Raw genomic sequence first — 70,844 nt, forward strand, 5'->3', positions numbered from 1 at the left:
TTCCGCCTCCTAGCTCGAGATGAGGGATCCTTTCCCTGTTTCGTAGGGAAAGAATTCCTGGCGTTCCCGTCGCATCTCAAGAGGAGGCGCTCTCCACAGGAAAGGCAAGAGGAACTCCAGCGTCGTGCCACCATTCCAAGAGACCCCCAGATGTGTCAGTCCATTCCAGAGGAACCTGTTTTCCCTGCACTGCCTTGAGTTCAAGCCGAGGATCGACTCCCACCACGTGTGCACGTGGGACAGCCCTGTGGGAAAAGCCTCGTGGGAAAGCCTCGTGGGAAAGACTCGAGGGAAAACCATAGATCCTTTGATCCACGCCGCGGACTGCGTGACACTGCTGCTACCGCTCTGGAGGAAAGCGCAAGTGCATGCCCGCATTCGAGACGAGGACTGACTCCCCTGGGGAGACTCCAGAAGTACCCCAAGATCCATGTCAGCACTGGAGAGGAATCCTCAGGTTCCGGCCCCGACTCCACACAAGGTCTTAGGCCCCGGCATCGACGGGAGAGGAATCCCGAGAGGCCCCCGAGGAACTCCCATGGGGACTGGCCTTTCCTGAGGCCACCAGAGCAGGTCCCTGAGGTCCCCGTCGTAAGTCGAGAGCACCTGCCGCAATTCGAGAAATTCCACGAGGTTTTGCCCTCCAGGCGAGTTGAGGCCCATTTCCGCTGAGGCTTCTCGAGGCTAATCACATCTAACCACTGGAACATCCAAAGGGTCCTTCTCACCCTTGCTGCAACTCAAGAAGTTCCCCGACATACCCGTCTCCACTCGAGAGGAAGCACGAGGGTCCCGCACACATCCTGGGGAGCCCCGTTTCCGCCTCCTAGCTCGAGATGAGGGATCCTTTCCCTGTTTCGTAGGGAAAGAATTCCCGGCGTTCCCGTCGCATCTCAAGAGGAGGCGCTCTCCACAGGAAAGGCGAGAGGAACTCCAGGGTCGTGTCACCATTCCAAGACTCCCCCGGATGTGTCAGTCCATTCCAGAGGAACCTGTTTTCCCTGCACTGCCTTGACGTTCAAGCCGAGGATCGACTCCCACCACGTGTGCACGTGGGACAGCCCTGAGGGAAAGCCTCGTGGGAAAGCCTCGTGGGAAAGACTCGAGGGAAAACCATAGATCCTTTGATCCACGCGGCGGACTGCGTGACACTGCTGTTACCGCTCTGGAGGAAAGCGCAATTGCATGCCCGCATTCGAGACGTGGACTGACTCCCCTGGGGAGACTCCAGAAGTACCCCAAGATCCATGTCAGCACTGGAGAGCAATCCTCAGGTTCTGGCCCCGACTCCACACAAGGTCTTAGGCCCCGGCATCGCCGGGAGAGGAATCCCGAGAGGCCCCCGAGGAACTCGCATGGGGACTGGCCTTTCCTGAGGCCACCAGAGCGGGTCCCTGAGGTCCCAGTCGTAAGTCGAGAGCACCTGCCGCAACTCGAGAAAATCCAGAAGGTTTTGCCCTCCAGGCGAGATGAGGCCCATTTCCGCTGAGGCTTCTCGAGGCTAATCACGTCTAACCACTGGAACTTCCAAAGGGTCCTTCACACCCTTGCTGCAACTCAAGAAGTTCCCCGACATACCCGTCTCCACTCGAGAGGAAGCACGTGGGGTCCCGCACACATCCAGGGGAGCCCCGTTTCCGCCTCCTAGCTCGAGATGAGGGATCCTTTCCCTGTTTCGTAGGGAAAGAATTCCCGGCGTTCCCGTCGCATCTCAAGAGGAGGCGCTCTCCACAGGAAAGGCGAGAGGAACTCCAGCGTCGTGCCACCATTCCAAGACTCCCCCGGATGTGTCAGTCCATTCCAGAGGAACCTGTTTTCCCTGCACTGCCTTGACGTTCAAGCCGAGGATCGACTCCCACCACGTGTGCACGTGGGACAGCCCTGTGGGAAAGCCTCGTGGGAAAGCCTCGTTGGAAAGACTCGAGGGATAACCATAGATCCTTTGATCCACGCGGCGGACTGCGTGACACTGCTGCTACCGCTGTGGAGGAAAGCGCAAGTGCATGCCCGCATTCGAGAGGAGGACTGACTCCCCTGGGGAGACTCCAGAAGTACCCCAAGATCCATGTCAGCACTGGAGAGGAATCCTCAGGTTCCGGCCCCGACTCCACACAAGGTCTTAGGCCCCGGCATCGACGGGAGAGGAATCCCGAAAGGCCCCCGAGGAACTCGCATGGGGACTTGCCTTTCCTGAGGCCACCAGAGCGGGTCCCTGAGGTCCCCGTCGTAAGTCGAGAGCACCTGCCGCAACTCGAGAAAATCCAGGAGGTTTTGCCCTCCAGGCGAGATGAGGCCCATTTCCTCTGAGGCTTCTCGAGGCTAATCACATCTAACCACTGGAACATCCAAAGGGTCCTTCTCACCCTTGCTGCAACTCAAGAAGTTCCCCGACATACCCGTCTCCACTCGAGAGGAAGCACGAGGGTCCCGCACACATCCAGGGGAGCCCCGTTTCCGCCTCCTAGCTCGAGATGAGGGATCCTTTCCCTGTTTCGTAGGGAAAGAATTCCCGGCGTTCCCGTCGCATCTCAAGAGGAGGCGCTCTCCACAGGAAAGGCGAGAGGAACTCCAGGGTCGTGCCACCATTCCAAGACTCCCCCGGATGTGTCAGTCCATTCCAGAGGAACCTGTTTTCCCTGCACTGCCTTGACGTTCAAGCCGAGGATCGACTCCCACCACGTGTGCACGTGGGACAGCCCTGTGGGAAAGCCTCGTGGGAAAGCCTCGTGGGAAAGACTCGAGGGAAAACCATAGATCCTTTGATCCATGCGGCGGACTGCGTGACACTGCTGTTACCGCTCTGGAGGAAAGCGGAAGTGAATGCCCGCATTCGAGACGAGGACTGACTCCCCTGGGGAGACTCCAGAAGTACCCCAAGATCCATGTCAGCACTGGAGAGCAATCCTCAGGTTCTGGCCCCGACTCCACACAAGGTCTTAGGCCCCGGCATCGACGGGAGAGGAATCCCGAGAGGCCCCCGAGGAACTCGCATGGGGACTGGCCTTTCCTGAGGCCACCAGAGCGGGTCCCTGAGGTCCCAGTCGTAAGTCGAGAGCACCTGCCGCAACTCGAGAAAATCCAGAAGGTTTTGCCCTCCAGGCGAGATGAGGCCCATTTCCGCTGAGGCTTCTTGAGGCTAATCACGTCTAACCACTGGAACTTCCAAAGGGTCCTTCACACCCTTGCTGCAACTCAAGAAGTTCCCCGACATACCCGTCTCCACTCGAGAGGAAGCACGTGGGGTCCCGCACACATCCAGGGGAGCCCCGTTTCCGCCTCCTAGCTCGAGATGAGGGATCCTTTCCCTGTTTCGTAGGGAAAGAATTCCCGGCGTTCCCGTCGCATCTCAAGAGGAGGCGCTCTCCACAGGAAAGGCGAGAGGAACTCCACGGTCGTGCCACCATTCCAAGACTCCCCCGGATGTGTCAGTCCATTCCAGAGGAACCTGTTTTCCCTGCACTGCCTTGACGTTCAAGCCGAGGATCGACTCCCACCACGTGTGCACGTGGGACAGCCCTGTGGGAAAGCCTCGTGGGAAAGCCTCGTGGGAAAGACTCGAGGGAAAACCATAGATCCTTTGATCCACGCGGCGGACTGCGTGACACTGCTGCTACCGCCCTGGAGGAAAGCGCAATTGCATGCCCGCATTCGAGACGAGGACTGACTCCCCTGGGGAGACTCCAGAAGTACCCCAAGATCCATGTCAGCACTGGAGAGGAATCCTCAGGTTCCGGCCCCGACTCCACACAAGGTCTGAGGCCCCGGCATCGACGGGAGAGGAATCCCGAGAGGCCCCCGAGGAACTCGCATGAGGACTGGCCTTTCCTGAGGCCACCAGAGCGGGTCCCTGTGGTCCCTGTCGTAAGTCGAGAGCACCTGCCGCAACTCGAGAAAATCCAGGAGGTTTTGCCCTCCAGGCGAGATGAGGCCCATTTCCGCTGAGGCTTCTCGAGGCTAATCACGTCTAACCACTGGAACTTCCAAAGGGTCCTTCTCACCCTTGCTGCAACTCAAGAAGTTCCCCGACATACCCCTCTCCACTCGAGAGAAAGCACGAGGGTCCCGCACACATCCAGGGGAGCCCCGTTTCCGCCTGCTAGCTCGAGATGAGGGATCCTTTCCCTGTTTCGTAGGGAAAGAATTCCCGGCGTTCCCGTCGCATCTCAAGAGGAGGCGCTCTCCACAGGAAAGGCGAGAGGAACTCCAGGGTCGTGCCACCATTCCAAGAGTCCCCCAGATGTGTCAGTCCATTCCAGACGAACCTGTTTTCCCTGCACTGCCTTGACGTTCAAGCTGAGGATCGACTCCCACCACGTGTGCACGTGGGACAGCCCTGTGGGAAAGCCTCGTGGGAAAGCCTCGTGGGAAAGACTCGAGGGAAAACAATAGATCCTTTGATCCACGCGGCGGATTGCGTGACACTGCTGCTACCACTCTGGGGGAAAGCGCAAGTGCATGCCCGCATTCGAGACGAGGACTGACTCCCCTGGGGAGACTCCAGAAGTACCCCAAGAACCATGTCAGCACTGGAGAGGAATCCTCAGGTTCCGGCCCCGACTCCACACAAGGTCTTAGGCCCCGGCATCGAAGGGAGAGGAATCCTGAGAGGCCCCCGAGGAACTCGCATGGGGACTGGCCTTTCCTGAGGCCACCAGAGCGGGTCCCCGAGGTCCCCGTCGTAAGTCGAGAGCACCTGCCGCAACTCGAGAAAATCCAGGAGGTTTTGCCCTCCAGGCGAGATGAGGCCCATTTCCGCTGAGGCTTCTCGAGGCTAATCAAATCTAACCACTGGAACTTCCAAAGTGTCCTTCACACCCTTGCTGCAACTCAAGAAGTTCCCCGACCTGCCCGTCTCCACTCGAGAGGAAGCACGAGGGTCCCGCACACATCCAGGGGAGCCCCGTTTCCGCCTCCTAGCTCGAGATGAGGGATCCTTTCCCTGTTTCGTAGGGAAAGAATTCCCGGCGTTCCCGTCGCATCTCAAGAGGAGGCGCTCTCCACAGGAAAGGCGAGAGGAACTCCAGGGTCGTGCCACCATTCCAAGAGTCCCCCAGATGTGTCAGTCCATTGCAGAGGAACCCGTTTTCCCTGCACTGCCTCGACGTTCAAGCCGAGGATCGACGCCCACCACGTGTGCACGTGGGACAGCCCTGTGGGAAAGCCTCGTGGGAAAGCCTCGTGGGAAAGACTCGAGGGAAAACCATAGATCCTTTGATCCACGCGGCGGACTGCGTGACACTGCTGCTACCGCCCTGGAGGAAAGCGCAAGTGCATGCCCGCATTCGAGACGAGGACTGACTCCCCTAGGGAGACTCCAGAAGTACCCCAAGATCCATGTCAGCACTGGAGAGGAATCCTCAGGTTCCGGCCCCGATTCCACACAAGGTCTTAGGCCCCGGCATCGACGGGAGAGGAATCCCGAGAGGCCCCCGAGGAACTCGCATGGGGACTGGCCTTTCCTGAGGCCACCAGAGCGGGTCCCTGAGGTCCCAGTCGTAAGTCGAGAGCACCTGCCGCAACTCGAAAAAATCCAGAAGGTTTTGCCCTCCAGGCGAGATGAGGCCCATTTCCGCTGAGGCTTCTCGAGGCTAATCACGTCTAACCACTGGAACTTCCAAAGGGTCCTTCACACCCTTGCTGCAACTCAAGAAGTTCCCCGACATACCCGTCTCCACTCGAGAGGAAGCACGTGGGGTCCCGCACACATCCAGGGGAGCCCCGTTTCCGCCTCCTAGCTCGAGATGAGGGATCCTTTCCCTGTTTCGTAGGGAAAGAATTCCCGGCGTTCCCGTCGCATCTCAAGAGGAGGCGCTCTCCACAGGAAAGGCGAGAGGAACTCCACGGTCGTGCCACCATTCCAAGACTCCCCCGGATGTGTCAGTCCATTCCAGAGGAACCTGTTTTCCCTGCACTGCCTTGACGTTCAAGCCGAGGATCGACTCCCACCACGTGTGCACGTGGGACAGCCCTGTGGGAAAGCCTCGTGGGAAAGCCTCGTGGGAAAGACTCGAGGGAAAACCATAGATCCTTTGATCCACGCGGCGGACTGCGTGACACTGCTGCTACCGCCCTGGAGGAAAGCGCAATTGCATGCCCGCATTCGAGACGAGGACTGACTCCCCTGGGGAGACTCCAGAAGTACCCCAAGATCCATGTCAGCACTGGAGAGGAATCCTCAGGTTCCGGCCCCGACTCCACACAAGGTCTGAGGCCCCGGCATCGACGGGAGAGGAATCCCGAGAGGCCCCCGAGGAACTCGCATGAGGACTGGCCTTTCCTGAGGCCACCAGAGCGGGTCCCTGTGGTCCCTGTCGTAAGTCGAGAGCACCTGCCGCAACTCGAGAAAATCCAGGAGGTTTTGCCCTCCAGGCGAGATGAGGCCCATTTCCGCTGAGGCTTCTCGAGGCTAATCAGGTCTAACCACTGGAACTTCCAAAGGGTCCTTCTCACCCTTGCTGCAACTCAAGAAGTTCCCCGACATACCCCTCTCCACTCGAGAGAAAGCACGACGGTCCCGCACACATCCAGGGGAGCCCCGTTTCCGCCTGCTAGCTCGAGATGAGGGATCCTTTCCCTGTTTCGTAGGGAAAGAATTCCCGGCGTTCCCGTCGCATCTCAAGAGGAGGCGCTCTCCACAGGAAAGGCGAGAGGAACTCCAGGGTCGTGCCACCATTCCAAGAGTCCCCCAGATGTGTCAGTCCATTCCAGACGAACCTGTTTTCCCTGCACTGCCTTGACGTTCAAGCTGAGGATCGACTCCCACCACGTGTGCACGTGGGACAGCCCTGTGGGAAAGCCTCGTGGGAAAGCCTCGTGGGAAAGACTCGAGGGAAAACAATAGATCCTTTGATCCACGCGGCGGATTGCGTGACACTGCTGCTACCACTCTGGGGGAAAGCGCAAGTGCATGCCCGCATTCGAGACGAGGACTGACTCCCCTGGGGAGACTCCAGAAGTACCCCAAGATCCATGTCAGCACTGGAGAGGAATCCTCATGTTCCGGCCCCGACTCCACACAAGGTCTTAGGCCCCGGCATCGAAGGGAGAGGAATCCCGAGAGGCCCCCGAGGAACTCGCATGGGGACTGGCCTTTCCTGAGGCCACCAGAGCGGGTCCCCGAGGTCCCCGTCGTAAGTCGAGAGCACCTGCCGCAACTCGAGAAAATCCAGGAGGTTTTGCCCTCCAGGCGAGATGAGGCCCATTTCCGCTGAGGCTTCTCGAGGCTAATCAAATCTAACCACTGGAACTTCCAAAGTGTCCTTCACACCCTTGCTGCAACTCAAGAAGTTCCCCGACCTGCCCGTCTCCACTCGAGAGGAAGCACGAGGGTCCCGCACACATCCAGGGGAGCCCCGTTTCCGCCTCCTAGCTCGAGATGAGGGATCCTTTCCCTGTTTCGTAGGGAAAGAATTCCCGGCGTTCCCGTCGCATCTCAAGAGGAGGCGCTCTCCACAGGAAAGGCGAGAGGAACTCCAGGGTCGTGCCACCATTCCAAGAGTCCCCCAGATGTGTCAGTCCATTCCAGAGGAACCCGTTTTCCCTGCACTGCCTCGACGTTCAAGCCGAGGATCGACTCCCACCACGTGTGCACGTGGGACAGCCCTGTGGGAAAGCCTCGTGGGAAAGCCTCGTGGGAAAGACTCGAGGGAAAACCATAGATCCTTTGATCCACGCGGCGGACTGCGTGACACTGCTGCTACCGCTCTGGAGGAAAGCGCAAGTGCATGCCCGCATTCGAGTCGAGGACTGACTCCCCTGGGGAGACTCCAGAAGTACCCCAAGATCCATGTCAGCACTGGAGAGGAATCCTCAGGTTCCGGCCCCGACTCCACACAATGTCTTAGGCCCCGGCATCGACGGGAGAGGAATCCCGAGAGGCCCCCGAGGAACTCGCATGGGGACTGGCCTTTCCTGAGGCCACCAGAGCGGGTCCCTGAGGTCCCCGTCGTAAGTCGAGAGCACCTGCCGCAAGTCGAGAAAATCCAGGAGGTTTTGCCCTGCAGGCGAGATGAGGCCCATTTCCGCTGAGGCTTCTCGAGGCTAATCACATCTAACCACTGGAACTTCCCAAGGGTCCTTCACACCCTTGCTGCAACTCAAGAAGTTCCCCGACATACCCGTCTCCACTCGAGAGGAAGCACGTGGGGTCCCGCACACATCCAGGGGAGCCCCGTTTCGGCCTCCTAGCTCGAGATGAGGGATCCTTTCCCTGTTTCGTAGGGAAAGAATTCCCGGCGTTCCCGTCGCATCTCAAGAGGAGGCGCTCTCCACAGGAAAGGGGAGAGGAACTCCAGGGTCGTGCCACCATTCCAAGAGTCCCCCAGATGTGTCAGTCCATTCCAGAGGAACCTGTTTTCCCTGCACTGCCTTGACGTTCAAGCCGAGGATCGACTCCCACCACGTGTGCACGTGGGACAGCCGTGTGGGAAAGCCTCGTGGGAAAGCCTCGTGGGAAAGACTCGAGGGAAAACCATAGATCCTTTGATCCACGCGGCGGACTGCGTGACACTGCTGCTACCGCTCTGGAGGAAAGCGCAAGTGCATGCCCGCATTCGAGTCGAGGACTGACTCCCCTGGGGAGACTCCAGAAGTACCCCAAGATCCATGTCAGCACTGGAGAGGAATCCTCAGGTTCCGGCCCCGACTCCACACAATGTCTTAGGCCCCGGCATCGACGGGAGAGGAATCCCGAGAGGCCCCCGAGGAACTCGCATGGGGACTGGCCTTTCCTGAGGCCACCAGAGCGGGTCCCTGAGGTCCCCGTCGTAAGTCGAGAGCACCTGCCGCAACTCGAGAAAATCCAGGAGGTTTTGCCCTCCAGGCGAGATGAGGCACATTTCCGCTGAGGCTTCTCGAGGCTAATCAGGTCTAACCACTGGAACTTCCAAAGGGTCCTTCACACCCTTGCTGCAACTCAAGAAGTTCCCCGACATACCCGTCTCCACTCGAGAGGAAGCACGTGGGGTCCCGCACACATCCAGGGGAGCCCCGTTTCCGCCTCCTAGCTCGAGATGAGGGATCCTTTCCATGTTTCGTAGGGAAAGAATTCCCGGCGTTCCCGTCGCATCTCAAGAGGAGGCGCTCTCCACAGGAAAGGCGAGAGGAAATCCAGGGTCGTGCCACCATTCCAAGAGTCCCCCAGATGTGTCAGTCCATTCCAGAGGAACCTGTTTTCCCTGCACTGCCTTGACGTTCAAGCCGATGATCGACTCCCACCACGTGTGCACGTGGGACAGCCCTGTGGGAAAGCCTCGTGGGAAAGCCTCGTGGGAAAGACTCGAGGGAAAACCATAGATCCTTTGATCCACGCGGCGGACTGCGTGAAACTGCTCCTACCGCCCTGGAGGAAAGCGCAAGTGCATGCCCGCATTCGAGACTAGGACTGACTCCCCTGGGGAGACTCCAGAAGTACCCCAAGATCCATGTCAGCACTGGAGAGGAATCCTCAGGTTCCGGCCCCGACTCCACACTAGGTGTTAGGCCCCGGCATCGAAGGGAGAGGAATCCCGAGAGGCCCCCGAGGAACTCGCATGGGGACTGGCCTTTCCTGAGGCCACCAGAGCGGGTCCCTGAGGTCCCCGTCGTAAGTCGAGAGCACCTGCCGCAACTCGAGAAAATCCAGGAGGTTTTGCCCTCCAGGCGAGATGAGGCCCATTTCCGCTGAGGCTTCTCCAGGCTAATCACATCTAACCACTGGAACATCCAAAGGGTCATTCTCACCCTTGCTGCAACTCAAGAAGTTCCCCGACATACCCGTCTCCACAAGAGAGGAAGCACGAGGGTACCGCACACATCCAGGGGAGCCCCGTTTCCGCCTCCTAGCTCGAGATGAGGGATCCTTTCCCTGTTTCGTAGGGAAAGAATTCCCGGCGTTCCCGTTGCATCTCAAGAGGAGGAGCTCTCCACAGGAAAGGCGAGAGGAACTCAAGGGTCGTGCCACCATTCCAAGAGTCCCCCAGATGTGTCAGTCCATTCCAGAGGAAGCTGTTTTCCCTGCACTGCCTTGACGTTCAAGCCGAGGATCGACTCCCACCACGTGTGCACGTGGGACAGCCGTGTGGGAAAGCCTCGTGAGAAAGCCTCGTGGGAAAGACTCGAGGGAAAACCATAGATCCTTTGATCCACGCGGCGGACTGCGTGACACTGCTGCTACCGCTCTGGAGGAAAGCGCAAGTGCATGCCCGCATTCGAGTCGAGGACTGACTCCCCTGGGGAAACTCCAGAAGTACCCCAAGATCCATGTCAGCACTGGAGAGGAATCCTCAGGTTCCGGCCCCGACTCCACACAATGTCTTAGGCCCCGGCATCGACGGGAGAGGAATCCCGAGAGGCCCCCGAGGAACTCGCATGGGGACTGGCCTTTCCTGAGGCCACCAGAGCGGGTCCCTGAGGTCCCCGTGGTAAGTCGAGAGCACCTGCCGCAACTCGAGAAAATCCAGGAGGTTTTGCCCTCCAGGCGAGATGAGGCCCATTTCCGCTGAGGTTTCTCGAGGCTAATCACGTCTAACCACTGGAACTTCCAAAGGGTCCTTCACACCCTTGCTGCAACTCAAGAAGTTCCCCGACATACCCGTCTCCACTCGAGAGGAAGCACGTGGGGTCCCGCACACATCCAGGGGAGCCCCGTTTCCGCCTCCTAGCTCGAGATGAGGGATCCTTTCCCTGTTTCGTAGGGAAAGAATTCCCGGCGTTCCCGTCGCATCTCAAGAGGAGGCGCTCTCCACAGGAAAGGGGAGAGGAACTCCAGGGTCGTGCCACCATTCCAAGAGTCCCCCAGATGTGTCAGTCCATTCCAGAGGAACCTGTTTTCCCTGCACTGCCTTGACGTTCAAGCCGAGGATCGACTCCCACCACGTGTGCACGTGGGACAGCCGTGTGGGAAAGCCTCGTGGGAAAGCCTCGTGGGAAAGACTCGAGGGAAAACCATAGATCCTTTGATCCACGCGGCGGACTGCGTGACACTGCTGCTACCGCCCTGGAGGAAAGCGCAAGTGCATGCCCGCATTCGAGACGAGGACTGACTCCCCTGGGGAGACTTCAGAAGTACCCCAAGATCCATGTCAGCACTGGAGAGGAATCCTCAGGTTCCGGCCCCGACTCCACACAAGGTCTTAGGCCCCGGCATCGACGGGAGAGGAATCCCGAGAGGCCCCCTAGGAACTCGCATGGGGACTGGCCTTTCCTGAGGTCACCAGAGCGGGTCCCTGAGGTCCCCGTGGTAAGTCGAGAGCACCTGCCGCAACTCGAGAAAATCCAGGAGGTTTTGCCCTCCAGGCGAGATGAGGCCCATTTCCGCTGAGGCTTCTCGAGGCTAATCACATCTAACCACTGGAACTTCCAAAGGGTCCTTCACACCCTTGCTGCAACACAAGAAGTTCCCCGATATACCCGTCTCCACTCGAGAGGAAGCACGTGGGGTTCCGCACACATCCAGGGGAGCCCCGTTTCCGCCTCCTAGCTCGAGATGAGGGATCCTTTCCCTGTTTCGTAGGGAAAGAATTCCCGGCGTTCCCGTCGCATCTCAAGAGGAGGCGCTCTCCACAGGAAAGGCGAGAGGAACTCCAGGGTCGTGCCACCATTCCAGGAGTCCCCCAGATGTGTCAGTCCATTCCAGAGGAACCTGTTTTCCCTGCACTGCCTTGACGTTCAAGCCGAGGATCGACTCCCACCACGTGTGCACGTGGGACAGCCCTGTGGGAAAGCCTCGTGGGAAAGCCTCGTGGGAAAGACTCGAGGGAAAACCATAGATCCTTTGATCCACGCGGCGGACTGCGTGACACTGCTGCTACCGCTCTGGAGGAAAGCGCAAGTGCATGCCCGCATTCGAGACTAGGACTGACTCCCCTGGGGAGACTCCAGAAGTACCCCAAGATCCATGTCAGCACTGGAGAGGAATCCTCAGGTTCCGGCCCCGACTCCACACAAGGTCTTAGGCCCCGGCATCGACGGGAGAGGAATCCCGAGAGGCCCCCGAGGAACTCGCATGGGGACTGGCCTTTCCTGAGGCCACCAGAGCGGGTCCCTGAGGTCCCCGTCGTAAGTCGAGAGCACCTGCCGCAACTCGAGAAAATCCAGGAGGTTTTGCCCTCCAGGCGAGATGAGGCCCATTTCCGCTGAGGCTTCTCGAGGCTAATCAGGTCTAACCACTGGAACTTCCAAAGGGTCCTTCACACCCTTGCTGCAACTCAAGAAGTTCCCCGACATACCCGTCTCCACTCGAGTGGAAGCACGTGGGGTCCCGCACACATCCAGGGGAGCCCCGTTTCCGCCTCCTAGCTCGAGATGAGGGATCCTTTCCCTGTTTCGTAGGGAAAGAATTCCCGGCATTCCCGTCGCATCTCAAGAGGAGGCGCTCTCCACAGGAAAGGCGAGAGGAACTCCAGGGTCGTGCCACCATTCCAAGAGTCCCCCAGATGTGTCAGTCCATTCCAGAGGAACCTGTTTTCCCTGCACTGCCTTGACGTTCAAGCTGAGGATCGACTCCCACCACGTGTGCACGTGGGACAGCCCTGTGGGAAAGCCTCGTGGGAAAGCCTCGTGGGAAAGACTCGAGGGAAAACCATAGATCCTTTGATCCACGCGGCGGATTGCGTGACACTGCTGCTACCGCTCTGTAGGAAAGCGCAAGTGCATGCCCGCATTCGAGACGAGGACTGACTCCCCTGGGGAGACTCCAGAAGTACCCCAAGATCCATGTCAGCACTGGAGAGGAATCCTCAGGTTCCGGCCCCGACTCCACACAAGGTCTTAGGCCCCGGCATCGACGGGAGAGGAATCCCGAGAGGCCCCCGAGGAACTCGCATGGGGACTGGCCTTTCCTGAGGCCACCAGAGCGGGTCCCTGAGGTCCCCGTCGTAAGTCGAGAGCACCTGCCGCAACTCGAGAAAATCCAGGAGGTTTCGCCCTCCAGGCGAGATGAGGCCCATTTCCGCTGAGGCTTCTCGAGGCTAATCAGGTCTAACCACTGGAACTTCCAAAGGGCCCTTCACACCCTTGCTGCAACTCAAGAAGTTCCCCGACATACCCGTCTCCACTCGAGAGGAAGCACGTGGGGTCCCGCACACATCCAGGGGAGCCCCGTTTCCGCCTCCTAGCTCGAGATGAGGGATCCTTTCCCTGTTTCGTAGGGAAAGAATTCCCGGCGTTCCCGTCGCATCTCAAGAGGAGGCGCTCTCCACAGGGAAGGCGAGAGGAACTCCAGGGTCGTGCCACCATTCCAAGAGTCCCCCAGATGTGTCAGTCCATTCCAGAGGAACCTGTTTTCCCTGCACTGCCTTGACGTTCAAGCTGAGGATCGACTCCCACCACGTGTGCACGTGGGACAGCCCTGTGGGAAAGACTTGTGGGAAAGCCTCGTGGGAAAGACTCGAGGGAAAACCATAGATCCTTTGATCCACGCGGCGGATTGCGTGACACTGCTGCTACCGCTCTGTAGGAAAGCGCAAGTGCATGCCCGCATTCAAGACGAGGACTGACTCCCCTGGGGAGACTCCAGAAGTACCCCAAGATCCATGTCAGCACTGGAGAGGAATCCTCAGGTTCCGGCCCCGACTCCACACAAGGTCTTAGGCCCCGGCATCGACGGGAGAGGAATCCCGAGAGGCCCCCGAGGAACTCGCATGGGGACTTGCCTTTCTTGAGGCCACGAGAGCGGGTCCCTGAGGTCCCCGTCGTATGTCGAGAGCACCTGCCGCAACTCGAGAAAATCCAGGAGGTTTTGCCCTCCAGGCGAGATGAGGCCCATTTCTGCTGAGGCTTCTCGAGGCTAATCACATCTAACCACTGGAACATCCAAAGGGTCCTTCTCACCCTTGCTGCAACTCAAGAAGTTCCCCGACATACCCGTCTCCACTCGAGAGGAAGCACGAGGGTCCCGCACACATCCAGGGGAGCCCGGTTTCCGCCTCCTAGCTCGAGATGAGGGATCCTTTCCCTGTTTCGTAGGGAAAGAATTCCCGGGGTTCCCGTCGCATCTCAAGAGGAGGCGCTCTCCACAGGAAAGGCGAGAGGAACTCCAGGGTCGTGCCACCATTCCAAGAGTCCCTCAGATGTGTCAGTCCATTCCAGAGGAACCTGTTTTCCCTGCACTGCCTTGACGTTCAAGCTGAGGATCGACTCCCACCACGTGTGCACGTGGGACAGCCCTGTGGGAAAGCCTCGTGGGAAAGCCTCGTGGGAAAGACTCGAGGGAAAACCATAGATCCTTTGATCCACGCGGCGGATTGCGTGACACTGCTGCTACCGCACTGGAGGAAAGCGCAAGTGCATGCCCGCATTCGAGACGAGGACTGACTCCCCTGGGGAGACTCCAGAAGAACCCCAAGATCCATGTCAGCACTGGAGAGGAATCCTCAGGTTCCGGCCCCGACTCCACACAAGGTCTTAGGCCCCGGCATCGACGGGAGAGGAATCCCGAGAGGCCCCCGAGGAACTCGCATGGGGACTGGCCTTTCCTTAGGCCACCAGAGCGGGTCCGTGAGGTCCCCGTCGTAAGTCGAGAGCACCTGCCGCAACTCGAGAAAATCCAGGAGGTTTTGCCCTCCAGGCGAGATGAGGCCCATTTCCGCTGAGGCTTCTCGAGGCTAATCAGGTCTAACCACTGGAACTTCCAAAGGGTCCTTCACACCCTTGCTGCAACTCAAGAAGTTCCCCGACATACCCGTCTCCACTCGAGAGGAAGCACGTGGGGTCCCGCACACATCCAGGGGAGCCCCGTTTCCGCCTGCTAGCTCGAGATGAGGGATCCTTTCCCTGTTTCGTAGGGAAAGAATTCCCGGCGTTCCCGTCGCATCTCAAGAGGAGGCGCTCTCCACAGGAAAGGCGAGAGGAACTCCAGGGTCGTGCCACCATTCCAAGAGTCCCCCAGATGTGTCAGTCCATTCCAGAGGAACCTGTTTTCCCTGCACTGCCTTGACGTTCAAGCCGAGGATCGACTCCCACCACGTGTGCATGTGGCACAGCCTGTGGGAAAGCCTCGTGGGAAAGCCTCGTGGGAAAGACTCGAGGGAAAACCATAGATCCTTTAATCCACGCGGAGGACTGCGTGACACTGCTGCTACCGCTCTGGAGGAAAGGGAAAGTGCATGCCAGCATTCGAGACGAGGACTGACTCCCCTGGGGAGACTCCAGAAGTACCCCAAGATCCATGTCAGCACTGGAGAGGAATCCTCAGGTTCCGGCCCCGACTCCACACAAGGTCTTAGGCCCCGGCATCGACGGGAGAGGAATCCCGAGAGGCCCCCGAGGAACTCGCATGGGGACTGGCCTTTCCTGAGGCCACCAGAGCGGGTCCCTGAGGTCCCCGTCGTAAGTCGAGAGCACCTGCCGCAACTCGAGAAAATCCAGGAGGTTTTGCCCTCCAGGCGAGATGAGGCCCATTTCCGCTGAGGCTTCTCGAGGCTAATCACGTCTAACCACTGGAACTTGCAAAGGGTCCTTCACACCCTTGCTGCAACTCAAGAAGTTCCCCGACATACCCGTCTCCACTCGAGAGGAAGCACGTGGGGTCCCGCACACATCCAGGGGAGCCCCGTTTCCGCCTCCTAGCTCGAGATGAGGGATCCTGTCCCTGTTTCGTAGGGAAAGAATTCCCGGCGTTCCCGTCGCATCTCAAGAGGAGGCGCTCTCCACAGGAAAGGCGAGAGGAACTCCAGGGTCGTGCCACCATTCCAAGAGTCCCCCAGATGTGCCAGTCCATTACAGAGGACCCTGTTTTCCCTGCACTGCCTTGACGTTCAAGCCGAGGATCGACTCCCACCACGTGTGCACGTGGGACAGCCCTGTGGGAAAGCCTCGTGGGAAAGCCTCGTGGGAAAGACTCGAGGGAAAACCATAGATCCTTTGATCCACGCGGCGGACTGCGTGACACTGCTGCTACCGCCCTGGAGGAAAGCGCAAGTGCATGCCCGCATTCGAGACGAGGACTGACTCCCCTGGGGAGACTCCAGAAGTACCCCAAGATCCATGTCAGCACTGGAGAGGAATCCTCAGGTTCCGGCCCCGATTCCACACAAGGTCTTAGGCCCCGGCATCGACGGGAGAGGAATCCCGAGAGGCCCCCGAGGAACTAGCATGGGGACTGGCCTTTCCTGAGGCCACCAGAGCGGGTCCCTGAGGTTTCCGTCGTAAGTCGAGAGCACCTGCCGCAACTCGAGAAAATCCAGGAGGTTTTGCCCTCCAGGCGAGATGAGGCCCATTTCCGCTGAGGCTTCTCGAGGCTAATCACATCTAACCACTGGAACTTCCAAAGTGTCCTTCACACCCTTGCCTCAACTCAAGAAGTTCCCCACATACCCGTCTCCACTCGAGAGGAAGCACGAGGGTCCCGCACACATCCAGGGGAGCCCCGTTTCCGCCTCCTAGCTCGAGATGAGGGATCCTTTCCCTGTTTCGTAGGGAAAGAATTCCCGGCGTTCCCGTCGCATCTCAAGAGGAGGCGCTCTCCACAGGCAAGGCGAGAGGAACTCCAGGGTCGTGCCACCATTCCAAGAGTCCCACAGATGTGTCAGTCCATTCCAGAGGAACCTGTTTTCCCTGCACTGCCTTGACGTTCAAGCCGAGGATCGACTCCCACCACGTGTGCACGTGGGACAGCCGTGTGGGAAAGCCTCGTGGGAAAGCCTCGTGGGAAAGACTCGAGGGAAAAACATAGATCCTTTGATCCGCGCGGCGGACTGCGTGACACTGCTGCTACCGCTCTGGAGGAAAGCGCAAGTGCATGCCCGCATTCGAGACGAGGACTGACTCCCGTGGGGAGACTCCAGAAGTACCCCAAGATCCATGTCAGCACTGGAGAGGAATCCTCAGGTTCCGGCCCCGACTCCACACAAGGTGTTAGGCCCCGGCATCGAAGGGAGAGGAATCCCGAGAGGCCCCCGAGGAACTCGCATGGGGACTGGCCTTTCCTGAGGCCACCAGAGCGGGTCCCTGAGGTCCCCGTCGTAAGTCGAGAGCACCTGCCGCAACTCGAGAAAATCCAGGAGGTTTTGCCCTCCAGGCGAGATGAGGCCCATTTCCGCTGAGGCTTCTCGAGGCTAATCACATCTAACAACTGGAACATCCAAAGGGTCATTCTCACCCTTGCTGCAACTCAAGAAGTTCCCCGACATACCCGTCTCCAAAGAGAGGAAGCACGAGGGTCCCGCACACATCCAGGGGAGCCCCGTTTCCGCCTCCTAGCTCGAGATGAGGGATCCTTTCCCTGTTTCGTAGGGAAAGAATTCCCGGCGTTCCCGTCGCAACTCAAGAGGAGGCGCTCTCCACAGGAAAGGCGAGAGGAACTCCAGGGTCGTGCCACCATTCCAAGAGTCCCCCAGATCTGTCAGTCCATTCCAGAGGAACCTGTTTTCCCTGCACTGCCTTGACGTTCAAGCCGAGGATCGACTCCCACCACGTGTGCACGTGGGACAGCCCTGTGGGAAAGCCTCGTGGGAAAGCCTCGTTGGAAAGACTCGAGGGAAAACTATAGATCCTTTATTCCAGGCGGCGGACTGCGTGACACTGCTGCTACCGCCCTGGAGGAAAGCGCAAGTGCATGCCCGCATTCGAGACGACGAGGACTGACTCCCCTGGGGAGACTCCAGAAGTACCCCAAGATCCATGTCAGCACTGGAGAGGAATCCTCAGGTTCCGGCCCCGATTCCACACAAGGTCTTAGGCCCCGGCATCGACCGGTGAGGAATCCCGAAAGGCCCCCGAGGAACTCGCATGGGGACTGGCCTTTCCTGAGGCCACCAGAGCGGGTCCCTGAGGTCCCCGTCGTAAGTCGAGAGCACCTGCCACAACTCGAGAAAATCCAGGAGGTTTTGCCCTCCAGGCGAGATGAGGCCCATTTCCGCTGAGGCTTCTATAGGCTAATCACATCTAACCACTGGAACATCCAAAGGGTCCTTCTCACCCTTGCTGCAAATCAAGAAGTTCCCCGACATACCCGTCTCCACTCGAGAGGAAGCACGAGGGTCCCGCATACATCCAGGGGAGCCCCGTTTCCGCCTCCTAGCTCGAGATGAGGGATCCTTTCCCTGTTTCGTAGAGAAAGAATTCCCGGCGTTCCCGTCGCATCTCAAGAGGAGGCGCTCTCCACAGGAAAGGCGAGAGGAACTCCAGGGTCGTGCTACCATTCCAAGAGTCCCACAGATGTGTCAGTCCATTCCAGAGGAACCTGTTTTCCCTGCACTGCCTTGACGTTCAAGCCGAGGATCGACTCCCACCACGTGTGCACGTGGGACAGCCGTGTGGGAAAGCCTCGTGGGAAAGCCTCGTGGGAAAGACTCGAGGGAAAAACATAGATCCTTTGATCCACGCGGCGGACTGCGTGACACTGCTGCTACCGCTCTGGAGGAAAGCGCAAGTGCATGCCCGCATTCGAGTCGAGGACTGACTCCCCTGGGGGGACTCCAGAAGTACCCCAAGATCCATGTCAGCACTGGAGAGGAATCCTCAGGTTCCGGCCCCGACTCCACACAATGTCTTAGGCCCCGGCATCGACGGGAGAGGAATCCCGAGAGGCCCCCGAGGAACTCGCATGGGGACTGGCCTTTCCTGAGGCCAACAGAGCGGGTTCCTGAGTTCCCCGTCGTAAGTCGAGAGCACCTGCGGCAACTCGAGAAAATCCAGGAGGTTTTGCCCTCCAGGCGAGATGAGGCCCATTTCCGCAGAGGCTTCTGGAGGCTAATCACATCAAACCACTGGAACTTCCAAAGGGTCCTTCACACCCTTGCTGCAACTCAAGAAGTTCCCCGACATACCCGTCTCCACTCGAGAGGAAGCACGTGGGGTCCCACACACATCCAGGGGAGCCCCGTTTCCGCCTCCTAGCTCGAGATGAGGGATCCTTTCCCTGTTTCGTAGGGAAAGAATTCGCGGCGTTCCCGTCGAATCTCAAGTGGAGGCGCTCTCCACAGGAAATGAGAGAGGAACTCCAGGGTCGTGCCACCATTCCAAGAGTCCCCCAGATGTGTCAGTCCATTCCAGAGGAACCTGTTTTCCCTGCACTGCCTTGACGTTCAAGCCGAGGATCGACTCCCACCACGTGTGCATGTGGCACAGCCTGTGGGAAAGCCTCGTGGGAAAGCCTCGTGGGAAAGACTCGAGGGAAAACCATAGATCCTTTAATCCACGCGGAGGACTGCGTGACACTGCTGCTACCGCTCTGGAGGAAAGGGAAAGTGCATGCCAGCATTCGAGACGAGGACTGACTCCCCTGGGGAGACTCCAGAAGTACCCCAAGATCCATGTCAGCACTGGAGAGGAATCCTCAGGTTCCGGCCCCGACTCCACACAAGGTCTTAGGCCCCGGCATCGACGGGAGAGGAATCCCGAGAGGCCCCCGAGGAACTCGCATGGGGACTGGCCTTTCCTGAGGCCACCAGAGCGGGTCCCTGAGGTCCCCGTCGTAAGTCGAGAGCACCTGCCGCAACTCGAGAAAATCCAGGAGGTTTTGCCCTCCAGGCGAGATGAGGCCCATTTCCGCTGAGGCTTCTCGAGGCTAATCACGTCTAACCACTGGAACTTCCAAAGGGTCCTTCACACCCTTGCTGCAACTCAAGAAGTTCCCCGACATACCCGTCTCCACTCGAGAGGAAGCACGTGGGGTCCCGCACACATCCAGGGGAGCCCCGTTTCCGCCTCCTAGCTCGAGATGAGGGATCCTGTCCCTGTTTCGTAGGGAAAGAATTCCCGGCGTTCCCGTCGCATCTCAAGAGGAGGCGCTCTCCACAGGAAAGGCGAGAGGAACTCCAGGGTCGTGCCACCATTCCAAGAGTCCCCCAGATGTGTCAGTCCATTACAGAGGACCCTGTTTTCCCTGCACTGCCTTGACGTTCAAGCCAAGGATCGACTCCCACCACGTGTGCACGTGGGACAGCCCTGTGGGAAAGCCTCGTGGGAAAGCCTCGTGGGAAAGACTCGAGGGAAAACCATAGATCCTTTGATCCACGCGGCGGACTGCGTGACACTGCTGCTACCGCCCTGGAGGAAAGCGCAAATGCATGCCCGCATTCGAGACGAGGACTGACTCCCCTGGGGAGACTCCAGAAGTACCCCAAGATCCATGTCAGCACTGGAGAGGAATCCTCAGGTTCCGGCCCCGATTCCACACAAGGTCTTAGGCCCCGGCATCGACGGGAGAGGAATCCCGAGAGGCCCCCGAGGAACTAGCATGGGGACTGGCCTTTCCTGAGGCCACCAGAGCGGGTCCCTGAGGTTTCCGTCGTAAGTCGAGAGCACCTGCCGCAACTCGAGAAAATCCAGGAGGTTTTGCCCTCCAGGCGAGATGAGGCCCATTTCCGCTGAGGCTTCTCGAGGCTAATCACATCTAACCACTGGAACTTCCAAAGTGTCCTTCACACCCTTGCCTCAACTCAAGAAGTTCCCCACATACCCGTCTCCACTCGAGAGGAAGCACGAGGGTCCCGCACACATCCAGGGGAGCCCCGTTTCCGCCTCCTAGCTCGAGATGAGGGATCCTTTCCCTGTTTCGTAGGGAAAGAATTCCCGGCGTTCCCGTCGCATCTCAAGAGGAGGCGCTCTCCACAGGAAAGGCGAGAGGAACTCCAGGGTCGTGCCACCATTCCAACAGTCCCACAGATGTGTCAGTCCATTCCAGAGGAACCTGTTTTCCCTGCACTGCCTTGACGTTCAAGCCGAGGATCGACTCCCACCACGTGTGCACGTGGGACAGCCGTGTGGGAAAGCCTCGTGGGAAAGCCTCGTGGGAAAGACTCGAGGGAAAAACATAGATCCTTTGATCCACGCGGCGGACTGCGTGACACTGCTGCTACCGCTCTGGAGGAAAGCGCAAGTGCATGCCCGCATTCGAGTCGAGGACTGACTCCCCTGGGGGGACTCCAGAAGTACCCCAAGATCCATGTCAGCACTGGAAAGGAATCCTCAGGTTCCGGCCCCGACTCCACACAAGGTATTAGGCCCCGGCATCGACGGGAGAGGAATCCTGAGAGGCCCCCGAGGAACTCGCATGGGGACTGGCCTTTCCTGAGGCCAACAGAGCGGGTTCCTGAGTTCCCCGTCGTAAGTCGAGAGCACCTGCGGCAACTCGAGAAAATCCAGGAGGTTTTGCCCTCCAGGCGAGATGAGGCCCATTTCGGCTGAGGCTTCTGGAGGCTAATCACATCTAACCACTGGAACTTCCAAAGGGTCCTTCACACCCTTGCTGCAACTCAAGAAGTTCCCCGACATACCCGTCTCCACTCGAGAGGAAGCACGTGGGGTCCCGCACACATCCAGGGGAGCCCCGTTTCCGCCTCCTAGCTCGAGATGAGGGATCCTTTCCCTGTTTCGTAGGGAAAGAATTCGCGGCGTTCCCGTCGAATCTCAAGTGGAGGCGCTCTCCACAGGAAAGGAGAGAGGAACTCCAGGGTCGTGCCACCATTCCAAGAGTCCCCCAGATGTGTCAGTCCATTCCAGAGGAACCTGTTTTCCCTGCACTGCCTTGACGTTCAAGCCGAGGATCGACTCCCACCACGTGTGCATGTGGCACAGCCTGTGGGAAAGCCTCGTGGGAAAGCCTCGTGGGAAAGACTCGAGGGAAAACCATAGATCCTTTAATCCACGCGGAGGACTGCGTGACACTGCTGCTACCGCTCTGGAGGAAAGGGAAAGTGCATGCCAGCATTCGAGACGAGGACTGACTCCCCTGGGGAGACTCCAGAAGTACCCCAAGATCCATGTCAGCACTGGAGAGGAATCCTCAGGTTCCGGCCCCGACTCCACACAAGGTCTTAGGCCCCGGCATCGACGGGAGAGGAATCCCGAGAGGCCCCCGAGGAACTCGCATGGGGACTGGCCTTTCCTGAGGCCACCAGAGCGGGTCCCTGAGGTCCCCGTCGTAAGTCGAGAGCACCTGCCGCAACTCGAGAAAATCCAGGAGGTTTTGCCCTCCAGGCGAGATGAGGCCCATTTCCGCTGAGGCTTCTCGAGGCTAATCACGTCTAACCACTGGAACTTCCAAAGGGTCCTTCACACCCTTGCTGCAACTCAAGAAGTTCCCCGACATACCCGTCTCCACTCGAGAGGAAGCACGTGGGGTCCCGCACACATCCAGGGGAGCCCCGTTTCCGCCTCCTAGCTCGAGATGAGGGATCCTGTCCCTGTTTCGTAGGGAAAGAATTCCCGGCGTTCCCGTCGCATCTCAAGAGGAGGCGCTCTCCACAGGAAAGGCGAGAGGAACTCCAGGGTCGTGCCACCATTCCAAGAGTCCCCCAGATATGTCAGTCCATTACAGAGGACCCTGTTTTCCCTGCACTGCCTTGACGTTCAAGCCGAGGATCGACTCCCACCACGTGTGCACGTGGGACAGCCCTGTGGGAAAGCCTCGTGGGAAAGCCACGTGGGAAAGACTCGAGGGAAAACCATAGATCCTTTGATCCACGCGGCGGACTGCGTGACACTGCTGCTACCGCCCTGGAGGAAAGCCCAAGTGCATGCCCGCATTCGAGACGAGGACTGACTCCCCTGGGGAGACTCCAGAAGTACCCCAAGATCCATGTCAGCACTGGAGAGGAATCCTCAGGTTCCGGCCCCGATTCCACACAAGGTCTTAGGCCCCGGCATCGACGGGAGAGGAATCCCGAGAGGCACCCGAGGAACTAGCATGGGGACTGGCCTTTCCTGAGGCCACCAGAGCGGGTCCCTGAGGTTTCCGTCGTAAGTCGAGAGCACCTGCCGCAACTCGAGAAAATCCAGGAGGTTTTGCCCGCCAGGCGAGATGAGGCCCATTTCCGCTGAGGCTTCTCGAGGCTAATCACATCTAACCACTGGAACTTCCAAAGTGTCCTTCACACCCTTGCCTCAACTCAAGAAGTTCCCCACATACCCGTCTCCACTCGAGAGGAAGCACGTGGGGTCCCGCACACATCCAGGGGAGCCCCGTTTCCGTCTCCTAGCTCGAGATGAGGGATCCTTTCCCTGTTTCGTAGGGAAAGAATTCCCGGCGTTCCCGACGCATCTCAAGAGGAGGTGCTCTCCACAGGAAAGGCGAGAGGAACTCAAGGGTCGTGCCACCATTCCAAGAGACCCCCAGATGTGTCAGTCCATTACAGAGGAAGCTGTTTTCCCTGCACTGCCTTGACGTTCAAGCCGAGGATCGACTCCCACCACGTGTGCACGTGGGACAGCCCTGTGGGAAAGCCTCGTGGGAAAGCCTCGTGGGAAAGACTCGAGGGAAAACCATAGATCCATTGATCCACGCGGCGGACTGCGTGAAACTGCTCCTACCGCCCTGGAGGAAAGCGCAAGTGCATGCCCGCATTCGAGACGAGGACTGACTCCCCTGGGGAGACTCCAGAAGTACCCCAAGATCCATGTCAACACTGGAGATGAATCCTCAGGTTCCGGCCCCGACTCCACACAAGGTGTTAGGCCCCGGCATCGAAGGGAGAGGAATCCCGAGAGGCCCCCGAGGAACTCGCATGGGGACTGGCCTTTCCTGCGGTCACCAGAGCGGGTCCCTGTGGTCCCCGTCGTAAGTCGAGAGCACCTGCCGCAACTCGAGAAGATCCAGGAGGTTTTGCCCTCCAGGCGAGATGAGGCCCATTTCCGCTGAGGCTTCTCCAGGCTAATCACATCTAACCACTGGAACATCCAAAGGGTCATTCTCACCCTTGCTGCAACTCAAGAAGTTCCCCGACATACCCGTCTCCACAAGAGAGGAAGCACGAGGGTCCCGCACACATCCAGGGGAGCCCCGTTTCCGAATCCTAGCTCGAGATGAGGGATCCTTTCCCTGTTTAGTAGGGAAAGAATTCCCGGCGTTCCCGTCGCATCTCAAGAGTAGGCGCTCTCCACAGGAAAGGCGAGAGGAACTCCAGGGTCGTGCCACCATTCCAAGAGTCCCCCAGATGTGTCAGTCCATTCCAGAGAAACCTGTTTTCCCTGCACTGCCTTGACGTTCAAGCCGAGGATCGACTCCCACCACGTGTGCACGTGGGACAGCCCTGTGGGAAAGCCTCGTGGGAAAGCCTCGTGGGAAAGACTCGAGGGAAAACCATACATCCTTTGATCCACGCGGCGGATTGCGTGACACTGCTGCTACCGCTCTGGAGGAAAGCGCAAGTGCATGCCCGCATTCGAGATGAGGACTGACTCCCCTGGGGAGGCTCCAGAAGTACCCCAAGATCCATGTCAGCACTGGAGAGGAATCCTCAGGTTCCGGCCCCGACTCCACACAAGGTCTTAGGCCCCGGCATCGACGGGAGAGGAATCCCGAGAGGCCCCCGAGGAACTCGCATGGGGACTGGCCTTTCCTGAGGTCACCAGAGCGGGTCCCTGAGGTCCCCGTGGTAAGTCGAGAGCACCTGCCGCAACTCGAGAAAATCCAGGAGGTTTTGCCCTCCAGGCTAGATGAGGCCCATTTCCGCGGAGGCTTCTCGAGGCTAATCACATCTAACCACTGGAACTTCCAAAGGGTCCTTCACACCCTTGCTGCAACACAAGAAGTTCCCCGACATACCCGTCTCCACTCGAGAGGAAGCACGTGGGGTCCCGCACACATCCAGGGGAGCCCCGTTTCCGCCTCCTAGCTCGAGATGAGGGATCCTTTCCCTGTTTCGCAGGGAAAGAATTCCCGGCGTTCCCGTCGCATCTCAAGAGGAGGCGCTCTCCACAGGAAAGGCGAGAGGAACTCCAGGGTCGTGCCACCCTTCCAGGAGTCCCCCAGATGTGTCAGTCCATTCCAGAGGAACCTGTTTTCCCTGCACTGCCTTGAGGTTCAAGCCGAGGATCGACTCCCACCATGTGTGCACGTGGGACAGCCCTGTGGGAAAGCCTCGTGGGAAAGCCTCGTGGGAAAGACTCGAGGGAAAACCATAGATCCTTTGATCCACGCGGCGGACTGCGTGACACTGCTGCTACCGCTCTGGAGGAAAGCGCAAATGCATGCCCGCATTCGAGACGAGGACTGACTCCCCTGGGGAGACTCCAGAAGTACCCCAAGATCCATGTCAGCACTGGAGAGGAATCCTCAGGTTCCGGCCCCGACTCCACACAAGGTCTTAGGCCCCGGCATCGACGGGAGAGGAATCCCGAGAGGCCCCCGAGGAACTCGCATGGGGACTGGCCTTTCCTGAGGCCACCAGAGCGGGTCCGTGAGGTCCCCGTCGTAAGTCGAGAGCACCTGCCGCAACTCGAGAAAATCCAGGAGGTTTTGCCCTCCAGGCGAGATGAGGCCCATTTCCGCTGAGGCTTCTCGAGGCTAATCAGGTCTAACCACTGGAACTTCCAAAGGGTCCTTCACACCCTTGCTGCAACTCAAGAAGTTCCCCGACATACCCGTCTCCACTCGAGAGGAAGTACGTGGGGTCCCGCACACATCCAGGGGAGCCCCGTTTCCGCCTCCTAGCTCGAGATGAGGGATCCTTTCCCTGTTTCGTAGGGAAAGAATTCCCGGCGATCCCGTCGCATCTCAAGAGGAGGCGCTCTCCACAGGAAAGGCGAGAGGAACTCCAGGGTCGTGCCACCATTCCAAGAGTCCCCCAGATGTGTCAGTCCATTCCAGAGGAACCTGTTTTCCCTGCACTGCCTTGACGTTCAAGCTGAGGATCGACTCCCACCACGTGTCCACGTGGGACAGCCCTGTGGGAAAGCCTCGTGGGAAAGCCTCGTGGGAAAGACTCGAGGGAAAACCATAGATCCTTTGATCCACGCGGCGGATTGCGTGACACTGCTGCTACCGCTCTGTAGGAAAGCGCAAGTGCATGCCCGCATTCGAGACGAGGACTGACTCCCCTGGGGAGACTCCAGAAGTACCCCAAGATCCATGTCAGCACTGGAGAGGAATCCTCAGGTTCCGGCCCCGACTCCACACAAGGTCTTAGGCCCCGGCATCGACGGGAGAGGAATCCCGAGAGGCTCCCGAGGAACTCGCATGGGGACTTGCCTTTCCTGAGGCCACGAGAGCGGGTCCCTGAGGTCCCCGTCGTAAGTCGAGAGCACCTGCCGCAACTCGAGAAAATCCAGGAGGTTTTGCCCTCCAGGCGAGATGAGGCCCATTTCTGATGAGGCTTCTCGAGGCTAATCACATCTAACCACTGGAACATCCAAAGGGTCCTTCTCACCCTTGCTGCAACTCAAGAAGTTCCCCGACATACCCGTCTCCACTCGAGAGGAAGCCCGATGGTCCCGGACACATCCAGGGGAGCCCGGTTTCCGCCTCCTAGCTCGAGATGAGGGATCCTTTCCCTGTTTCTTAGGGAAAGAATTCCCGGCGTTCCTGTCGCATCTCAAGAGGAGGCGCTCTCCACAGGAAAGTTGAGAGGAACTCCAGGGTCGTGCCACAAATCCAAGAGTCCCCCAGATGTGTCAGTCCATTCCAGAGGAACCTGTTTTCCCTGCACTGCCTTGACGTTCAAGCTGAGGATCGACTCCCACCACGTGTGCACGTGGGACAGCCCTGTGGGAAAGCCTCGTGGGAAAGCCTCGTGGGAAAGACTCGAGGGAAAACCATAGATCCTTTGATCCACGCGGCGGATTGCGTGACTCTGCTGCTACCGCTCTGGAGGAAAGCGCAAGTGCATGCCCGCATTCGAGACGAGGACTGACTCCCCTGCGGAGACTCCAGAAGAACCCCAAGATCCATGTCAGCACTGGAGAGGAATCCTCAGGTTCCGGCCCCGACTCCACACAAGGTCTTAGTCCCCGGCATCGACAGGAGAGGAATCCCGAGAGGCCCCCGAGGAACTCGCATGGGGACTGGCCTTTCCTGAGGCCACCAGAGCGGGTCCCTGAGGTCCCCGTCGTAAGTCGAGAGCACCTGCCGCAACTCGAGAAAATCCAGGAGGTTTTGCCCTCCAGGTGAGATGAGGCCCATTTCCGCTGAGGCTTCTCGAGGCAAATCACATCTAACCACTGGAATTTCCAAAGGGTCCTTCACACCCTTGCTGCAACTCAAGAAGTTCCCGACATACCCGTCTCCACTCGAAAGGAAGCACTTGGGGTCCCGCACACATCCAGGGGAGCCCCGTTTCCGCCTCCTAGCTCGAGATGAGGGATCCTTTCCCTGTTTCGTAGGGAAAGAATTCCCGGCGTTCCCGTCGCATCTCAAGAGGAGGCGCTCTCCACAGGAAAGAGGAGAGGAACTCCAGGGTCGTGTCACCATTCCAAGAGACCCCCAGATGTGTCAGTCCATTCCAGAGGAACCTGTTTTCCCTGCACTGCCTTGGCGTTCAAGCCGAGGATCGACTCCCACCACGTGTGCACGTGGGACAGCCCTGTGGGAAAGCCTCGTGGGAAAGCCTCGTGGGAAAGACTCGAGGGAAAACCATAGATCCTTTGATCCGCGCGGCGGACTGCGTGACACTGCTGCTACCGCTCTGGAGGAAAGCGCAAGTGCATGCCCGCATTCGAGACGAGGACTGACTCCCCTGGGGAGACTCCAGAAGTACCCCAAGATCCATGTCAGCACTGGAGAGGAATCCTCAGGTTCCGGCCCCGACTCCACACAAGGTCTTAGGCCCCGGCATCGACGGGAGAGGAATCCCCAGAGGCCCCCGAGGAACTCGCATGGGGACTGGCCTTTCCTGAGGCCACCAGAGCGGGTCCCTGAGGTCCCCGTCGTAAGTCGAGAGCACCTGCCGCAACTCGAGAAAATCCAGGAGGTTTTGCCCTCCAGGCGAGATGAGGCCCATTTCCGCTGAGGCTTCTCGAGGCCAATCACATCTAACCACTGGAACTTTCAGAGGGTCCTTCACACCCTTGCTGCAACTCAAGAAGTTCCCCGACATACCCGTCTCCACTTGAGAGGAAGCACGTGGTGTCCCGCACACATCCAGGGGAGCCCCGTTTCCGCCTCCTAGCTCGAGATGAGGGATCCTTTCCCTGTTTCGTAGGGAAAGAATTCCCGGCGTTCCCGTCGCATCTCAAGAGGAGGCGCTCTCCACAGGAAAGGCGAGAGGAACTCCAGGGGTGTGACACCATTCCAAGAGTCCCCCAGATGTGTCAGTCCATTCCAGAGGAACCTGTTTTCCCTGCACTGCCTTGACGTTCAAGCCGAGGATCGACTCCCACCACGTGTGCACGTGGGACAGCCCTGTGGGAAAGCCTCGTGGGAAAGCCTCGTGGGAAAGACTCGAGGGAAAACCATAGATCCTTTGATCCACGCGGCGGACTGCGTGACACGGCTGCTACCGCTCTGGAGGAAAGCGCAAGTGCATGCCCGCATTCGAGACGAGGACTGACTTCCTTGGGGAGACTCCAGAAGTACCCCAAGATCCATGTCAGCACTGGAGAGGAATCCTCAGGTTCCGGCCCCGACTCCACACAAGGTCTTAGGCCCCGGCATCGACGGGAGAGGAATCCCGAGAGGCCCCCGAGGATCTCGCATGGGGACTGGCCTTTCCTGAGGCCACCAGAGCGGGTCCCTGAGGTCCCCGTCGTAAGTCGAGAGCACCTGCCGCAACACGAGAAAATCCGGTAGGTTTTGCCCTCCAGGCGAGATGAGTCCCATTTCCGCTGAGGATTTTCGAGGCTAATCACATCTAACCACTGGAACTTCCAAAGGGTCCTTCACACCCTTGCTGCAACTCAAGAAGTTCCCCGACATACCCGTCTCCACTCGAGAGGAAGCACGAGGGTCCCGCACACATCCAGGGGAGCCCCGTTTCCGCCTCCTAGCTCGAGATGAGGGATCCTTTCCCTGTTTCGTAGGGAAAGAATTCCCGGCGTTCCCGTCGCATCTCAAGAGGAGGCGCTCTCCACAGGAAAGGCGAGAGGAACTCCAGGGTCGTGCCACCATTCCAAGAGTCCCCCAGATGTGTCAGTCCATTCCAGAGGAACCTGTTTTCCCTGCACTGCCTTCAAGTTCAAGCCGAGGATCGACTCCCACCGCGTGTGCACGTGGGACCGCCCTGTGGGAAAGCCTCGTGGGAAAGACTCGAGGGAAAACCATAGATCCTTTGATCCACGCGGCGGACTGCGTGACACTGCTGCTACCGCTCTGGAGGAAAGCGCAAGTGCATGCCCGCATTCGAGACGAGCACTGACTCCCCTGGGGAGACTCCAGAAGTACCCCAAGATCCATGTCAGCACTGGAGAGGAATCCTCAGGTTCCGGCCCAGACTCCCCACAAGGTCTTAGGCCCCGGCATCGACGGGAGAGGAATCCCGAGAGGCCCACGAGGAACTCGCATGTGGACTGGCCTTTCCTGAGGCCACCAGAGCGGGTCCCTGAGGTTCCCGTCGTAAGTCGAGAGCACCTGCTGCAACTCGAGAAAATCCACGAGGTTTTGCCCTCCAGGCGAGATGAGGCCCATTTCCGCTGAGGCTTCTCGAGGCCAATCACATCTAACCACTGGAACTTCCAAAGGGTCCTTCACACCATTGCTGCAACTCAAGAAGTTCCCCGACATACCCGTCTCCACTCGAGAGGAAGCACGTGGGGTCCCAGACACATCCAGGGGAGCCCCGTTTCCGCCTCCTAGATCGAGATGAGGGATCCTTTCCCTGTTTCGTAGGGAAAGAATTCCCGGCGTTCCCGTCGCATCTCAAGAGGAGGCGCTCTCCACAGGAAAGGCGAGAGGAATTCCAGGGTCGTGCCACCATTCCAAGAGTCCCCCAGATGTGTCAGTCCATTCCAGAGGAACCTGTTTTCCCTGCACTGCCTTGACATTCAAGCCGAGGATCGACTCCCACCACGTGTGCACGTGGGACAGCCCTGTGGGAAAGCCTCGTGGGAAAGCCTCGTGGGAAAGACTCGAGGGAAAACCATAGATCCTTTGATCCACGCCTCGGACTGCGTGACACTGCTGCTACCGCTCTGGAGGAAAGCGCAAGTGCATGCCCGCATTCGAGACGAGGACTGACTCCCCTGGGGAGACTCCAGAAGTACCCCAAAATCCATGTCAGCACTGGAGAGGAATCCTCAGGTTCCGGCCCCGACTCCACACAAGGTCTTAGGCCCCGGCATCGACGGGAGAGGAATCCCGAGAGGCCCCCGAGGAACTCGCATGGGGACTGGCCTTTCCTGAGGCCACCAGAGCGGGTCCCTGAGGTACCCGTCGTAAGTCGAGAGCACCTGCCGCAACTCGAGAAAATCCAGGAGGTTTTGCCCTCCAGGCGAGATGAGGCCCATTTCCGCTGAGGCTTCTTGAGGCCAATCACATCTAACCACTGGAACTTCCAAAGGGTCCTTCACACCATTGCTGCAACTCAAGAAGTTCCCCGACATACCCGTCTCCACTCGAGAGGAAGCACGTGGGTCCCGCACGCATCCAGGGGAGCCCCGTTTCCCCCTCCTAGCTCGAGATGAGGGATCCTTTCCCTGTTTCGTAGGGAAAGAATTCCCGGCGTTCCAGTCGCATCTCAAGAGGAGGCGCTCTCCACAGGAAAGGCGAGAAGAACTCCAGGGTCGTGCCACCATTCCAAGAGTCCCCCCGATGTGTCAGTCCATTCCAGAGGAACCTGTTTTCCCTGCACTGCCTTGACGTTCAAGCCGAGGATCGAGTCCCACCACGTGTGCACGTGGGACACCCCTGTGGGAAAGCCTCGTGGTAAAGACTCGAGGGAAAACCATAGATTCTTTGATCCACGCGGCGGAGTGCGTGACACTGCTGCTACCGCTCTGGAGGAAAGCGCAAGTGCATGCCCGCATTCGAGACGAGGACTGACTCCCCTGGGGAGACTCCAGAAGTACCCCAAGATCCATGTCAGCACTGGAGAGGAATCCTCAGGTTCCGGCCCCGACTCCACACAAGGTCTTAGGCCCCGGCATCGACGGGAGAGGAATCCCGAGAGGCCCCCGAGGAACTCGCATGGGGACTGGCCTTTCCTGCGGCCACCAGAGCGGGTCCCTGTGGTCCCCGTCGTAAGTCGGGAGCACCTGCCGCAACTCGAGAAAATCCAGGAGGTTTTGCCCTCAAGGCGAGATGAGGCCCATTTCCGCTGAGGCTTCTCCAGGCTAATCACATCTAACCACTGGAACATCCAAAGGGTCATTCTCACCCTTGCTGCAACTCAAGAAGTTCCCCGACATACCCGTCTCCACAAGAGAGGAAGCACGAGGGTCCCGCACACATCCAGGGGAGCCCCGTTTCCGAATCCTAGCTCGAGATGAGGGATCCTTTCCCTGTTTAGTAGGGAAAGAATTCCCGGTGTTCCCCTCGCATCTCAAGAGGAGGCGCTCTCCACAGGAAAGGCGAGAGGAACTCCAGGGTAGTGCCACCATTCCAAGAGTCCCCCAGATGTGTCAGTCCATTTCAGAGGAACCTGTTTTCCCTGCACTGCCTTGACGTTCAAGCCGAGGATCGAGTCCCACCACGTGTGCACGTGGGACAGCCCTGTGGGAAAGCCTCGTGGGAAAGCCTCGTGGGAAAGACTTGAGGGAAAACCATAGATCCTTTGATCCACGCGGCGGACTGCGTGACACTGCTGCTACCGCTCTGGAGGAAATCGCAAGTGCATGCGCGCATTCGAGACGAGGACTGACTCCCCTGGGGAGACTCCAGAAGTACCCCAAGATCCATGTCAGCACTGGAGAGGAATCCTCAGGTTCCGGCCCCGACTCCACACCAGGTCTTAGGCCCCGGCATCGACGGGAGAGGAATCCCGAGAGGCCCCCGAGGCACTCGCATGGGGACTGGCCTTTCCTGAGGCCACCAGAGCAGGTCCCTGAGGTCCCCATCGTAAGTCGAGGGCACCTGCCGCAACTCGAGAAAATCCAGGAGGTTTTGCCCTCCAGGCGAGATGAGGCCCATTTCCGCTGAGGCTTCTCGAGGCCAATCACATCTAACCACTGGAACTTCCAAAGGGTCCTTCACACCATTGCTGCAACTCAAGAAGTTCCCCGACATACCCGTCTCCACTCGAGAGGAAGCACGTGGGGTCCCGCACACATCCAGGGGAGCCCCGTTTCCGCCTCCTAGATCGAGATGAGGGATCCTTTCCCTGTTTCGTAGGGAAAGAATTCCCGGCGTTCCCGTCGCATCTAAAGAGGAGGCGCTCTCCAAGGGAAAGGCGAGAGGAACTCCAGGGTCGTGCCACCATTCCAAGAGTCCCCCAGATGTGTCAGTCCATTCCAGAGGAACCTGTTTTCCCTGCACTGCCTTGACGTTCAAGCCGAGGATCGACTCCCACCACGTGTGCACGTGGGACAGCCCTGTGGGAAAGCCTCGTGGGAAAGCCTCGTGGGAAAGACTCGAGGGAAAACCATAGATTCTTTGATCCACGCGGCGGACTGCGTGACACTGCTGCTACCGCTCTGGAGGAAAGCGCAAGTGCATGCCCGCATTCGAGACGAGGACTGACTCCCCTGGGGAGACTCCAGAAGTACCCCAAGATCCATGTCAGCACTGGAGAGGAATCCTCAGGTTCCGGCCCCGACTCCACACAAGGTCTTAGACCCCGGCATCGACGGGAGAGGAATCCCGAGAGGCCCCCGAGGAACTCGCATGGGGACTGGCCTTTCCTGAGGCCACCAGAGCGGGTCCCTGAGGTCCCCGTCGTAAGTCGAGAGCACCTGCCGCAACTCGATAAAATCCAGGAGGTTTTGCCCTCCAGGCGAGATGAGGCCCATTTCCGCTGAGGATTCTCGAGGCCAATCACATCTAACCACTGGAACTTCCAAAGGGTCCTTCACACCATTGCTGCAACTCAAGAAGTTCCCCGACATACCCGTCTCCACTCGAGAGGAAGCACGTGGGTCCCGCACACATCCAGGGGAGCCCCGTTTCCGCCTCCTAGCTCGAGATGAGGGATCCTTTCCCTGTTTCGTAGGGAAAGAATTCCCGGCGTTCCCCTCGCATCTCAAGAGGAGGCGCTCTCCACAGGAAAGGCGAGAGGAACTCCAGGGTAGTGCCACCATTCCAAGAGTCCCCCAGATGTGTCAGTCCATTTCAGAGGAACCTGTTTTCCCTGCACTGCCTTGACGTTCAAGCCGAGGATCGAGTCCCACCACGTGTGCACGTGGGACAGCCCTGTGGGAAAGCCTCGTGGGAAAGCCTCGTGGGAAAGACTTGAGGGAAAACCATAGATCCTTTGATCCACGCGGCGGACTGCGTGACACTGCTGCTACCGCTCTGGAGGAAATCGCAAGTGCATGCGCGCATTCGAGACGAGGACTGACTCCCCTGGGGAGACTCCAGAAGTACCCCAAGATCCATGTCAGCACTGGAGAGGAATCCTCAGGTTCCGGCCCCGACTCCACACAAGGTCTTAGGCCCCGGCATCGACGGGAGAGGAATCCCGAGAGGCCCCCGAGGCACTCGCATGGGGACTGGCCTTTCCTGAGGCCACCAGAGCAGGTCCCTGAGGTCCCCATCGTAAGTCGAGGGCACCTGCCGCAACTCGAGAAAATCCAGGAGGTTTTGCCCTCCAGGCGAGATGAGGCCCATTTCCGCTGAGGCTTCTCGAGGCCAATCACATCTAACCACTGGAACTTCCAAAGGGTCCTTCACACCATTGCTGCAACTCAAGAAGTTCCCCGACATACCCGTCTCCACTCGAGAGGAAGCACGTGGGTCCCGCACACATCCAGGGGAGCCCCGTTTCCGCCTCCTAGCTCGAGATGAGGGATCCTTTCCCTGTTTCGTAGGGAAAGAATTCCCGGCGTTCCAGTCGCATCTCAAGAGGAGGCGCTCTCCACAGGAAAGGCGAGAAGAACTCCAGGGTCGTGCCACCATTCCAAGAGTCCCCCAGATGTGTCAGTCCATTCCAGAGGAACCTGTTTTCCCTGCACTGCCTTGACGTTCAAGCCGAGGATCGAGTCCCACCACGTGTGCACGTGGGACACCCCTGTGGGAAAGCCTCGTGGGAAAGCCTCGTGGGAAAGACTCGAGGGAAAACCATAGATCCTTTGATCCACGCGGCGGACTGCGTGACACTGCTGCTACCGCTCTGGAGGAAAGCGCAAGTGCATGCCCGCATTCGAGACGAGGACTGACTCCCCTGGGGAGACTCCAGAAGTACCCCAAGATCCATGTCAGCACTGGAGAGGAATCCTCAGGTTCCGGCCCCGACTCCACACAAGGTCTTAGGCCCCGGCATCGACGGGAGAGGAATCCCGAGAGGCCCCCGAGGAACTCGCATGGGGACTGGCCTTTCCTGAGGCCACCAGAGCGGGTCCCTGAGGTTCCCGTCGTAAGTCGAGAGCACCTGCCGCAACTCGAGAAAATCCACGAGGTTTTGCCCTCCAGGCGAGATGAGGCCCATTTCCGCTGAGGCTTCTCGAGGCCAATCACATCTAACCACTGGAACTTCCAAAGGGTCCTTCACACCATTGCTGCAACTCAAGAAGTTCCCCGACATACCCGTCTCCACTCGAGAGGAAGCACGTGGGGTCCCGCACACATCCAGGGGAGCCCCGTTTCCGCCTCCTAGATCGAGATGAGGGATCCTTTCCCTGTTTCGTAGGGAAAGAATTCCCGGCGTTCCCGTCGCATCTCAAGAGGAGGCGCTCTCCACAGGAAAGGCGAGAGGAACTCCAGGGTCGTGCCACCATTCCAAGAGTCCCCGAGATGTGTCAGTCCATTCCAGAGGAACCTGTTTTCCCTGCACTGCCTTGACGTTCAAGAAGAGGATCGACTCCCACCACGTGCGCACGTGGGACAGCCCTGTGGGAAAGCCTCGTGGGAAAGCCTCGTGGGAAAGACTCGAGGGAAAACCATAGATCCTTTGATCCACACGGCGGACTGCGTGACACTGCTGCTACCGCTCTGGAGGAAAGCGCAAGTGCATGCCCGCATTCGAGACGAGGACTGACTCCCCTGGGGAGACTCCAGAAGTACCCCAAGATCCATGTCAGCACTGGAGAGGAATCCTCAGGTTCCGGCCCCGACTCCACACAAGGTCTTAGGCCCCGGCATCGACGGGAGAGGAATCCCGAGAGGCCCCCGAGGAACTCGCATGGGGACTGGCCTTTCCTGAGGCCACCAGAGCGGGTCCCTGAGGTCCCCGTCGTAAGTCGAGAGCACCTGCCGCAACTCGAGAAAATCCAGGAGGTTTTGCCCTCCAGGCGAGATGAGGCCCATTTCCACTGAGGCTTCTCGAGGCCAATCACGTCTAACCACTGGAACTTCCAAAGGGTCCTTCACACCATTGCTGCAACTCAAGAAGTTCCCCGACATACCCGTCTCCACTCGAGAGGAAGCACGTGGGGTCCCGCACACATCCAGGGGAGCCCCGTTTCCGCCTCCTAGCTCGAGATGAGGGATCCTTTCCCTGTTTCGTAGGGAAAGAATTCCCGGCGTTCCCGTCGCATCTAAAGAGGAGGCGCTCTCCAAGGGAAAGGCGAGAGGAACTCCAGGGTCGTGCCACCATTCCAAGAGTCCCCCAGATGTGTCAGTCCATTCCAGAGGAACCTGTTTTCCCTGCACTGCCTTGACGTTCAAGCCGAGGATCGACTCCCACCACGTGTGCACGTGGGACAGCCCTGTGGGAAAGCCTCGTGGGAAAGCCTCGTGGGAAAGACTCGAGGGAAAACCATAGATCCTTTGATCCACGCGGCGGAGTGCGTGACACTGCTGCTACCACTCTGGAGGAAAGCGCAAGTGCATGCCCGCATTCGAGACGAGGACTGACTCCCCTGGGGAGACTCCAGAAGTACCCCAAGATCCATGTCAGCACTGGAGAGGAATCCTCAGGTTCCGGCCCCGACTCCACACAAGGTCTTAGGCCCCGGCATCGACGGGAGAGGAATCCCGAGAGGCCCCCGAGGAACTCGCATGGGGACTGGCCTTTCCTGAGGCCACCAGAGCGGGTCCCTGAGGTTCCCGTCGTAAGTCGAGAGCACCTGCTGCAACTCGAGAAAATCCACGAGGTTTTGCCCTCCAGGCGAGATGAGGCCCATTTCCGCTGAGGCTTCTCGAGGCCAATCACATCTAACCACTGGAACTTCCAAAGGGTCCTTCACACCATTGCTGCAACTCAAGAATTTCCCCAACATACCCGTCTCCACTCGAGAGGAAGCACGTGGGGTCCCAGACACATCCAGGGGAGCCCCGTTTCCGCCTCCTGGATCGAGATGAGGGATCCTTTCCCTGTTTCGTAGGGAAAGAATTCCCGGCGTTCCCGTCGCATCTCAAGAGGAGGCGCTCTCCACAGGAAAGGCGAGAGGAACTCCAGGGTCGTGCCACCATTCCAAGAGTCCCCCAGATGTGTCAGTCCATTCCAGAGGAACCTGTTTTCCCTGCACTGCCTTGACATTCAAGCCGAGGATCGACTCCCACCACGTGTGCACGTGGGACAGCCCTGTGGGAAAGCCTCGTGGGAAAGCCTCGTGGGAAAGACTCGAGGGAAAACCATAGATCCTTTGATCCACGCCTCGGACTGCGTGACACTGCTGCTACCGCTCTGGAGGAAAGCGCAAGTGCATGCCCGCATTCGAGACGAGGACTGACTCCCCTGGGGAGACTCCAGAAGTACCCCAAGATCCATGTCAGCACTGGAGAGGAATCCTCAGGTTCCGGCCCCGACTCCACACAAGGTCTTAGGCCCCGGCATCGACGGGAGAGGAATCCCGAGAGGATCCCGAGGAACTCGCATGGGGACTGGCCTTTCCTGAGACCACCAGAGCGGGTCCCTGAGGTCCCCGTCGTAAGTCGAGAGCACCTGCCGCAACTCGAGAAAATCCAGGAGGTTTTGCCCTCCAGGCGAGATGAGGCCCATTTCCGCTGAGGCTTCTCGAGGCCAATCACATCTAACCACTGGAACTTCCAAAGGGTCCTTCACACCATTGCTGCAACTCAAGAAGTTCCCCGACATACCCGTCTCCACTCGAGAGGAAGCACGTGGGTCCCGCACACATCCAGGGGAGCCCCGTTTCCGCCTCCTAGTTCGAGATGAGGGATCCTTTCCCTGTTTCGTAGGGAAAGAATTCCCGGCGTTCCAGTCGCATCTCAAGAGGAGGCGCTCTCCACAGGAAAGGCGAGAAGAACTCCAGGGTCGTGCCACCATTCCAAGAGTCCCCCAGATGTGTCAGTCCATTCCAGAGGAACCTGTTTTCCCTGCACTGCCTTGACGTTCAAGCCGAGGATCGAGTCCCACCACGTGTGCACGTGGGACACCCCTGTGGGAAAGCCTCGTGGGAAAGCCTCGTGGGAAAGACTCGAGGGAAAACCATAGATCCTTTGATCCACGCGGCGGAGTGCGTGACACTGCTGCTACCGCTCTGGAGGAAAGCGCAAGTGCATGCCCGCATTCGAGACGAGGACTGACTCCCCTGGGGAGACTCCAGAAGTACCCCAAGATCCATGTCAGCACTGGAGAGGAATCCTCAGGTTCCGGCCCCGACTCCACACAAGGTCTTAGGCCCCGGCATCGACGGGAGAGGAATCCCGAGAGGCCCCTGAAGAACTCGCATGGGGACTGGCCTTTCCTGAGGCCACCAGAGCGGGTCCCTGAGGTTCCCGTCGTAAGTCGAGAGCACCTGCCGCAACTCGAGAAAATCCACGAGGTTTTGCCCTCCAGGCGAGATGAGGCCCATTTCCGCTGAGGCTTCTCGAGGCCAATCACATCTAACCACTGGAACTTCCAAAGGGTCCTTCACACCATTGCTGCAACTCAAGAAGTTCCCCGACATACCCGTCTCCACTCGAGAGGAAACACGTGGGTTCCCGCACACATCCAGGGGAGCCCCGTTTCCGCCTCCTAGCTCGAGATGAGGGATCCTTTCCCTGTTTCGTAGGGAAAGAATTCACGGCGTTCCCGTCGCATCTCAAGAGGAGGCGCTCTCCACAGGAAAGGCGAGAGGAACTCCAGGGTCATGCCACCATTCCAAGAGTCCCCCAGATGTGTAAGTCCATTCCAGAGGAACCTGTTTTCCCTGCACTGCCTTGACGTTAAAGCCGAGGATCGACTCCCACCACGTGTGCACGTGGGACAGCCCTGTGGGAAAGCCTCGTGGGAAAGCCTCGTGGGAAAGACTCGAGGGAAAACCATAGATCCTTTGATCCACGCGGCGGACTGCGTGACACTGCTGCTACCGCTCTGGAGGAAAGCGCAAGTGCATGCCCGCATTCGAGACGAGGACTGACTCCCCTGGGGAGACTCCAGAAATACCCCAAGATCCATGTCAGCCCTGGAGAGGAATCCTCAGGTTCCGGCCCCGACTCCACACAAGGTCTTAGGCCCCGGCATCGACGGGAGAGGAATCCCGAGAGGCCCCCGGGGAACTCGCATGGGGACTGGCCTTTCCTGAGGCCACCAGAGCGGGTCCCTGAGGTCCCCGTCGTAAGTCTAGAGCACCTGCCGCAACTCGAGAAAATCCAGGAGGTTTTGCCCTCCAGGCGAGATGAGGCCCATTTCCACTGAGGCTTCTCGAGGCTAATCACGTCTAACCACTGGAACTTCCAAAGGGTCCTTCACACCCTTGCTGCAACTCAAGAAGTTCCCCGACATACCCGTCTCCACTCGAGAGGAAGCACATGGGTCCTGCACACATCCAGGGGAGCCCCGTTTCCGCCTCCTAGCTCGAGATGAGGGATCCTTTCCCTGTTTCGTAGGGAAAGAATTCCCGGCGTTCTCCTCGCATCTCAAGAGGAGGCGCTCTCCACAGGAAAGGCGAGAGGAACTCCAGGGTCGTGCCACCATTCCAAGAGTCCCCCAGATGTGTCAGTCCATTCCAGAGGAACCTGTTTTCCCTGCCCTGCCTTGACGTTCAAGCCGAGGATCGACTCCCACCACGTGTGCACGTGGGACAGCCCTGTGGGAAAGGCTCGTGGGAAAGCCTCGTGGGAAAGACTCGAGGGAAAACCATAGATCCTTTGATCCACGCGGAGGACTGCGTGACACTGCTGCTACCGCTCTGGAGGAAAGTGCAAGTGCATGCCCGCATTCGAGACGAGGACTGACTCCCCTGGGGAGACTCCAGAAATACCCCAAGATCCATGTCAGCACTGGAGAGGAATCCTCAGGTTCCGGCCCCGACTCCACACAAGGTCTTAGGCCCTGGCATCGACGGGTGAGGAATCCCGAGAGGCCCCCGAGGAACTCGCATGGGGACTGGACTTTCCTGAGGCCACCAGAGCGTTTCCCTGAGGTCCCCGTCGTAAGTCGAGAGCACCTGCCGCAACTCGAGAAAATCCAGGAGGTTTTGCCCTCCAGGCGAGATGAGGCCCATTTCCACTGAGGCTTCTCGAGGCTAATCACGTCTAACCACTGGAACTTCCAAAGGGTCCTTCACACCCTTGCTGCAACTCAAGAAGTTCCCCGACATACCCGTCTCCACTCGAGAGGAAGCACGTGGGTCCCTCACACATCCAGGGGAGCCCCGTTTCCGCCTCCTAGCTCGAGATGAGGGATCCTTCCCTGTTTCGTAGGGAAAGACTTCCCGGCGTTCCAGTCGCATCTCAAGAGGAGGCGCTCTCAACAGGAAAGGCGAGAGGAACTCCAGGGTCGTGACACCATTCCAAGAGTCCCCCATATGTGTCAGTCCATTCCAGAGGAACCTTTTTTCCCTGCACTGCCTTGACGTTCAAGCCGAGGATCGACTCCCACCACGTGTGCACGTGGGACAGCCCTGTGGGAAAACCTCGTGGGAAAGCCTCGTGGGAAAGACTCGAGGGAAAACCATAGATCCTTTGATCCACGCGGCGGACTGCGTGACACTGCTGCTACCGCTCTGGAGGAAAGCACAAGTGCATGCCCGCATTCGAGACGAGGACTGACTCCCCTGGGGAGACTCCAGAAGTATCCCAAGATCCATGTCAGCACTGGAGAGGAATCCTCAGGTTCCGGCCCTGACTCCACACAAGGTCTTAGGCCCCGGCATCGACGGGAGAGGAATCCCGAGAGGCCACCGAGGAACTCGAATGGGGACTGGCCTTTCCTGAGGCCACCAGAGCGGGTCCCTGAGGTCCCCGTCGTAAGTCGAGAGCACCTGCCGCAACTCGAGAAAATCCAGGAGGTTTTGCCCTCCAGGCGAGATGAGGCCCATTTCCGCTGAGGCTTCTCGAGGCCAATCACATCTAACCACTGGAACTTCCAAAGGGTCCTTCACACCCTTGCTGCAACTCAAGAAGTTCCCCGACATAGCCGTCTCCACTCGAGAGGAAGCACGTGGGTTCCCGCACACATCCAGGGGAGCCCCGTTTCCGCCTCCTAGCTCGAGATGAGGGATCCTTTCCCTGTTTCGTAGGGAAAGAATTCCCGGCGTTCCCGTCGCATCTCAAGAGGAGGCGCTCTCCACAGGAAAGGCGAGAGGAACTCCAGGGTCGTGCCACCATTCCAAGAGTCCCCCAGATGTGTCAGTCCATTCCAGAGGAACCTGTTTTCCCTGCACTGCCTTGACGTTCAAGCCGAGGATCGACTCCCACCACGTGTGCACGTGGGACAGCCCTGTGGGAAAGCCTCGTGGGAAAGCCTCGTGGGAAAGACTCGAGGGAAAACCATAGATCCTTTGATCCACGCGGCGGACTGCGTGACACTGCTGCTACCGCTCTGGAGGAAAGCGCAAGTGCATGCCCGCATTCGTGACGAGGACTGACTCCCCTGGGGAGACTCCAGAAGTACCCCAAGATCCATGTCAGTCCTGGAGAGGAATCCTCAGGTTCCGGCCCCGACTCCACACAAGGCCTTAGGCCCCGGCATCGACGGGTGAGGAATCCCGAGAGGCCCCCGAGGAACTCGCATGGGGACTGGCCTTTCCTGAGGCCACCAGAGCGTTTCCCTCAGGTCCCCGTCGTAAGTCGAGAGCACCTGCCGCAACTCGAGAAAATCCAGGAGGTTTTGCCCTCCAGGCGAATGAGGCCCATTTCCGCTGAGGCTTCTCGAGGCCAATCACATCTAGCCACTGGAACTTCCAAAGGGTCCTTCACACCATTGCTGCAACTCAAGAAGTTCCCCGACATACCCGTCTCCACTCGAGAGGAAGCACGTGGTGTCCCGCACACATCCAGGGGAGGACCGTTTCGCTTCCTAGCTCGAGATGAGGGATCCTTTCCCTGTTTCGTAGGGAAAGAATTCCCGGCGTTTCCGTCGCATCTCAAGAGGAGGCGCTCTCCACAGGAAAGGCGAGAGGAACTGCAGGGCCGAGACACCATTCCAAGAGTCCCCCAGATTTGTCAGTCCATTCCAGAGGAACCTGTGTTCCCTGCACTGCCTTGACGTTCAAGCCGAGGATCGACTCCCACCACGTGTGCACGTGGGACAGCCCTGTGGGAAAGCCTCGTGGGAAAGCCTCGTGGGAAAGACTCGAGGGAAAACCATAGATCCTTTGATCCACGCGGCGGACTGCGTGACACTGCTGCTACCGCTCTGGAGGAAAGCGCAAGTGCATGCCCGCATTCGAGACGAGGACTGACTCCCCTGGGGAGACTCCAGAAGTACCCCAAGATTCATGTCAGCACTGGAGAGGAATCCTCAGGTTCCGGCCCCGACTCCACACAAGGTCTTAGGCCCCGGCATCGACGGGAGAGGAATCCCGAGAGGCCCCGAGGATCTCGCATGGGGAATGGCCTTTCCTGAGGCCACCAGAGCGGTTCCCTGAGGTCCCCGTCGTAAGTCGAGAGCACCTGCCGCAACTCGAGAAAATCCAGGAGGTTTTGCCCTCCAGGCGAGATGAGGCCCATTTCCGCTGAGGCTTCTCGAGGCTAATCACGTCTAACCACTGGAACTTCCAAAGGGTCCTTCACACACTTGCTGCAACTCAAGAAGTTCCCCGACATACCCGTCTCCACTCGAGAGGAAGCACGTGGTGTCCCGCCCACATCCAGGGGAGCCCCGTTTCCGCCTCCTAGCTCGAGATGAGGGATCCTTTCCCTGTTTCGTACGGAAAGAATTCCCGGCGTTCCCGTCGCATCTCAAGAGGAGGCGCTCTCCACAGGAAAGGCGAGAGGAACTCCAGGGTCGTGACACCATTCCAAGAGTCCCCCAGATGTGTCAGTCCATTCCAGAGGAACCTGTTTTCCCTGCACTGCCTTGACGTTCAAGCCGAGGATCGACTCCCACCACGTGTGCACGTGGGACAGCCCTGTGGGAAAGCCTCGTGGGAAAGCCTCGTGGGAAAGACTCGAGGGAAAACCATAGATCCTTTGATCCATTCGGCGGACTGCGTGACACTGCTGCTACCGCTCTGGAGGAAAGCGAAATTGCATGCCCGCATTCGAGACGAGGACTGACTCCCCTTGGGAGACTCCAGAAGTACCCCAAGATCCATGTCAGCACTGGAGAGGAATCCTCAGGTTCCGGCCCCGACTCCACACAAGGTCTTAGGCCCCGGCATCGACGGGAGGGAAATCCCCAGAGGAACTCGCATGGGGACTGGCCTTTCCTGAGGCCACCAGAGCGGGTCCCTGAGGTCCTCGTCGTAATTCGAGAGCACCTGCCGCAACTCGAGAAAATCCAGGAGGTTTTGCCCTCCAGGCGAGATGAGGCCCATTTCCGCTGAGGCTTCTCGAGGCTAATCACGTCTAACCACTGGAACTTCCAAAGGGTCCTTCACACCCTTGCTGCAACTCAAGAAGGTCCCAGACCTACCCGTCTCCACTCGAGAGGATGGACGTGGGGTCCCGCACACATGCAGGGGAGACCCGTTTCCGCCTCCTAGCTCGAGATGAGGGATCCTTTCCCTGTTTCGTAGGGAAAGAATTCCCGGCGTTCCCGTCGCATCTCAAGAGGAGGCGCTCTCCACAGGAAAGGCGAGAGGAACTCCAGGGTCGTGCCACCATTCCAAGAGTCCCCCAGATGTGTCAGTCCATTCCAGAGGAACCTGTTGTCCCTTCACTGCCTTGACGTTCAAGCCGAGGATCGACTCCCACCACGTGTGCATGTGGGACAGCCCTGTGGGAAAGCCTCGTGGGAAAGCCTCGTGGGAAAGACTCGAGGGAAAACCACAGATCCTTTGAACCACGCGGCGGACTGCGTGACACTGCTGCTACCGCTCTGGAGGAAAGCGCAAGTGCATGTCCGCATTGGAGACGAGGACTGACTCCCCTGGGGAGACTCCAGAAGTACCCCAAGATCCATGTCAGCACTGGAGAGAAATCCTCTGGTTCCAGCCCCGACTCCACACAGGGTCTTAGGCCCCGGCATCGACGGGAGAGGAATCCCGAGAGGCCCCCGAGGAACTCGCATGGGGACTGGCCTTTCCTGAGGCCACCAGAGCGGGTCCCTGAGGTCCCCGTCGTAAGTCGAGAGCACCTGCCGCAACTCGAGAAAATCCAGGAGGTTTTGCCCTCCAGGCGAGATGAGGCCCATTTCCGCTGAGGCTTCTCGAGGCCAATCACATCTAACCACTGGAACTTCCAAAGGGTCCTTCACACCCTTGCTGCAACTCAAGAAGTTCCCCGACATACCCGTCTCCACTCGAGAGGTAGCACGTGGTGTCCCGCACACATCCAGGGGAGCCCCGTTTCCGCCTCCTAGCTCGAGATGAGGGATCCTTTCCCTGTTTCGTAGGGAAAGAATTCCCGGCGTTCCCGTCGCATCTCAAGAGGAGGCGCTCTTCACAGGAATGGCGAGAGGAACTCCAGGGTCGTGCCACCATTCCAAGAGTCCCCCAGATGTGTCAGTCCATTCCAGAGGAAACTGTTTTCCCTGCACTGCCTTGACGTTCAAGCCGAGGATCGACTCCCACCACGTGTGCACGTGGGACAGCCCTGTGGGAAAGCCTCGTGGGAAAGCCTCGTGGGAAAGACTCGAGGGAAAACCATAGATCCTTTGATCCACGCGGCGGACTGCGTGACACTGCTGCTACCGCTCTGGAGGAAAGCGCAAGTGCATGCCCGCATTTGAGACGAGGACTGACTCCCCTGGGGAGACTCCAGAAGTACCCCAAGATCCATGTCAGCACTGGAGAGGAATCCTCAGGTTCCGGCCCCGACTCCACACAAGGTCTTAGGCCCCGGCATCGACGGGAGAGGAATCCCGAGAGGCCCCCGAGGAACTCGCATGGGGACTGGCCTTTCCTGAGGCCACCAGAGCGGGTCCCTGAGGTCCCCGTCGTAAGTCGAGAGCACCTGCCGCAACTCGAGAAAATCCAGGAGGTTTTGCCCTCCAGGCGAGATGAGGCCCATTTCCGCTGAGGCTTCTCGAGGCCAATCACATCTAACCACTGGAACTTCCAAAGGGTCCTTCACACCGTTGCTGCAACTCAAGAAGTTCCCCGACATACCCGTCTCCACTCGAGAGGAAGCACGTGGGGTCCCGCACACATCCACGGGAGCCCCGTTTCCGCCTCCTAGCTCGAGATGAGGGATCCTTTCCCTGTTTCGTAGGGAAAGAATTCCCGGCGTTCCCGTCGCATCTCAAAAGGAGGCGCTCTCCACAGGAAAGGCGAGAGGAACTCCGGGGTCGTGCCACCATTCCAAGAGTCCCCCAGATGTGTCAGTCCATTCCAGAGGAACCTGTTTTCCCTGCACTGCCTTGACGTTCAAGCCGAGGATCGACTCCCACCACGTGTGCACGTGGGACAGCCCTGTGGGAAAGCCTCGTGGGAAAGCCTCGTGGGAAAGACTCGAGGGAAAACCATAGATCCTTTGATCCACGCGGCGGACTGCGTGACACTGCTGCTACCGCTCTGGAGGAAAGCGCAAGTGCATGCCCGCATTCGAGACGAGGACTGACTCCCCTGGGGAGACTCCAGAAGTACCCCAAGATCCATGTCAGCACTGGAGAGGAATCCTCAGGTTCCGGCCCCGACTCCACACAAGGTCTTAGGCCCCGGCATCGACGGGAGAGGAATCCCGAGAGGCCCCCGAGGAACTCGCATGGGGACGGGCCTTTCCTGAGGCCACCAGACCGGGTCCCTGAGGTCCCCGTCGTAAGTCGAGAGCACCTGCCGCAACTCGAGAAAATCCAGGAGGTTTTGCCCTCCAGGCGAGATGAGGCCCATTTCCGCTGAGGCTTCTCGAGGCCAATCACATCTAACCACTGGAACTTCCAAAGGGTCCTTCACACCATTGCTGCAACTCAAGAAGTTCCCCGACATACCCGTCTCCACTCGAGAGGAAGCACGTGGTGTCCCGCACACATCCAGGGGAGCCCCGTTTCGCCTCCTAGCTCGAGATGAGGGATCCTTTCCCTGTTTCGTAGGGAAAGAATTCCCGGGGTTCCCGTCGCATCTCAAGAGGAGGCGCTCTCCACAGGAAAGGCGAGAGGAACTCCAGGGTCGTGACACCATTCCAAGAGTCCCCCAGATGTGTCAGTCCATTCCAGAGGAACCTGTTTTCCCTGCACTGCCTTGACGTTCAAGCCGAGGATCGACTCCCACCACGTGTGCACGTGGGACAACCCTGTGGGAAAGCCTCGTGGGAAAGCCTCGTGGGAAAGACTCGAGGGAAAACCATAGATCCTTTGATCCACGCGGCGGACTGCGTGACACTGCTGCTACCGCTCTGGAGGAAAGCGCAAGTGCATGCCCGCATTCGAGACGAGGACTGACTCCCCTGGGGAGACTCCAGAAGTACCCCAAGATCGATGTCAGCACTGGAGAGGAATCCTCAGGTTCCGGCCCCGACTCCACACAAGGTCTTAGGCCCCGGCATCGACGGGAGAGGAATCCCGAGAGGCCCCCGAGGAACTCTCATGGGGACTGGCCTTTCCTGAGGCCACCAGAGCGGGTCCCTGAGGTCCCCGTCGTAAGTCTAGAGCACCTGCCGCAACTAGAGAAAATCCAGGAGGTTTTGCCCACCAGGCGAGATGAGGCCCATTTCCACTGAGGCTTCTCGAGACTAATCACGTCTAACCACTGGAACTTCCAAAGGGTCCTTCACACCCTTGCTGCAACTCAAGAAGTTCCCCGACATACCCGTCTCCACTCGAGAGGAAGCACGTGGGTCCCGCACACATCCAGGGGAGCCCCGTTTCCGCCTCCTAGCTCGAGATGAGGGATCCTTTCCCTGTTTCCTAGGGAAAGAATTCCCGGCGTTCTCGTCGCATCTCAATAGGAGGCGCTCTCCACAGGAAAGGCGAGAGGAACTCCAGGGTCGTGCCACCATTCCAAGAGTCCCCCAGATGTGTCAGTCCATTCCAGAGGAACCTGTTTTCCCTGCACTGCCTTCACGTTCAAGCCGAGGATCGACTCCCACCACGTGTGCACGTGGGACAGCCCTGTGGGAAAGCCTCGTGGGAAAGCCTCGTGGGAAAGACTCGAGGGAAAACCATAGATCCTTTGATCCATGCGGCGGACTGCGTGACACTGCTGCTACCGCTCTGGATGAAAGCGCAAGTGCATGCCCGCATTCGAGACGAGGACTGACTCCCCTGGGGAGACTCCAGAAGTACCCCAAGATCCATGTCAGCACTGGAGAGGAATCCTCAGGTTCCGGCCCCGACTCCACACAAGGTCTTAGGCCCCGGCATCGACGGGAGAGGAATCCCGAGAGGGCCCCGAGTAACTCGCATGGGGACTGGCCTTTCCTGAGGCCACCAGAGCGGGTCCCTGAGGTCCCCGTCGTAAGTCTAGAGCACCTGCCTCAACTCGAGAAAATCCAGGAGGTTTTGCCCTCCAGGCGAGATGAGGCCCATTTCCGCTGAGGCTTCTCGAGGCCAATCACATCTAACCACTGGAACTTCCAAAGGGTCCTTCACACCCTTGCTGCAACTCAAGAAGCTCCCCGACATACCCGTCTCCACTCGAGAGGAAGCACGTGGTGTCCCGCACACATCAAGGGGAGCCCCGTATTCGCCTCCTAGCTCGAGATGAGGGATCCTTTCCCTGTTTCGTAGGGAAAGAATTCCCGGCGTTCCCGTCGCATCTCAAGAGGAGGCGCTCTCCACAGGAAAGTCGAGAGGAACTCCAGGGTCGTGCCACCATTCCAAGAGTCCCCCAGATGTGTCAGTCCATTCCAGAGGAACCTGTTTTCCCTGCACTGCCTTGACGTTCAAGCCGAGGATCGACTCCCACCACGTGTGCACGTGGGACAGCCCTGTGGGAAAGCCTCGTGGGAAAGCCTCGTGGGAAAGACTCGAGGGAAAACCATAGATCCTTTGATCCACGCGGCGGACTGCGTGACACTGCTGCTACCGCTCTGGAGGAAAGCGCAAGTGCATGCCCGCATTCGAGACGAGGACTGACTCCCCTGGGGAGACTCCAGAAGTACCCCAAGATCCATGTCAGCACTGGAGAGGAATCCTCAGGTTCCGGCCCCGACTCCACACAAGGTCTTAGGCCCCGTCATCGACGGGAGAGGAATCCCGAGAGGGCCCCGAGGAACTCGCATGGGGACTGGCCTTTCCTGAGGCCACCAGAGCGGGTCCCTGAGGTCCCCGTCGAAAGTCTAGAGCACCTGCCTCAACTCGAGAAAATCCAGGAGGTTTTGCCCTCCAGGCTAGATGAGGCCCATTTCCGCTGAGGCTTCTCGAGGCCAATCACATCTAACCACTGGAACTTCCAAAGGGTCCTTCACACCATTGCTGCAACTCAAGAAGTTCCCCGACATACCCGTCTCCACTCGAGAGGAAGCACGTGGGTTCCCGCACACATCCAGGGGAGCCCCGTTTCCGCCTCCTAGCTCGAGATGAGGGATCCTTTCCCTGTTTCGTAGGGAAAGAATTCCCGGCGTTCCCGTCGCATCTCAAGAGGAGGCGCTCTCCACAGGAAAGGCGAGAGGAACTCCAGGGTCGTGCCACCATTCCAAGAGTCCCCCAGATGTGTCAGTCCATTCCAGAGGAACCTGTTTTCCCTGCACTGCCTTGACGTTCAAGCCGAGGATCGACTCCCACCACGTGTGCACGTGGGACAGCCCTGTGGGAAAGCCTCGTGGGAAAGCCTCGTGGGAAAGACTCGAGGGAAAACCATAGATCCTTTGATCCACGCGGCGGGCTGCGTGACACTGCTGCTACCGCTCTGGAGGAAAGCGCAAGTGCATGCCCGCATTCGAGACGAGGACTGACTCCCCTGGGGAGACTCCAGAAGTACCCCAAGATCCATGTCAGCACTGGAGAGGAATCCTCAGGTTCCGGCCCCGACTCCACACAAGGTCTTAGGCCCCGGCATCGACGGGAGAGGAATCCCGAGAGGCCCCCGAGGAACTCGCATGGGGACTGGCCTTTCCTGAGGCCACCAGAGCGGGTCCCTGAGGTCCCCATCGTAAGTCAAGAGCACCTGCCGCAACTCGAGAAAATCCAGGAGGTTTTGCCCTCCAGGCGAGATGAGGCCCATTTCCGCTGAGGCTTCTCGAGGCCAATCACATCTAACCACTGGAACTTCCAAAGGGTCCTTCACACCCTTGCTGCAACTCAAAAGTTCCCCGACATACCCGTCTCCACTCGAGAGGAAGCACGTGGGTTCCCGCACACATCCAGGGGAGCCCCGTTTCCGCCTCCTAGCTCGAGATGAGGTATCCTTTCCCTGTTTCGTAGGGAAAGAATTCCCGGCGTTCCCGTCGCATCTCAAGAGGAGGCGCTCTCCACAGGAAAGGCGAGAGGAACTCCAGGGTCGTGACACCATTCCAAGAGTCCCCCAGATGTGTCAGTCCATTCCAGAGGAACCTGTTTTTCCTGCACTGCCTTGACGTTCAAGCCGAGGATCGACTCCCACCACGTGTGCACGTGGGACAGCCCTGTGGGAAAGCCTCGTGGGAAAGACTTGAGGGAAAACCATAGATCCTTTGATCCACGCGGCGGACTGCGTGACACTGCTGCTACCGCTCTGGAGGAAAGCGCAAGTGCATGCCCGCATTCGAGACGAGGACTGACTCCCCTGGGGAGACTCCAGAAGTACCCCAAGATCCATGTCAGCACTGGAGAGGAATCCTCAGGTTCCGGCCCCGACTCCACACAAGGTCTTAGGCCCCGGCATCGACGGGAGAGGAATCCCGAGAGGCCCCCGAGGAACTCGCATGGGGACTGGCCTTTCCTGAGGCCACCAGAGCGGGTCCCTGAGGTCCCCGTCGTAAGTCGAGAGCACCTGCCGCAACTCGAGAAAATCCAGGAGGTTTTGCCCTCCAGGCGAGATGAGGCCCATTTCCGCTGAGGTTTCTCGAGGCCAATCACATCTAACCACTGGAACTTCCAAAGGGTCCTTCACACCCTTGCTGCAACTCAAGAAGTTCCCCGACATACCCGTCTCCACTCGAGAGGAAGCACGTGGGTTCCCGCACACATCCAGGGGAGCCCCGTTTCCGCCTCCTAGCTCGAGATGAGGGATCCTTTCCCTGTTTCGTAGGGAAAGAATTCCCGGCGTTCCCGTCGCATCTCAAGAGGAGGCGCTCTCCACAGGAAAGGCGAGAGGAACTCCAGGGTCATGCCACCATTCCAAGAGTCCCCCAGATGTGTCAGTCCATTCCAGAGGAACCTGTTTTCCCTGCACTGCCTTGACGTTCAAGCCGAGGATCGACTCCCACCACGTGTGCACGTGGGACAACCCTGTGGGAAAGCCTCGTGGGAAAGCCTCGTGGGAAAGACTCGAGGGAAAACCATAGATCCTTTGATCCACGCGGCGGACTGCGTGACACTGCTGCTACCGCTCTGGAGGAAAGTGCAAGTGCATGCCCGCATTCGAGACGAGGACTGACTCCCCTGGGGAGACTCCAGAAGTACCCCAAGATCCATGTCAGCACTGGAGAGGAATCCTCAGGTTCCGGCCCCGACTCCACACAAGGTCTTAGGCCCCGGCATCGACGGGAGAGGAATCCCGAGAGGCCCCCGAGGAACTCGCATGGGGACTGGCCTTTCCTGAGGCCACCAGAGCGGGTCCCTGAGGTTCCCGTCGTAAGTCGAGAGCACCTGCCGCAACTCGAGAAAATCCAGGAGGTTTTGCCCTCCAGGCGAGATGAGGCCCATTTCCGCTGAGGCTTCTCCAGGCCAATCACATCTAACCACTCGAACTTCCAAAGGGTCCATCACACCATTGCTGCAACTCAAGAAGTTCCCCGACATACACGTCTCCACTCGAGAGGAAGCACGTGGTGTCCCTCACACATCCAGGGGAGCCCCGTATCCGCCTCCTAGCTCGAGATGAGGGATCCTTCCCTGTTTCGTAGGGAAAGACTTCCCGGCGTTCCAGTCGCATCTCAAGAGGAGGCGCTCTCAACAGGAAAGGCGAGAGGAACTCCAGGGTCGTGACACCATTCCAAGAGTCCCCCATATGTGTCAGTCCTTTCCAGAGGAACCTGTTTTCCCTGCACTGCATTGACGTTCAAGCCGAGGATCGACTCCCACCACGTGTTCACGTGGGACAGCCCTGTGGGAAAACCTCGTGGGAAAGCCTCGTGGGAAAGACTCGAGGGAAAACCATAGATCCTTTGATCCACGCGGCGGAGTGCGTGACACTGCTGCTACCGCTCTGGAGGAAAGCGCAAGTGCATGCCCGCATTCGAGACGAGGACTGACTCCCCTGGGGAGACTCCAGAAGTACCCCAAGATCCATGTCAGCCCTAGAGAGGAATCCTCAGGTTCCGGCCCCGACTCCACACAAGGTCTTAGGCCCCGGCATCGACGGGAGAGGAATCCCGAGAGGCCCCCGGGGAACTCGCATGGGGACTGGCCTTTCCTGAGGCCACCAGAGCGGGTCCCTGAGGTCCCCGTCGTAAGTTAAGAGCACCTGCCGCAACTCGAGAAAATCCAGTAGGTTTTGCCCCCCAGGCGAGATGAGGCCCATTTCCGCTGAGGCTTCTCGAGGCCAATCACATCTAACCACTGGAACTTCCAAAGGGTCCTTCACACCCTTGCTGCAACTCAAGAAGTTCCCCGACATACCCGTCTCCACTCGAGAGGAAGCACGTGGGTTCCCGCACACATCCAGGGGAGCCCCGTTTCCGCCTCCTAGCTCGAGATGAGGGATCCTTTCCCTGTTTCGTAGGGAAAGAATTCACGGCGTTCCCGTCGCATCTCAAGAGGAGGCGCTCTCCACAGGAAAGGCGAGAGGAACTCCAGGGTCGTGCCACCGTTCCAAGAGTCCCCCAGATGTGTCAGTCCATTCCAGAGGAACCTGTTTTCCCTGCACTGCCTTGACGTTCAAGCCGAGGATCGACTCTCACCACGTGTGCACGTGGGACAGCCCTGTGGGAAAGCCTCGTGGGAAAGCCTCGTGGGAAAGACTCGAGGGAAAACCATAGATCCTTTGATCCACGCGGCGGACTGCGTGACACTGCTGCTAACGCTCTGGAGGAAAGTGCAAGTGCATGCCCGCATTCGAGACGAGGACTGACTCCCCTGGGGAGACTCCAGAAGTACCCCAAGATCCATGTCAGTCCTGGAGAGGAATCCTCAGGTTCCGGCCCCGACTCCACACAAGGTCTTAGGCCCCGGCATCGACGGGTGAGGAATCGCGAGAGGCCCCCGAGGAACTCGCATGGGGACTGGCCTTTCCTGAGGCCACCAGAGCGGTTCCCTGAGGTCCCCGTCGTAAGTCGAGAGCACCTGCCACAACTCGAGAAAATCCAGGAGGTTTTGCCCTCCAGGCGAGATGAGGCCCATTTCCACTGAGGCTTCTCAAGGCTAATCACGTCTAACCACTGGAACTTCCAAAGGGTCCTTCACACCCTTGCTGCAACTCAAGAAGTTCCCCGACATACCCGTCTCCACTCGAGAGGAAGCACGTGGGTCCCGCACACATCCCGGGGAGCCCCGTTTCCGCCTCCTAGCTCGAGATGAGGGATCCTTCCCTGTTTCGTAGGGAAAGACTTCCCGGCGTTCCAGTCGCATCTCAAGAGGAGGCGCTCTCAACAGGAAAGGCGAGAGGAACTCCAGGGTCGTGACACCATTCCAAGAGTCCCCCATATGTGTCAGTCCATTCCAGAGGAACCTGTTTTCCCTGCACTGCCTTGACGTTCAAGCCGAGGATCGACTCCCACCACGTGTGCACGTGGGACAGCCCTGTGGGAAAACCTCGTGGGAAAGCCTCGTGGGAAAGACTCGAGGGAAAACCATAGATCCTTTGATCCACGCGGTGGACTGCGTGACACTGCTGCTACCTCTCTGGAGGAAAGCGCAAGTGCATGCCCGCATTCGAGACGAGGACTGACTCCCCTGGGGAGACTCCAGAAGTACCCCAAGATCCATGTCAGCACTGGAGAGGAATCCTCAGGTTCCGGCCCCGACTCCACACAAGGTCTTAGGCCCCGGCATCGACGGGAGAGGAATCCCGAGAGGCCCCCGAGGAACTCGCATGGGGACTGGCCTTTCCTTAGGCCACCAGAGCGGGTCCCTGAGGTCCCCGTCGTAACTCGAGAGCACCTGCTGCAACTCGAGAAAATCCTGAAGGTTTTGCCCTCCAGGCGAGATGAGGCCCATTTCCGCTGAGGCTTCGCGAGGCCAATCACATCTAACCACTGGAACTTCCAAAGGGTCCTTCACACCATTGCTGCAACTCAAGAAGTTCCCCGACATACCCGTCTCCACTCGAGAGGAAGCACGTGGGTTCCCGCACACATCCAGGGGAGCCCCGTTTCCGCCTCCTAGCTCGAGATGAGGGATCCTTTCCTGTTTCGTAGGGAAAGAATTCACGGCGTTCCCGTCGCATCTCAAGAGGAGGCGCTCTCCACAGGAAAGGCGAGAGGAACTCCAGGGTCATGCCACCATTCCAAGAGTCCCCCAGATGTGTAAGTCCATTCCAGAGGAACCTGTTTTCCCTGCACTGCCTTGACGTTAAAGCCGAGGATCGACTCCCACCACGTGTGCACGTGGGACAGCCCTGTGGGAAAGCCTCGTGGGAAAGCCTCGTGGGAAAGACTCGAGGGAAAACCATAGATCCTTTGATCCACGCGGCGGATTGCGTGACACTGCTGCTACCGCTCTGGAGGAAAGCGCAAGTGCATGCCCGCATTCGAGACGACGACTGACTCCCCTGGGGAGACTCCAGAAATACCCCAAGATCCATGTCAGCCCTGGAGAGGAATCCTCAGGTTCCGGCCCCGACTCCACACAAGGTCTTAGGCCCCGGCATCGACGGGAGAGGAATCCCGAGAGGCCCCCGGGGAACTCGCATTGGGACTGGCCTTTCCTGAGGCCACCAGAGCGGGTCCCTGAGGTCCCCGTCGTAAGTCTAGAGCACCTGCCGCAACTCGAGAAAATCCAGGAGGTTTTGCCCTCCAGGCGAGATGAGGCCCATTTCCACTGAGGCTTCTCGAGGCTAATCACGTCTAACCACTGGAACTTCCAAAGGGTCCTTCACACCCTTGCTGCAACTCAAGAAGTTCCCCGACATACCCGTCTCCACTCGAGAGGAAGCACGTGGGTCCCGCACACATCCAGGGTAGCCCCGTTTCCGCCTCCTAGCTCGAGATGAGGGATCCTTTCCCTGTTTCGTAGGGAAAGAATTCCCGGCGTTCTCCTCGCATCTCAAGAGGAGGCGCTCTCCACAGGAAAGGCGAGAGGAACTCCAGGGTCGTGCCACCATTCCAAGAGTCCCCCAGATGTGTCAGTTCATTCCAGAGGAACCTGTTTTCCCTGCACTGCCTTGACGTTCAAGCCGAGGATCGACTCCCACCACGTGTGCACGTGGGACAACCCTGTGGGAAAGGCTCGTGGGAAAGCCTCGTGGGAAAGACTCGAGGGAAAACCATAGATCCTTTGATCCACGCGGAGGACTGCGTGACACTGCTGCTACCGCTCTGGAGGAAAGTGCAAGTGCATGCCCGCATTCGAGACGAGGACTGACTCCCCTGGGGAGACTCCAGAAGTACCCCAAGATCCATGTCAGCACTGGAGAGTAATCCTCAGGTTCCGGCCCCGAATCCACACAAGGTCTTAGGCCCCGGCATCGACGGGTGAGGAATCCCGAGAGGCCCCCGGGGAACTCGCATGGGGACTGGCCTTTCCTGAGGCCACCAGAGCGGGTCCCTGAGGTCCCCGTCGTAAGTCGAGAGCACCTGCCGCAACTCGAGAAAATCCAGTAGGTTTTGCCCCCCAGGCGAGATGAGGCCCATTTCCGCTGAGGCTTCTTGAGGCCAATCACATCTAACCACTGGAACTTCCAAAGGGTCCTTCACACCCTTGCTGCAACTCAATAAGTTCCCCGACATACCCGTCTCCACTCGAGAGGAAGCACGTGGGTTCCCGCACACATCCAGGGGAGCCCCGTTTCCGCCTCCTAGCTCGAGATGAGGGATCCTTTCCCTGTTTCGTAGGGAAAGAATTCCCGGCGTTCCCGTCGCATCTCAAGAGGAGGCGCTCTCCACAGGAAAGGCGAGAGGAACTCCAGGGTCGTGCCACCATTCCAAGAGTCCCCCAGATGTGTCAGTCCATTCCAGAGGAACCTGTTTTCCCTGCACTGCCTTGACGTTCAAGCCGAGGATCGACTCTCACCACGTGTGCACGTGGGACAGCCCTGTGGGAAAGCCTCGTGGGAAAGCCTCGTGGGAAAGACTCGAGGGAAAACCATAGATCCTTTGATCCACGCGGCGGACTGCGTGACACTGCTGCTACCGCTCTGGAGGAAAGTGCAAGTGCATGCCCGCATTCGAGACGAGGACTGACTCCCCTGGGGAGACTCCAGAAGTACCCCAAGATCCATGTCAGTCCTGGAGAGGAATCCTCAGGTTCCGGCCCCGACTCCACACAAGGTCTTAGGCCCCGGCATCGACGGGTGAGGAATCCCGAGAGGCCCCCGAGGAACTCGCATGGGGACTGGCCTTTCCTGAGGCCACCAGAGCGGTTCCCTGAGGTTCCCGTCGTAAGACGAGAGCACCTGCCGCAACTCGAGAAAATCCAGGAGGTTTTGCCCTCCAGGCGAGATGAGGCCCATTTCCACTGAGGCTTCTCGAGGCTAATCACGTCTAACCACTGGAACTTCCAAAGGGTCCTTCACACCCTTGCTGCAACTCAAGAAGTTCCCCGACATACCCGTCTCCACTCGAGAGGAAGCACGTGGGTCCCGCACACATCCAGGGGAGCCCCGTTTCCGCCTCCTAGCTCGAGATGAGGGATCCTTCCCTGTTTCGTAGGGAAAGACTTCCCGGCGTTCCAGTCGCATCTCAAGAGGAGGCGCTCTCAACAGGAAAGGCGAGAGGAACTCCAGGGTCGTGACACCATTCCAAGAGTCCCCCATATGTGTCAGTCCATTCCAGAGGAACCTGTTTTCCCTGCACTGCCTTGACGTTCAAGCCGAGGATCGACTCCCACCACGTGTGCACGTGGGACAGCCCTGTGGGAAAGCCTCGTGGGAAAGCCTCGTGGGAAAGACTCGAGGGAAAACCATAGATCCTTTGATCCACGCGGTGGACTGCGTGACACTGCTGTAACCGCTCTGGAGGAAAGCGCAAGTGCATGCCCGCATTCGAGACGAGGACTGACTCCCCTGGGGAGACTCCAGAAGTACCCCAAGATCCATGTCAGCACTGGAGAGGAATCCTCAGGTTCCGGCCCCGACTCCACACAAGGTCTTAGGCCCCGGCATCGACGGGAGAGGAATCCCGACAGGCCCCCGAGGAACTCGCATGGGGACTGGCCTTTCCTTAGGCCACCAGAGCGGGTCCCTGAGGTCCCCGTCGTAACTCGAGAGCACCTGCTGCAACTCTAGAAAATCCAGAAGGTGTTGCCCTCCAGGCGAGATGAGGCCCATTTCCGCTGAGGCTTCCCGAGGCCAATCACATCTAACCACTGGAACTTCCAAAGGGTCCTTCACACCATTGCTGCAACTCAAGAAGTTCCCCGACATACCCGTCTCCACTCGAGAGGAAGCACGTGGGTTCCCGCACACATCCAGGGGAGCCCCGTTTCCGCCTCCTAGCTCGAGATGAGGGATACTTTCCCTGTTTCGTAGGGAAAGAATTCACGGCGTTCCCGTCGCATCTCAAGAGGAGGCGCTCTCCACAGGAAAGGCGAGAGGAACTCCAGTGTCATGCCACCATTCCAAGAGTCCCCCAGATGTGTAAGTCCATTCCAGAGGAACCTGTTTTCCCTGCACTGCCTTGACGTTAAAGCCGAGTATCGACTCCCACCACTTGTGCACGTGGGACAGCCCTGTGGGAAAGCCTCGTGGGAAAGCCTCGTGGGAAAGACTCGAGGGAAAACCATAGATCCTTTGATCCACGCGGCGGACTGCGTGACACTGCTGCTACCGCTCTGGAGGAAAGCGCAAGTGCATGCCCGCATTCGAGACGAGGACTGACTCCCCTGGGGAGACTCCAGAAATACCCCAAGATCCATGTCAGCCCTGGAGAGGAATCCTCAGGTTCCGGCCCCGACTCCACACAAGGTCTTAGGCCCCGGCATCGACGGGAGAGGAATCCCGAGAGGCCCCCGGGGAACTCGCATGGGGACTGGCCTTTCCTGAGGCCACCAGAGCGGGTCCCTGAGGTCCCCGTCGTAAGTCTAGAGCACCTGCCGCAACTCGAGAAAATCCAGGAGGTTTTGCCCTCCAGGCGAGATGAGGCCCATTTCCACTGAGGCTTCTCGAGGCTAATCACGTCTAACCACTGGAACTTCCAAAGGGTCCTTCACACCCTTGCTGCAACTCAAGAAGTTCCCCGACATACCCGTCTCCACTCGAGAGGAAGCACGTGGGTCCCGCACACATCCAGGGGAGCCCCGTTTCCGCCTCCTAGCTCGAGATGAGGGATCCTTTCCCTGTTTCGTAGGGAAAGAATTCCCGGCGTTCTCCTCGCATCTCAAGAGGAGGCGCTCTCCACAGGAAAGGCGAGAGGAACACCAGGGTCGTGCCACCATTCCAAGAGTCCCCCATATGTGTCAGTCCATTCCAGAGGAACCTGTTTTCCCTGCACTGCCTTGACGTTCAAGCCGAGGATCCACTCCCACCACGTGTGCACGTGGGACAACCCTGTGGGAAAGGCTCGTGGGAAAGCCTCGTGGGAAAGACTCGAGGGAAAACCATAGATCCTTTGATCCACGCGGAGGACTGCGTGACACTGCTGCTACCGCTCTGGAGGAAAGTGCAAGTGCATGCCCGCATTCGAGACGAGGACTGACTCCCCTGGGGAGACTCCAGAAGTACCCCAAGATCCATGTCAGCACTGGAGAGGAATCCTCAGGTTCCGGCCCCGAATCCACACAAGGTCTTAGGCCCCGGCATCGACGGGTGAGGAATCCCGAGAGGCCCCCGGGGAACTCGCATGGGGACTGGCCTTTCCTGAGGCCACCAGAGCGGTTCCCTGAGGTCCCCGTCGTAAGTCGAGAGCACCTGCCGCAACTCGAGAAAATCCAGGAGGTTTTGCCCTCCAGGCGAGATGAGGCCCATTTCCACTGAGGCTTCTCGAGGCTAATCACGTCTAACCACTGGAACTTCCAAAGGGTCCTTCACACCCTTGCTGCAACTCAAGAAGTTCCCCGACATACCCGTCTCCACTCGAGAGGAAGCACGTGGGTCCCGCACACATCCAGGGGAGCCCCGTTTCCGCCTCCTAGCTCGAGATGAGGGATCCTTTCCCTGTTTCGTAGGGAAAGAATTCCCGGCGTTCTCCTCGCATCTCAAGAGGAGGCGCTCTCCACAGGAAAGGCGAGAGGAACTCCAGGGTCGTGCCACCATTCCAAGAGTCCCCCAGATGTGTCAGTCCATTCCAGAGGAACCTGTTTTCCCTGCACTGCCTTGACGTTCAAGCCGAGGATCGACTCCCACCACGTGTGCACGTGGGACAACCCTGTGGGAAAGGCTCGTGGGAAAGCCTCGTGGGAAAGACTCGAGGGAAAACCATAGATCCTTTGATCCACGCGGAGGACTGCGTGACACTGCTGCTACCGCTCTGGAGGAAAGTGCAAGTGCATGCCCGCATTCGAGACGAGGACTGACTCCCCTGGGGAGACTCCAGAAGTACCCCAAGATCCATGTCAGCACTGGAGAGGAATCCTCAGGTTCCGGCCCCGAATCCACACAAGGTCTTAGGCCCCGGCATCGACGGGTGAGGAATCCCGAGAGGCCCCCGGGGAACTCGCATGGGGACTGGCCTTTCCTGAGGCCACCAGAGCGGGTCCCTGAGGTCCCCGTCGTAAGTCGAGAGCACCTGCCGCAACTCGAGAAAATCCAGTAGGTTTTGCCCCCCAGGCGAGATGAGGCCCATTTCCGCTGAGGCTTCTTGAGGCCAATCACATCTAACCACTGGAACTTCCAAAGGGTCCTTCACACCCTTGCTGCAACTCAAGAAGTTCCCCGACATACCCGTCTCCACTCGAGAGGAAGCACGTGGGTTCCCGCACACATCCAGGGGAGCCCCGTTTCCGCCTCCTAGCTCGAGATGAGGGATCCTTTCCCTGTTTCGTAGGGAAAGAATTCCCGGCGTTCCCGTCGCATCTCAAGAGGAGGCGCTCTCCACAGGAAAGGCGAGAGGAACTCCAGGGTCGTGCCACCATTCCAAGAGTCCCCCAGATGTGTCAGTCCATTCCAGAGGAACCTGTTTTCCCTGCACTGCCTTGACGTTCAAGCCGAGGATCGACTCTCACCACGTGTGCACGTGGGACAGCCCTGTGGGAAAGCCTCGTGGGAAAGCCTCGTGGGAAAGACTCGAGGGAAAACCATAGATCCTTTGATCCACGCGGCGGACTGCGTGACACTGCTGCTACCGCTCTGGAGGAAAGTGCAAGTGCATGCCCGCATTCGAGACGAGGACTGACTCCCCTGGGGAGACTCCAGAAGTACCCCAAGATCCATGTCAGTCCTGGAGAGGAATCCTCAGGTTCCGGCCCCGACTCCACACAAGGTCTTAGGCCCCGGCATCGACGGGTGAGGAATCCCGAGAGGCCCCCGAGGAACTCGCATGGGGACTGGCCTTTCCTGAGGCCACCAGAGCGGTTCCCTGAGGTTCCCGTCGTAAGACGAGAGCACCTGCCGCAACTCGAGAAAATCCAGGAGGTTTTGCCCTCCAGGCGAGATGAGGCCCATTTCCACTGAGGCTTCTCGAGGCTAATCACGTCTAACCACTGGAACTTCCAAAGGGTCCGTCACACCCTTGCTGCAACTCAAGAAGTTCCCCGACATACCCGTCTCCACTCGAGAGGAAGCACGTGGGTCCCGCACACATCCAGGGGAGCCCCGTTTCCGCCTCCTAGCTCGAGATGAGGGATCCTTCCCTGTTTCGTAGGGAAAGACTTCCCGGCGTTCCAGTCGCATCTCAAGAGGAGGCGCTCTCAACAGGAAAGGCGAGAGGAACTCCAGGGTCGTGACACCATTCCAAGAGTCCCCCATATGTGTCAGTCCATTCCAGAGGAACCTGTTTTCCCTGCACTGCCTTGACGTTCAAGTCGAGGATCGACTCCCACCACGTGTGCACGTGGGACAGCCCCGTGGGAAAACCTCGTGGGAAAGCCTCGTGGGAAAGACTCGAGGGAAAACCATAGATCCTTTGATCCACGCGGTGGACTGCGTGACACTGCTGCTACCGCTCTGGAGGAAAGCGCAAGTGCATGCCCGCATTCGAGACGAGGACTGACTCCCCTGGGGAGACTCCAGAAGTACCCCAAGATCCATGTCAGCACTGGAGAGGAATCCTCAGGTTCCGGCCCCGACTCCACACAAGGTCTTAGGCCCCGGCATCGACGGGAGAGGAATCCCGAGAGGCCCCCGAGGAACTCGCATGGGGACTGGCCTTTCCTTAGGCCACCAGAGCGGGTCCCTGAAGTCCCCGTCGTAACTCGAGAGCACCTGCTGCAACTCGAGAAAATCCAGAAGGTTTTGCCCTCCAGGCGAGATGAGGCCCATTTCCGCTGAGGCTTCTCGAGGCCAATCACATCTAACCACTGGAACTTCCAAAGGGTCCTTCACACCATTGCTGCAACTCAAGAAGTTCCCCGACATACCCGTCTCCACTCGAGAGGAAGCACGTGGGTTCCCGCACACATCCAGGGGAGCCCCGTTTCCGCCTCCTAGCTCGAGATGAGGGATCCTTTCCCTGTTTCGTAGGGAAAGAATTCACGGCGTTCCCGTCGCATCTCAAGAGGAGGCGCTCTCCACAGGAAAGGCGAGAGGAACTCCATGGTCATGCCACCATTCCAAGAGTCCCCCAGATGTGTAAGTCCATTCCAGAGGAACCTGTTTTCCCTGCACTGCCTTGACGTTAAAGCCGAGGATCGACTCCCACCACTTGTGCACGTGGGACAGCCCTGTGGGAAAGCCTCGTGGGAAAGCCTCGTGGGAAAGACTCGAGGGAAAACCATAGATCCTTTGATCCACGCGGCGGACTGCGTGACACTGCTGCTACCGCTCTGGAGGAAAGCGCAAGTGCATGCCCGCATTCGAGACGAGGACTGACTCCCCTGGGGAGACTCCAGAAATACCCCAAGATCCATGTCAGCCCTGGAGAGGAATCCTCAGGTTCCGGCCCCGACTCCACACAAGGTCTTAGGCCCCGGCATCGACGGGAGAGGAATCCCGAGAGGCCCCCGGGGAACTCGCATGGGGACTGGCCTTTCCTGAGGCCACCAGAGCGGGTCCCTGAGGTCCCCGTCGTAAGTCTAGAGCACCTGCCGCAACTCGAGAAAATCCAGGAGGTTTTGCCCTCCAGGCGAGATGAGGCCCATTTCCACTGAGGCTTCTCGAGGCTAATTACGTCTAACCACTGGAACTTCCAAAGGGTCCTTCACACCCTTGCTGCAACTCAAGAAGTTCCCCGACATACCCGTCTCCACTCGAGAGGAAGCACGTAGGTCCCGCACACATTCAGGGGAGCCCCGTTTCCGCCTCCTAGCTCGAGATGAGGGATCCTTTCCCTGTTTCGTAGGGAAAGAATTCCCGGCGTTCTCCTCGCATCTCAAGAGGAGGCGCTCTCCACAGGAAAGGCGAGAGGAACTCCAGGGTCGTGCCACCATTCCAAGAGTCCCCCAGATGTGTCAGTCCATTCCAGAGGAACCTGTTTTCCCTGCACTGCCTTGACGTTCAAGCCGAGGATCGACTCCCACCACGTGTGCACGTGGGACAACCCTGTGGGAAAGGCTCGTGGGAAAGCCTCGTGGGAAAGACTCGAGGGAAAACCATAGATCCTTTGATCCACGCGGAGGACTGCGTGACACTGCTGCTACCGCTCTGGAGGAAAGTGCAAGTGCATGCCCGCATTCGAGACGAGGACTGACTCCCCTGGGGAGACTCCAGAAGTACCCCAAGATCCATGTCAGCACTGGAGAGGAATCCTCAGGTTCCGGCCCCGAATCCACACAAGGTCTTAGGCCCCGGCATCGACGGGTGAGGAATCCCGAGAGGCCCCCGGGGAACTCGCATGGGGACTGGCCTTTCCTGAGGCCACCAGAGCGGTTCCCTGAGGTCCCCGTCGTAAGTCGAGAGCACCTGCCGCAACTCGAGAAAATCCAGGAGGTTTTGCCCTCCAGGCGAGATGAGGCCCATTTCCACTGAGGCTTCTCGAGGCTAATCACGTCTAACCACTGGAACTTCCAAAGGGTCCTTCACACCCTTGCTGCAACTCAAGAAGTTCCCCGACATACCCGTCTCCACTCGAGAGGAAGCACGTGGGTCCCGCACACATCCAGGGGAGCCCCGTTTCCGCCTCCTAGCTCGAGATGAGGGATCCTTCCCTGTTTCGTAGGGAAAGACTTCCCGGCGTTCCAGTCGCATCTCAAGAGGAGGCGCTCTCAACAGGAAAGGCGAGAGGAACTCCAGGGTCGTGACACCATTCCAAGAGTCCCCCATATGTGTCAGTCCATTCCAGTGGAACCTGTTTTCCCTGCACTGCCTTGACGTTCAAGCCGAGGATCGACTCCCACCACGTGTGCACGTGGGACAGCCCTGTGGGAAAACCTCGTGGGAAAGCCTCGTGGGAAAGACTCGAGGGAAAACCATAGATCCTTTGATCCACGCGGCGGACTGCGTGACACTGCTGCTACCGCTCTGGAGGAAAGCGCAAGTGCATGCCCGCATTCGAGACGAGGACTGACTCCCCTGGGGAGACTCCATAAGTACCCCAAGATCCATGTCAGCACTGGAGAGGAATCCTCAGGTTCCGGCCCCGACTCCACACAAGGTCTTAGGCCCCGGCATCGACGGGAGAGGAATCCCGAGAGGCCCCCGAGGAACTCGCATGGGGACTGGCCTTTCCTGAGGCCACCAGAGCGGGTCCCTGAGGTCCCTGTCGTAAGTCGAGAGCACCTGCCGCAACTCGAGAAAATCCAGGAGGTTTTGCCCTCCAGGCGAGATGAGGCCCATTTCCGCTGAGGCTTCTCGAGGCCAATCACATCTAACCACTGGAAATTCCAAAGGGTCCTTCACACCCTTGCTGCAACTCAAGAAGTTCCCCGACATACCTGTCTCCACTCGAGAGGAAGCACGTGGGGTCCCTCACACATCCAGGGGAACCCCGTTTCTGCCTCCTAGCTCGAGATGAGGGATCCTTCCCTGTTTCGTAGGGAAAGAATTCCCGGCGTTCCCGTCGCATCTCAAGAGGAGGCGCTCTCCACAGGCAAGGCGAGAGGAACTCCAGGGTCGTGACACCATTCCAAGAGTCCCCCAGATGTGTCAGTCCATTCCAGAGGAACCTGTTTTCCCTGCACTGCCTTGACGTTCAAGCCGAGGATCGACTCCCACCACGTGTGCACGTGGGACAGCCCTGTGGGAAAGCCTCGTGGGAAAGACTCGTGGGAAATACTCGAGGGAAAACCATAGATCCTTTGATCCACGCGGCGGGCTGCGTGACACTGCTGCTACCGCTCTGGAGGAAAGCGCAAGTGCATGCCCGCATTCGAGACGAGGACTGACTCCCCTGGGGAGACTCCAGAAGTACCCCAAGATCCATGTCAGCACTGGAGAGGAATCCTCAGGTTCCGGCCCCGACTCCACACAAGGTCTTAGGCCCCGGCATCGACGGGAGAGGAATCCCGACAGGCCCCCGAGGAACTCGCATGGGGACTGGCCTTTCCTTAGGCCACCAGAGCGGGTCCCTGAGGTCCCCGTCGTAACTCGAGAGCACCTGCTGCAACTCTAGAAAATCCAGAAGGTGTTGCCCTCCAGGCGAGATGAGGCCCATTTCCGCTGAGGCTTCCCGAGGCCAATCACATCTAACCACTGGAACTTCCAAAGGGTCCTTCACACCATTGCTGCAACTCAAGAAGTTCCCCGACATACCCGTCTCCACTCGAGAGGAAGCACGTGGGTTCCCGCACACATCCAGGGGAGCCCCGTTTCCGCCTCCTAGCTCGAGATGAGGGATACTTTCCCTGTTTCGTAGGGAAAGAATTCACGGCGTTCCCGTCGCATCTCAAGAGGAGGCGCTCTCCACAGGAAAGGCGAGAGGAACTCCAGTGTCATGCCACCATTCCAAGAGTCCCCCAGATGTGTAAGTCCATTCCAGAGGAACCTGTTTTCCCTGCACTGCCTTGACGTTAAAGCCGAGTATCGACTCCCACCACTTGTGCACGTGGGACAGCCCTGTGGGAAAGCCTCGTGGGAAAGCCTCGTGGGAAAGACTCGAGGGAAAACCATAGATCCTTTGATCCACGCGGCGGACTGCGTGACACTGCTGCTACCGCTCTGGAGGAAAGCGCAAGTGCATGCCCGCATTCGAGACGAGGACTGACTCCCCTGGGGAGACTCCAGAAATACCCCAAGATCCATGTCAGCCCTGGAGAGGAATCCTCAGGTTCCGGCCCCGACTCCACACAAGGTCTTAGGCCCCGGCATCGACGGGAGAGGAATCCCGAGAGGCCCCCGGGGAACTCGCATGGGGACTGGCCTTTCCTGAGGCCACCAGAGCGGGTCCCTGAGGTCCCCGTCGTAAGTCTAGAGCACCTGCCGCAACTCGAGAAAATCCAGGAGGTTTTGCCCTCCAGGCGAGATGAGGCCCATTTCCACTGAGGCTTCTCGAGGCTAATCACGTCTAACCACTGGAACTTCCAAAGGGTCCTTCACACCCTTGCTGCAACTCAAGAAGTTCCCCGACATACCCGTCTCCACTCGAGAGGAAGCACGTGGGTCCCGCACACATCCAGGGGAGCCCCGTTTCCGCCTCCTAGCTCGAGATGAGGGATCCTTTCCCTGTTTCGTAGGGAAAGAATTCCCGGCGTTCTCCTCGCATCTCAAGAGGAGGCGCTCTCCACAGGAAAGGCGAGAGGAACACCAGGGTCGTGCCACCATTCCAAGAGTCCCCCATATGTGTCAGTCCATTCCAGAGGAACCTGTTTTCCCTGCACTGCCTTGACGTTCAAGCCGAGGATCCACTCCCACCACGTGTGCACGTGGGACAACCCTGTGGGAAAGGCTCGTGGGAAAGCCTCGTGGGAAAGACTCGAGGGAAAACCATAGATCCTTTGATCCACGCGGAGGACTGCGTGACACTGCTGCTACCGCTCTGGAGGAAAGTGCAAGTGCATGCCCGCATTCGAGACGAGGACTGACTCCCCTGGGGAGACTCCAGAAGTACCCCAAGATCCATGTCAGCACTGGAGAGGAATCCTCAGGTTCCGGCCCCGAATCCACACAAGGTCTTAGGCCCCGGCATCGACGGGTGAGGAATCCCGAGAGGCCCCCGGGGAACTCGCATGGGGACTGGCCTTTCCTGAGGCCACCAGAGCGGTTCCCTGAGGTCCCCGTCGTAAGTCGAGAGCACCTGCCGCAACTCGAGAAAATCCAGGAGGTTTTGCCCTCCAGGCGAGATGAGGCCCATTTCCACTGAGGCTTCTCGAGGCTAATCACGTCTAACCACTGGAACTTCCAAAGGGTCCTTCACACCCTTGCTGCAACTCAAGAAGTTCCCCGACATACCCGTCTCCACTCGAGAGGAAGCACGTGGGTCCCGCACACATCCAGGGGAGCCCCGTTTCCGCCTCCTAGCTCGAGATGAGGGATCCTTTCCCTGTTTCGTAGGGAAAGAATTCCCGGCGTTCTCCTCGCATCTCAAGAGGAGGCGCTCTCCACAGGAAAGGCGAGAGGAACTCCAGGGTCGTGCCACCATTCCAAGAGTCCCCCAGATGTGTCAGTCCATTCCAGAGGAACCTGTTTTCCCTGCACTGCCTTGACGTTCAAGCCGAGGATCGACTCCCACCACGTGTGCACGTGGGACAACCCTGTGGGAAAGGCTCGTGGGAAAGCCTCGTGGGAAAGACTCGAGGGAAAACCATAGATCCTTTGATCCACGCGGAGGACTGCGTGACACTGCTGCTACCGCTCTGGAGGAAAGTGCAAGTGCATGCCCGCATTCGAGACGAGGACTGACTCCCCTGGGGAGACTCCAGAAGTACCCCAAGATCCATGTCAGCACTGGAGAGGAATCCTCAGGTTCCGGCCCCGAATCCACACAAGGTCTTAGGCCCCGGCATCGACGGGTGAGGAATCCCGAGAGGCCCCCGGGGAACTCGCATGGGGACTGGCCTTTCCTGAGGCCACCAGAGCGGGTCCCTGAGGTCCCCGTCGTAAGTCGAGAGCACCTGCCGCAACTCGAGAAAATCCAGTAGGTTTTGCCCCCCAGGCGAGATGAGGCCCATTTCCGCTGAGGCTTCTTGAGGCCAATCACATCTAACCACTGGAACTTCCAAAGGGTCCTTCACACCCTTGCTGCAACTCAAGAAGTTCCCCGACATACCCGTCTCCACTCGAGAGGAAGCACGTGGGTTCCCGCACACATCCAGGGGAGCCCCGTTTCCGCCTCCTAGCTCGAGATGAGGGATCCTTTCCCTGTTTCGTAGGGAAAGAATTCCCGGCGTTCCCGTCGCATCTCAAGAGGAGGCGCTCTCCACAGGAAAGGCGAGAGGAACTCCAGGGTCGTGCCACCATTCCAAGAGTCCCCCAGATGTGTCAGTCCATTCCAGAGGAACCTGTTTTCCCTGCACTGCCTTGACGTTCAAGCCGAGGATCGACTCTCACCACGTGTGCACGTGGGACAGCCCTGTGGGAAAGCCTCGTGGGAAAGCCTCGTGGGAAAGACTCGAGGGAAAACCATAGATCCTTTGATCCACGCGGCGGACTGCGTGACACTGCTGCTACCGCTCTGGAGGAAAGTGCAAGTGCATGCCCGCATTCGAGACGAGGACTGACTCCCCTGGGGAGACTCCAGAAGTACCCCAAGATCCATGTCAGTCCTGGAGAGGAATCCTCAGGTTCCGGCCCCGACTCCACACAAGGTCTTAGGCCCCGGCATCGACGGGTGAGGAATCCCGAGAGGCCCCCGAGGAACTCGCATGGGGACTGGCCTTTCCTGAGGCCACCAGAGCGGTTCCCTGAGGTTCCCGTCGTAAGACGAGAGCACCTGCCGCAACTCGAGAAAATCCAGGAGGTTTTGCCCTCCAGGCGAGATGAGGCCCATTTCCACTGAGGCTTCTCGAGGCTAATCACGTCTAACCACTGGAACTTCCAAAGGGTCCGTCACACCCTTGCTGCAACTCAAGAAGTTCCCCGACATACCCGTCTCCACTCGAGAGGAAGCACGTGGGTCCCGCACACATCCAGGGGAGCCCCGTTTCCGCCTCCTAGCTCGAGATGAGGGATCCTTCCCTGTTTCGTAGGGAAAGACTTCCCGGCGTTCCAGTCGCATCTCAAGAGGAGGCGCTCTCAACAGGAAAGGCGAGAGGAACTCCAGGGTCGTGACACCATTCCAAGAGTCCCCCATATGTGTCAGTCCATTCCAGAGGAACCTGTTTTCCCTGCACTGCCTTGACGTTCAAGTCGAGGATCGACTCCCACCACGTGTGCACGTGGGACAGCCCCGTGGGAAAACCTCGTGGGAAAGCCTCGTGGGAAAGACTCGAGGGAAAACCATAGATCCTTTGATCCACGCGGTGGACTGCGTGACACTGCTGCTACCGCTCTGGAGGAAAGCGCAAGTGCATGCCCGCATTCGAGACGAGGACTGACTCCCCTGGGGAGACTCCAGAAGTACCCCAAGATCCATGTCAGCACTGGAGAGGAATCCTCAGGTTCCGGCCCCGACTCCACACAAGGTCTTAGGCCCCGGCATCGACGGGAGAGGAATCCCGAGAGGCCCCCGAGGAACTCGCATGGGGACTGGCCTTTCCTTAGGCCACCAGAGCGGGTCCCTGAAGTCCCCGTCGTAACTCGAGAGCACCTGCTGCAACTCGAGAAAATCCAGAAGGTTTTGCCCTCCAGGCGAGATGAGGCCCATTTCCGCTGAGGCTTCTCGAGGCCAATCACATCTAACCACTGGAACTTCCAAAGGGTCCTTCACACCATTGCTGCAACTCAAGAAGTTCCCCGACATACCCGTCTCCACTCGAGAGGAAGCACGTGGGTTCCCGCACACATCCAGGGGAGCCCCGTTTCCGCCTCCTAGCTCGAGATGAGGGATCCTTTCCCTGTTTCGTAGGGAAAGAATTCACGGCGTTCCCGTCGCATCTCAAGAGGAGGCGCTCTCCACAGGAAAGGCGAGAGGAACTCCATGGTCATGCCACCATTCCAAGAGTCCCCCAGATGTGTAAGTCCATTCCAGAGGAACCTGTTTTCCCTGCACTGCCTTGACGTTAAAGCCGAGGATCGACTCCCACCACTTGTGCACGTGGGACAGCCCTGTGGGAAAGCCTCGTGGGAAAGCCTCGTGGGAAAGACTCGAGGGAAAACCATAGATCCTTTGATCCACGCGGCGGACTGCGTGACACTGCTGCTACCGCTCTGGAGGAAAGCGCAAGTGCATGCCCGCATTCGAGACGAGGACTGACTCCCCTGGGGAGACTCCAGAAATACCCCAAGATCCATGTCAGCCCTGGAGAGGAATCCTCAGGTTCCGGCCCCGACTCCACACAAGGTCTTAGGCCCCGGCATCGACGGGAGAGGAATCCCGAGAGGCCCCCGGGGAACTCGCATGGGGACTGGCCTTTCCTGAGGCCACCAGAGCGGGTCCCTGAGGTCCCCGTCGTAAGTCTAGAGCACCTGCCGCAACTCGAGAAAATCCAGGAGGTTTTGCCCTCCAGGCGAGATGAGGCCCATTTCCACTGAGGCTTCTCGAGGCTAATTACGTCTAACCACTGGAACTTCCAAAGGGTCCTTCACACCCTTGCTGCAACTCAAGAAGTTCCCCGACATACCCGTCTCCACTCGAGAGGAAGCACGTAGGTCCCGCACACATTCAGGGGAGCCCCGTTTCCGCCTCCTAGCTCGAGATGAGGGATCCTTTCCCTGTTTCGTAGGGAAAGAATTCCCGGCGTTCTCCTCGCATCTCAAGAGGAGGCGCTCTCCACAGGAAAGGCGAGAGGAACTCCAGGGTCGTGCCACCATTCCAAGAGTCCCCCAGATGTGTCAGTCCATTCCAGAGGAACCTGTTTTCCCTGCACTGCCTTGACGTTCAAGCCGAGGATCGACTCCCACCACGTGTGCACGTGGGACAACCCTGTGGGAAAGGCTCGTGGGAAAGCCTCGTGGGAAAGACTCGAGGGAAAACCATAGATCCTTTGATCCACGCGGAGGACTGCGTGACACTGCTGCTACCGCTCTGGAGGAAAGTGCAAGTGCATGCCCGCATTCGAGACGAGGACTGACTCCCCTGGGGAGACTCCAGAAGTACCCCAAGATCCATGTCAGCACTGGAGAGGAATCCTCAGGTTCCGGCCCCGAATCCACACAAGGTCTTAGGCCCCGGCATCGACGGGTGAGGAATCCCGAGAGGCCCCCGGGGAACTCGCATGGGGACTGGCCTTTCCTGAGGCCACCAGAGCGGTTCCCTGAGGTCCCCGTCGTAAGTCGAGAGCACCTGCCGCAACTCGAGAAAATCCAGGAGGTTTTGCCCTCCAGGCGAGATGAGGCCCATTTCCACTGAGGCTTCTCGAGGCTAATCACGTCTAACCACTGGAACTTCCAAAGGGTCCTTCACACCCTTGCTGCAACTCAAGAAGTTCCCCGACATACCCGTCTCCACTCGAGAGGAAGCACGTGGGTCCCGCACACATCCAGGGGAGCCCCGTTTCCGCCTCCTAGCTCGAGATGAGGGATCCTTCCCTGTTTCGTAGGGAAAGACTTCCCGGCGTTCCAGTCGCATCTCAAGAGGAGGCGCTCTCAACAGGAAAGGCGAGAGGAACTCCAGGGTCGTGACACCATTCCAAGAGTCCCCCATATGTGTCAGTCCATTCCAGTGGAACCTGTTTTCCCTGCACTGCCTTGACGTTCAAGCCGAGGATCGACTCCCACCACGTGTGCACGTGGGACAGCCCTGTGGGAAAACCTCGTGGGAAAGCCTCGTGGGAAAGACTCGAGGGAAAACCATAGATCCTTTGATCCACGCGGCGGACTGCGTGACACTGCTGCTACCGCTCTGGAGGAAAGCGCAAGTGCATGCCCGCATTCGAGACGAGGACTGACTCCCCTGGGGAGACTCCATAAGTACCCCAAGATCCATGTCAGCACTGGAGAGGAATCCTCAGGTTCCGGCCCCGACTCCACACAAGGTCTTAGGCCCCGGCATCGACGGGAGAGGAATCCCGAGAGGCCCCCGAGGAACTCGCATGGGGACTGGCCTTTCCTGAGGCCACCAGAGCGGGTCCCTGAGGTCCCTGTCGTAAGTCGAGAGCACCTGCCGCAACTCGAGAAAATCCAGGAGGTTTTGCCCTCCAGGCGAGATGAGGCCCATTTCCGCTGAGGCTTCTCGAGGCCAATCACATCTAACCACTGGAAATTCCAAAGGGTCCTTCACACCCTTGCTGCAACTCAAGAAGTTCCCCGACATACCTGTCTCCACTCGAGAGGAAGCACGTGGGGTCCCTCACACATCCAGGGGAACCCCGTTTCTGCCTCCTAGCTCGAGATGAGGGATCCTTCCCTGTTTCGTAGGGAAAGAATTCCCGGCGTTCCCGTCGCATCTCAAGAGGAGGCGCTCTCCACAGGCAAGGCGAGAGGAACTCCAGGGTCGTGACACCATTCCAAGAGTCCCCCAGATGTGTCAGTCCATTCCAGAGGAACCTGTTTTCCCTGCACTGCCTTGACGTTCAAGCCGAGGATCGACTCCCACCACGTGTGCACGTGGGACAGCCCTGTGGGAAAGCCTCGTGGGAAAGACTCGTGGGAAATACTCGAGGGAAAACCATAGATCCTTTGATCCACGCGGCGGGCTGCGTGACACTGCTGCTACCGCTCTGGAGGAAAGCGCAAGTGCATGCCCGCATTCGAGACGAGGACTGACTCCCCTGGGGAGACTCCAGAAGTACCCCAAGATCCATGTCAGCACTGGAGAGGAATCCTCAGGTTCCGGCCCCGACTCCACACAAGGTCTTAGGACCCGGCATTGACGGGAGAGGAATCCCGAGACGCCCCTGAGGAACTCGCATGGGGACTGGCCTTTCCTGAGGCCACCAGAGCGGTTCCCTGAGGTCCCCGTAGTAAGTCCAGAGCACCTGCCGCAACTCGAGAAAATCCAGGAGGTTTTGCCCTCCAGGCGAGATGAGGCCCATTTCCGCTGAGGCTTCTCGAGGCCAATCACATCTAACCACTGGAACTTCCAAAGGGTCCTTCACACCATTGCTGCAACTCAAGAAGTTCCCCGACATACCCGTCTCCACTCGAGAGGAAGCACGTGGGTTCCCGCACACATCCAGGGGAGCCCCGTTTCCGCCTCCTAGCTCGAGATGAGGGATCCTTTCCCTGTTTCGTAGGGAAAGAATTCCCAGCGTTCCCGTCGCATCTCAAGAGGAGGCGCTCTCCACAGGAAAGGCGAGAGGAACTCCAGGGTCGTGACACCATTCCAAGAGTCCCCCAGATGTGTCAGTCCATTCCAGAGGAACCTGTTTTCCCTGCACTGCCTTGACGTTCAAGCTGAGGATCGACTCCCACCACGTGTGCACGTGGGACAGCCCTGTGGGAAAGCCTCGTGGGAAAGCCTCGTGGGAAAGACTCGAGGGAAAACCATAGATCCTTTGATCCACGCGAAGGACTGCGTGACACTGCTGCTACCGCTCTGGAGGAAAGCGCAAGTGCATGCCCGCATTCGAGACGAGGACTGACTCCCCTGGGGAGACTCCAGAAGTACCCCAAGATCCATGTCAGCACTGGAGAGGAATCCTCAGGTTCCGGCCCCGACTCCACACAAGTTCTTAGGCCCCGGCATCGACGGGAGAGGAATCCCGAGACGCCCCCGAGGAACTCGCATGGGGACTGGCCTTTCCTGAGGCCACCAGAGCGGGTCCCTGAGGTCCCCGTCGTAAGTCGAG

This window comes from Ovis canadensis, chromosome 8, assembly GCF_042477335.2.
Source record: "Ovis canadensis isolate MfBH-ARS-UI-01 breed Bighorn chromosome 8, ARS-UI_OviCan_v2, whole genome shotgun sequence".
NCBI lineage: Eukaryota > Metazoa > Chordata > Mammalia > Artiodactyla > Bovidae > Ovis > Ovis canadensis.